The sequence below is a fragment of the Pseudorasbora parva genome, chromosome 7 (assembly GCF_024679245.1).
Source record: "Pseudorasbora parva isolate DD20220531a chromosome 7, ASM2467924v1, whole genome shotgun sequence".
NCBI classification, from domain to species: domain Eukaryota; kingdom Metazoa; phylum Chordata; class Actinopteri; order Cypriniformes; family Gobionidae; genus Pseudorasbora; species Pseudorasbora parva.
The window spans coordinates 8,257,128-8,324,653 of record NC_090178.1 but is presented as its reverse complement, the minus strand read 5'-3'; the positions used below and the strand labels follow the sequence as shown (position 1 = coordinate 8,324,653).

Here is a 67,526-nt window from a genome sequence, read left to right as displayed (position 1 = left end):
TAGATTTGGCAAAAAAAGACACAATCACAAATCAAGCCATGCTTTAGATCAGGTTCAGCGGGCTCCCAACACTTAGTATAAAAACGTTTCTTAAACTCACTCAAAAATGACATTTTTTACCCTTAAGCCGTTCCAAACATTAGTAGAAGAGTAGACTCCAAGCACAGAGATACAGGGAGAGAAGTCCCCCAATATTGTGTTGGTCCCCTTTTGCTGCCAAAACAGGCTTGACCCCTGAAGGTGTGTTGTGGTATCTGGCACCAAGATGTTAGCAGCAGATTCTTTAAGTCCTATAAGTTGTGAGGTGGGGCCTTCATGGATCAGACTTGTTTGTTCAACACATCCCACAGATGCTCAGTTGGATTGAGATCTGGGGAATTTGGAGGTTAAGTCAACGCCTCAAACTTATTTTGGACCTCAAACCATTCCTGAACCATTTTTGCTTTGTGTCAGGGCGCATTATCCTGCTGAAAGAGGCCACAGCCACCAGGGAATACCGTTTCCATGAAAGAGTGTGCATGGTCTACAACAACGCTTAGGTAGGTGATGCTTGTCAAAGTAACATCCACATTGATGGCAGGACCCAAGGTTTCCCAGTAGAACATTGCCCAAAGCTGAAGTGACTCATCAGACTAGGCCTAGACCTTCTTTCATTGCTCCGTGGTCCAGTTGTGATGCTCACATGCCCACTGTTGGCGCTTTCGGTGGTGGACAGGGGTCAGCATGGGCACCCTGACTGGTCTACAGCTATGCAGCCCCATATGCAACAAACTAATGAACTGTGTATTCTGACACATTTCTGTCAGAACCAGCATTAACTTCTTGAGCAATTTGAGCTACAGTAGCTTGTCTGTTTGATCGGACCACACAGGCCAGCCTTCACTCCCCACGTGCATCAGTGAGCCTTGGCCGTGCATGACCCTGTCTCCGGTTCTCCCCTGTTCCTTCCTTGGACTATTTTTGATATATACTGACCACTGCAGACCAGGAACACCCCACAAGAGCTGCAGTTTTGGAGATGCTCTGACCCAGTCGTCTACCCATTACAATTTGGCCCTTGTCAAACTCGCTCAAATCATTACGCTTGCCCAGTTTTCCAGGACAAAATGCTCACTTGCTGCCTAATATATCCCACCCACTAGCAGGTGCTGTGATGGAGAGATAAGTGTTATTCACTTCACTGTTCATAATGTTATGCCTGATCAGTGTATGTCACTTTGCTCACAGCTAATTGGTCCAGTTTTGGGTTGCGATCTCTAACCCAGAATAAAACCTGCTCTAGAGTATAGCCGTGTAGCATGTGTAGTATAAGTTATCATGCCAATGAAAACCAATGAGCCTGAACTAGAGTTTGCTGAAAATAATCTGAATCGTAGTATCTTAGAATCTTAGAAATAATGTGTAAATCCTGAATGAACTATAATAACAAGAACAAAAACTATAGCCGTGCAACTTCCTCAAAATGCAGCTGACATCTGTCCTTCCAAATGTTACTGCAAGGTAAAGTCATCTAAATTTAATTCCCAGCAAGCACTGTCTGCCATTTAAGACGACTAATTACCACAACATGTGATCTTTGCCTCGTGTCAGAACAGGGTAACAAATAAAGAAAGTGTACTCTCCTTAATTCAGCTGTATATGTGATTATTGAAAGCTGCTTTGCTTTATAATGTGAGAATATATACCTTATATTTTAACAGTTGCCAGATGACATCTGTCTTATTCATGAGGTATTTTTGTGGGCGATTGCTTGCGAGTTCTTTTGCGCTCATAAATTCAAAGTGAGAGTCTGATGAATTAGTAATAGCAACACTGATATCTTTGGGATCAGTTTTCATTTGTTTTTGCTTTGCAGGTATCCATTTCAAGTGTAAGTCTTTTCCACACAGTGCACACTGCATCAGTTCATATCCGTCTGAACGCACATCATAATCTAACAACGCCTGTCTCAGTCTCTGCTGGTTGGAGGTTGCTGTGAAATGGTCCTTTGATACTGCAGTGACAAGGTAACTACGTGCCAAAAACTATGGGATGTCAAATGTGTTATGGGAATGTATATATGTGTGCAGATGGGAATTATGATGCATCAGTCTGAATATTGAATGGCATTTTGATGTATTGGAGAAACATAGGAAAAGCGTTCGCTACCTAATATCCATTAATTAGTTTGGCCGAATTTTATATTTTTTCCTGTCAGCATTCAAAACCTTTCCAAGAATTGGAACTGGTGCAATGTTAGCTGGTTTAACATTTAGCCCTCTAAACTCTACTGAGTATTTTTCAAATAGTGTGTTTATGAATGATATATAGCACTTTGTTCTCTATAGGGGTTTTCAAACTGGGCTCCTCCAGAAGGTTCTATGGGGTCCCCAGAAAATTTCAGAGAATTGCAAAAGAGACAATACAAAAATGGATCAATTCTAACCGTTTCATTTCATAATGTTACTCTTCTTTTTGAAGAATTTGAATTCTGTGTTCGCATTGTATCTTTCTAGTAAGTTTTTCTCACCATAGTCTCCTTTATCTTGCTCACTGTTGTAATTTAAGGCAGTATCCGTAACACAGAACATGCATTTATTGTGAAAGTTGCTTCCGCAAATTATATTTAATTGAAAATGTTCTTGGTTTATACATCCAACATAAAGTATAGCCAATTTAAGTTGGGAAACATTATGTTGTAATAATGTCACACTTACTGTTCTTTCATGCATAAAAATAGATGGATTTTATGTTAATCATATTTGGGGGTCCTTGGTATCATAAAGTCTCTCTCTCTCTCTCTCGCGCGCGCTCTCTCGCTCTCTCTCTCTCTCTCGCTCTCTCTCTCTCTCTCTCGCTCTCTCTCTCTCTCTCGCTCTCTTTTTCTCTCTCTCGCTCTCTCTCTCTCTCTCTCTCTCTCTCGCTCTCTTTTTCTCTCTCTCTCTCTCGCTCTCTCTCGCTCTCTCTCTCTCTCTCTCGCTCTCTCTCTCTCTCTCGCTCTCTTTTTCTCTCTCTCTCTCTCTCGCTCTCTCTCGCTCTCGCTCTCTCTCTCGCTCTCTTTTTCTCTCTCTCGCTCTCTCTCTCTCTCTCGCTCTCTCTCGCTCTCTCTCTCTCTCGCTTTTAAAGCCATGGAAGATCTTCTTTCTTTTGACTTAATTTGGTGTTATGGTGGGGCTTTGTGTGAGGTCGTTGAAAATAACTTAGTCTTTGCACCTATCCTGCATTAATATTGTGTTGTTGTTGTTGTTTTGTGTGTGATTTATTAGATTTTTTTTTTTTGGTTTTGTTTTTAAATGATTTTTTTATTGTCTAGATAATGTGTTAATAATTGTAATAAAGTTTTGTGAAAAATCTCAATCTCTCTCTCTCTCTCGCTCTCTTTCTCTCTCTCTCTCTCTCTCTCTCTCTCTCTCTCTCTCTCTCTCTCTCGCTCTCTTTCTCTCTCTCTCTCTCGCTCTCTCTCTCAATTCAATTCAATTCAAATCAGCTTTATTGGCATGACTGTCGGATAGTATGTTGCCAAAGCATTAAACATGTAACAAGTTAGGTATAGATCTAAATACAAAATATAATTAAAGAAGAAAAAAAAAACATATACATTGCTATATTGTAAATATATTATGACATAAGTCAATCGGTTGTAAGATCCAGGGTAAATGGTTCCAGAGAGCAGTGAAGAGACTAAAGAGGGTTCAGCCTTTGTCCCTCATGATATGGCAGGAGGACACATACTGTGCTGCCAAGTGGAGACATTTCTCTTTTTCTCCTAAGATATAACACAGTTTGGCGATGTCACTTGCTTGCTGGAATTCTCTGATGTTGTTATATTTGCTGCACTGTGTAAGGAAGTGCAGCTCGTCCTCTACGACTCCATCAGGGCAGTCTGAGCACAGTCTGAGCTCTCTGGCTCTCCAGCTCTGCTTGTGTCGGCCCGTCTCCACACTCAGACTGTGCTCACTCAAACGATACTTCGTCAGGAGTTTTCTCTGACGATAGTCTTTAGTTTGGATCAGGTAAGGTGCCAATTGGTAATCAGTCTTTATTCTGCAGAAGTACTTCAATTTGTTTATTTGTGCTATTTTGATTTGCCAGTCGTTGATGTAGTCTTCTTGGGTTTTTTCCCCTATTTCTTTAATTTTTGTGAGTTTTGACCGAATTGTTGGATTGAGTTGGTGTGTTTCCACTAAATAATGCAAGGGGTCATTCTCTGGGTGTCTTGCCCTGTATGTGAGCGCGCAGTGATGGTTGGCGTCTGTCGGAGAGTCTGAGAGATGGAACCAGAACTTCGCCGCTCTCTTCTGGATCTCAGATAAGAGAGGGAATCTGCCCAGTTCTGCTCTGCAGCCCAAACTAGGGGCATTTCTGTGAAGTCCCAGGATGTTCTTACAGAACTCAAGGTGGAACATTTCAGTAGGGTTTTTATCCCATAATTTATAGTTTGTTTTAAATTTAGGTCCCCAGATTTCACAGCCATAAAGAAGAATGGGCTTGATGATGCTATCAAAAATCTCTCTCTGCTATCAAAAACTGTGGAAATCATCCACAGTTTTATAGGTGGGTTAAATTTGAACAATAATTTTTTTATACAGTAATAAGCCCTGCGTGCCTTATCAATCAGATCTTTGATTGCCATCACAAATTTTCCAGAAGCAGAGATTGTGAGACCCAAATAATTATAATATGTGACGTGATTAAGAAGTGTTCCCCCGATTGTAAAATGGTATTTTTTATCAGTAAGGCGAGGTTTTTTCTGGAAGATCATGATTTTGGACTTGGACATGTTGATTGGTAGGGCCCAGTCACTGCTGTACTGCTCCAGAACCGAGAGGCTTTGGTGCAGTCCCTCTTCATGAGGCGACAGCAGCAGAAGGTCGTCCGCGTACAGGAGGCATTTGATTGGTCTGCCCTCGAGGGTCAGCCCAGGACTAGAGGACTTCTCAAGTACTGATGCCAACTCATTGATAAAGATGTTAAAGAGAGTCGGGCTGAGGCTGCAGCCTTGACGGACTCCTTTATTCTGACTGAAATAATCAGTCCGTCTGTCGTTGATCTTGACACAGCACTTGTTCCCGTTATGAATATCCTTTATGGTATCATAAGTCCTTCCTCCTATTCCACTTTGTATACGTTTTAGAAAAAGTCCATACTGAGTCAAAGGCTTTTTTTAAATCAATGAAGCAGCCGAATATTTTCCCTTGTTTTTTTTGATGAACATGTTTTTGGATAAGTGTGTGGAGTGTGTAGATGTGGTTTGAGGTTCTCTGATTGGGCATAAATCCAATTTGACAGTTCTTTAAAATCTTGTGTTCTTGAATGAACTGTACTAATCTGTCATTAATAATGGAGCAGAACAGTTTTCCCAGGTTACTGCTCACTGTAATGCCCCTATAATTATTTGGGTCGTACTTCTCGCCTTGTTTAAAAACTGGAGTAATCAAATTTTCTTTCCATATCTCAGGAAAGTGTCCTGATTTTAATGTGAGATTGAATAATTTTAGAATAGCATCTTTCAGTTTGGGGCTGCTGTGTTTCAGCATCTCATTTGATATTCCATCCATGCCGCAGGATTTTCTGTTTTTTAGGGATTTCATCTTGTCTGTCAGTTCATGTAATGCTATGGACTGGTCTAAATGGTTTAGCTGGTCTTTTATAGTGCGCTCCAGGTGATGTAATTGGGAGGTTAGATGTTTTTGGGTGAGGGTTGGTTTATCTGGTGAATAGAGATTTTCAAAATATTCATTCCAGATTTTTATGGGAAGCTGTCTGGCTTTTTTGGAATTTTGATCGACTGCCTCCTCGATCTTGTTTAGTTTACTCTCTCTCTCTCTCTCTCTCTCTCTCTCTCTCTCTCTCTCTCTCTCTCTCTCTCTCTCTCTCTCTCTCTCTCTCTCTCTCTCTCACAGAATGTAATACTGCTAACTTTGAAAGTTTGTATTGCACCACATCTAATGTTATTGATTCCTTAATATTAACTATTTCTTGCTATCGTTTTAGATAAATGTATCTGCTTGATAAACGGATGTAAGTAAAATATGCCGGTTTTAACCTCCTGGGTGCCATTGTACATTATATTGTAGTGAATTTTTCGGACATCATACATGGTTTTAGGTCTGGATGTCCTGTAAAAGAACACATGCCATTTGTTTTGAGGTTTCACCAGGAAAATCACGTCTCCTTTGTCTTTAAAACAACTGAATGATCAAGTTTAGCATGGAAATATGATACTATTTTGTAATTATCATTTAAATCTGACTCATTTTCAAATTGTTTGCTATAAATCAACATCTCAGGATGTTGTGTTATGGGGTTTCTAGTCAAAATATGACTTTCTGTTACAAAACAGGGCATTTATTTCATATGTCCTCAGGCATTTGACACAACAAGTGAATAGGGAAAGAAATTACATATCAATGTTCCTATAAAATATGAGATATTATTATGAAAATGTTGCCAACTCCCATTATTGCATTTCTTTTTTCATTAAATGAACAAGAATGTATTAGTATTCAAGAGACAGTGTGGCATTGCATTGAATGGGAAAACCCATTTATGGCCATTTTACCATATATTATATTTTTACTGATACTTTATTGAGAAGAGAGATGATGGATGGATGGATGGATGGATGGATGGATTATTATTCAGTCTAAACAACCTAGACTGTATAATTTTCTGAAAATTAGCTATATTCTGGGGAGACAGAATAGCTATTTGAATAGATGTTAATGGAAAGATGCTTTTCCAAATGATGTTTATGTCTACCAGCAGGGGCTAACAGGGCTATGCTAACCAGCCAAAGCTTGCATAACCCTTTGGACTGACCTATTGTGAATGTATCACACTGTATATTAAAGTACACTTTGCGAGACATTACCCGTTGAATCGTGCTCTGTTGTGTAGTACTGCACAAATATAGCAGAGGTCATGTGGGTATTTCACAGAAAATGTGCATGCTTTTTGCAGTAGGCTGTGCATAGTACTATAGCAAGAGTACCACGGTAGCATGCTACTCCGGGGATAGCCACTGATGTCCAAAAATGCTGCAGTTCACCAGGTTTTGAGAGCTGATGGAAGCTGCGCACAGAAGCACACTGAGTGTGTTTCGCGGGACTGGCCCTTTAAGAGACTCGGTCCTGGTTTTTGTTACTCAGTAACACCCGTGTCATTTCACTATGGCGAAGGGGCTGTAAACAAATGCTGTGAAAGAGCGTTCTCTGTGTGGAAAAAAATATATGCGCTTTTGAGATGATTTCGCGTTTAGTTGGATATGTTAACACAGTACGGACTCAGAAATGTGTGAAAGTGATGCAGACAGAACGCGAACCATCCGATTTCAGTAACATGGACCAGATCAAACCGTCACCACTAAACTTCCACCAAATACACTATTTATCCTGTTAGTCCGGATCTGTTTTAGCTTGAAATCATGTTGACAGGGTCCAAAACCACCTTTAAAGTGAGACAGATGGTACCGGACATGAAGGTAAGCATTAAGGTTAAATGATAATAAAACTATATCTTTTATTTAGGCGTTTATTATTGTGTTCTCTTGTCTGCGCTGTCTAATTCGCATTAAAACATGTAAGCAAAATTGGTTAGGACCACATCTATGTACATTTTATGTATTTCATCGGTCAGTAAGTTTATAACAGATGCATAAATATGTATTTAATATCTGTATAACTTTCATTTATCTCAGTCACTTTCCCGGGAAAACTGCACCCATTAAAAATTCGTCATTTTAGAAACATTTTTAATTGATTCGACCACAATCTGCGGTTTTGAGTCATTTATATTTATAACATTTTTAAAAACTTTTCCAAGAATGGCTTGTTTTGTCTGGTGTATGAATTTGAATTCCAGTCTGTTAGATGAGTTGAACTAGCAGGTTAACTTTTGGACCTGAACTCCACTAGTGCTTACTATTTTTCATATCTGTGGTTGTGAATGGAATATACTTTTCAGTTTTATTCTACTCTTTTGAAACATCATTTCAGTTTATTTTAGCAGAAACTCTGGTTGAGAATCTCTGGTTCAGGAGTCAGTTTTTCCATTGAGAGAAAAAATTAGAAGGAACACAAAATCATGAATCTGCTTTAGTGGGCAAGTTATGTCTGGCTGTTGTTTGTATTAGTTACTTTTGTGAAAACTATACAGTCTAAATATGTTTGAATATGTTCTTTTTTGGGTTTTCAGTTGGAATTCATTTTTTTCCTTTTTCTTTTTTGGTATACTTTTTCTCACAGGGTGTGGTGAGTTTATTTTTGTGATTTCAGTCATGCATTTAGCATGCTCCAACTCATACACACATACACATCTTTGTCAGAGTGTTTATATTTTTGTATTATATATATATATATATATATATATATATATATATATATATATATATATATATATATATATATATATATATATATATATATATATATATATTCATTCATTCATTCATGTACTGTTTTGGAGATTGCCTATTTTGCTATGGGAGAGAGGAGATCAGACATTCTGCCTAACATCTTTTATAGTTCATGGAAGAAAGAAAATAACGCATGGTCTGAATGACATGGAAGAGAGTAAATGATGACGAAATTGTCATTTCTGGGTGAACTTATACTTTCTTTAGTTGAAATCTGCTGGTGCTCACCTTTTTTTTTTCTCTGGCTATTTTAATCTGCCTCGAGGGGGGAAAATGCTAGCAGATGCCTCCGCCCGCGGATTCTGGAGAGCGTAGAGTCCCTGATGTGCACAACATCTGGTTGTTACCATGGAAACAGCCTACCCAGAACTCACTTGGTGTGGGGATTGTAAATATGCATAGTGTGCAGTGTCAAGACACGTAATGCGAGAAGCTGTTCCCTGCACAGAAAATGAATCCACGTGTCTGAGTGTGTAGATTGTGTCAGATTTAGTGGAGCCCACCCAAGCTGGTTCATTTAAGAATGGACTGACCTATATTTTGCTTCAGTGCTGTAAATGAACAAATGGAAAAGGAATTGTGAATGTAACAGTTGTGGCGAGACTAACCACATAGGCTTTTTCATTTAAAAGTCATTACCAGCTAAAACCAGTCATAACATCATCATCTTTCAGAGCAGTGGCGGCTCGCAGGGTAGGCACAGCCGACACAACATTTTGAGGTGGAAAATGGGAGAAGGACAATTTGCACAAGCTCACCAAAATTGGACAGTTGAAGACTGGAAAAATTTTGCCTGGTCTAATGAGTCTCGATTTCTGTTGAGACATTCAGATGGTAGAGTCAGAATTTGGCGTAAACAGAATGAGAACATGGATCCATCATGCCTTGTAAACACTGTGCAGGCTGGTGGTGGTGGTGTAATGGTGTGGGGGATGTTTTCTTAGTACACTTTAGGCCCCTTAGTGACAATTGGGCATCGTTTAAATCCCACGGCCTACCTGAGCATTGTTTCTGACCATGTCCATCCCTTTATGACCACCATGTACTCATCCTCTGATGGCTACTTCGAGCAGGATAATGCACCATGTCACTAAGCTCGAATCACTTCAAATTGGTTTCTTGAACATGACAATGAGTTCACTGTACTAAAATGGCCCCCACAGTCACCAGAGCATAACCCAATAGAGCATCTTTGGGATGTGGTGGAACGGGAGCTTCGTGCCCTGGATGTGCATCCCACAAATCTCCATCAACTGCAAGATGCTATCCTATCAATATGGGCCAACATTTCTAAAGAATGCTTTCAGCACCTTGTTGAATCAATGCCACGTAGAATTAAGGCAGTTCTGAAGGCGAAAGGGGGTCAAACACAGTATTAGTATGGTGTTACTAATAATCCTTTAGATGACTGTATATTGTATGAGTGTGTGTAGTATGAAGGAAATTCGGACGTACTACATCCTCATTGTTGATACTATCATGTGACCTACCAGCGTCAGTTACGTTACTTCACTGCCATTCATAAATGTGGCCAAATGTTACCCTAAACACTCGCCGTCCACACTTTTGTCACTTAACGCCACTGAATGTTGGGAAGATGTTTGCTGCAATGCTGGCTTCAGTATAGGTTCTGCAAATGTGCTCACCGAGAGAGAATATTGACCACAAATGGGACTCTCGCAAGCACTCTTCTGACACCTAAAATGACAAATGAGACGGCCTATGGTCGCCTATGGTTTATGTACACTCGCATTTGGCAGCCATTGTAAGTCCACAAAACTGTAAGAGCATATGATGTGTGCCATTTGGGACAGGGCCCAAGTGTCCAACGAATGTGTCCAGCGAATGTGCACTTTTCACCTGCGGTTTTTGAAATACTATGAATTTGGACATACTAGTCTGTTAGCATACTGTTTATTTACTGTTATGCCTCCATTAGTACAAAAATTGCCAATCACCATTGAGTATTTCAGTTTCAGAAAGTCTTGAGAGTGTTGAGGAAAAAAACATGGCAGTGGAGGCTTGCCTCCCTTGTTAAATCAACCAATCGCTGTAGAGACGTATATTAAGTTATATAAGTTTGAAGTGCTTTCACTAATAATGTACCAAATACCATAATAATGGAGAGTACAGATATTGAATATTTGATCGCCAACAAATTTACTAAGGGTGTGTTCACACTAGTTTAGTTTAGGTCTAATTTGTTCTTTTGATCCAAACCTCACATTGGCATTTTAACATAGAACCTAACGGCATAGGGATACGTTCACAACCTGATTGGTCGGCTTTTATTGCATATTGCGTCTGAACTTACCAAACTATCAAAACATGCTGGGTGCTCTTTGGATGGAAACCCTCCGTCACACACACAAAAAAGATCTTCTGCGAGGATTGCGTTCTGATGCATGTACCGAATTGTGATGTGCAATAGCGCAACTATGACGAGAAAAACAGTTATGAGCTTTCTGTTTCAGCGGGCCCGGTCCACTTGTTTGGTGCGCACCAGGTTTCAGATGGCAGCGTTCACACTTATTCAAATGAACCGCACTAACAGGGCAATCACACCAGGGTTCGGTTTAATCGACCCAAACATGCCAAGTGTGAACAAACCCTAATGCCATTCAAATTGCAGTTGGACTGGACATAGCTACAGCAATCAGTTTCACTAAATGGACGAATGTTCAGAATTTTCTTGGTGTATGTGTTTTTCCCCCCAATCCCCTGGAGAGGATCCCCAGACCGCAACAATTAGTGTGCTGCCTCTATTTTAAAATCCACGAGCTGTCACTGTTTCAGGGTGGAGTTTTAGAGCTCTTTAAATGGGAGTCTTGGGATCAGCCTGTCTGGAATTTCGATGGTTTGAAAAATAAAACTATAAATATGACTCACTGGTTCCCCCGTGGGTCAAAACACAAATACACTGCTGTAGGGCGACTTCCTAGATCAAAAATATCTCATTCAGTGTTGCTTTGTTTGGTTTGACTGGAACACGCCATGTGGCGTATGTAATTACTTCAGTTTATGTTATTGAAATGAACGCCGTCATCTGGATTTGGTGCGAGATGAGTGGGTGTTTAAATAAGGGATTTGCTGAAGCGTTTATTTAAAAAAAAAAAAAAATGATATGCTTAATTTTTCTAAAAGACGGTGCATAACATAAACAAGACTGTGACACACCCTCTAATTGACCTTGGAGCTTTTCCGGCACTGCTTTTTTTTATGAGGCATGGGTTTCTTTTACCATCATCTTAATAAGCTCCATAAAGAGAATGACGACACTAAGCTTTGTAAGACAAAATATGGCTGGAATAATGGCAGTCTGTGCATATAAATCTATATAAAAATAAAACTATATAAATATTCTCTCTCTCTCTCTCTCTCTCTCTCTCTCTCTCTCTCTCTCTCTCTCTCTCTATCTATACATACATACATACATACATATATACATATACATATATATATATATATATATATTTATATAGAGTTTTATTTTTATATAGATTTATATGCACAGACTGCCATTATTCCAGCCATATTTTGTCTTACAAATCTTACAGTGTCGTCAAGTTTTATTTGCCTAAATCACAAGACTGTCCTAAATCACGGTGGATCACAGTTTAGGGTGTTGCAGTTGTGTTCAGAGTGAGTTTTTAATGTGTTGCTATGTGGTTGCTAGGGTGTTCTGCTGGCCTAAGGTTTTTAGATATGGCTCTGGTTCTTTTTGTGGGATTTCCCCCCCCCCCCCCCCCTTGTTTTATCATTAACCAAGTGAAATGTACACTACTGGTCAAAAGTTTGTAGTTTAAAAAGTGTTAGTAATATTGTGAGCTATTATTACAATTTAAAATAACATTATTAGTATTCTATTTGAATGTATTTTAAGATCAAATTTATTTCTGAAATATTTAGCATCATTACTCCAGTCTTAGTGTCACATGATCCTTCAGAAATCATTCTAATGCTGATTTTGAAACATTTTTTATTATTATTATTATTATCAATATTTTTCTTCAATGTTTATTAATTTATTTTTCAAAAAATACATTTTTCGGATTATCTATTTACAGTTACACTGATGTCTGGTTGGGCCAGACAAAACTTTGGAAGACAGGGATTTGAGTGCAACAGCAATAGTAAACATCAAGGCAGAACATTTCGACACAAATTCAACTTTTGCCAAACTCGCTTTAATCCCTTTCACCACCAAATATCATATCGGAAAGGCATTTATTCAAAAAGTAGAAATAAAGTTTCTAAGTTTTCTGTTTATCGGTTAGGGGTAGGTTTGAGGAAGGCTTTATTGTCCCATTAAGGCGGCATTCATTTAATAAATGTAACAAATACAATAATGTTCACTCTATTATTGCATACTGTTTAATGTACAACAACACCGAGGTGCAAATAATATCTGCCACTATTTATAAGTATAAATATCATCTAAGGGTAAATAGCAGATTGTTAAGAAATGCTGCTATTTTAACTAATTATTTAAACTTTTCTATTTAAACTTTGTGTAAATGGCAGCTATATGCTATTTTCACTTAGTTAAAATATACTGCCTTATTTTTTTTATGGTTTTAGGATTAGTCTAGTTTTAGTATTTGTTTAGTGTTAGTTGACCCTTGTAGTAAAATTACACTACAAATAACTAATGATACAAGCATAGTTCAGGAAAGGCAGAGTCATGGCTAGACATGAATGATTTTTCATTCATTTTTCAGTTATGGAAGTTTTATAAGAACAAAGGTGCTATTTTTAAACATCTGAACTGACATGCAGAGATAATACTTCAAACGTTTTATGGAAATAGATGCATTGTTCCCATTTGTTGACATGACTTTGCTGTTGAGAGAATGAGCGATGCACACATGGAGCGCATGAAAATAATGAGCCGCTGAACAATAGCTTGGCTCTTTAAAGCTTTCGGTTTAAGCGTCCCACCGGGCCTCTAGTTGCCTCATTTAGCTTTAGATTGATGCCCGGCACAAAGGCTTATTGTGCCTCCAGGCGATGACTAATAAACTAGTGTGAGGTTTATATGATGGCATAGTGCATCCCTGCCCTGTTTCTGCGAGTCTGGCCTGGCTGATTCAGGGGAGAAGAGGCCTGTATGTTCCCTCCGCTGCATTCTCTGGCCACAGAAACCAGGGGAAGCCATGAGCAATGGAAACTGCAATGAGTCTTGGCTGCCTCTGTCCTCAGAAGCTGAGAGGAGGGAGGGATGTGTTTAATGGAGAAGAAAGAGGCAATGAAAGAGATTACATGATAGCGGTGGCGACCATGCGACTCGAAGAACTGAACCCTCAGCAGAAATGTGCCACTGTGGTTTTTTTTTTTTCCTTCCTCATTTCTCACTCCAGTACTGACTGCAATTTTGTTAGCTTCCTCTGAGATTTTAGGCTGTCCAGTTCACTGGGATTTGAATGCTTTATGAGACCTGTCTGGAGATCTATATTCCTTTAGGAATGCTGCACAGTGGAATTTTGATTATTGGAGTCAAAATCCTCATAAAAAGAGATGGAAGAGTGTGTTGGTTTGTTTGTTTTGAACACATTATTGCTGATCACAGGGGCTATCAGACATTCTAATGCATGCCTTTGTTCCTCGTTCAGATGCCAACTGTAACTCTGTTTAGAACGCCTTTGTTGTTGTTTATCTTCAGGTCTTGGCCGGAACAGCAGCCTTTAAAAGTTCAGATACCAAAGCTCCTCTCCAGATGCTCAAAGGAAACCAGAATATAACTCTTTCTTCCTGTTGTGGTGGATTTTAGAATCAATTATCCTGCCACTAAATATATACAAACTAGGGCTGTCAAAATTAACGCAAGTTAATTTTAACAGCACTGATTTTATTAACGCATGATTAACGCAGCGTACATTTTTTGTTTGATCCATGACCTAGCCTGTAGTTGGAGAAATTGAGATCAGCCATAGTAAAGGATGCAGCAGCAAACATTCATAGGGAAATAAATGGGTTAACATTAACATTACTATTCTGAAACAAGTGCAGATCCAGATGACAGCTTTCACATTACCAATTTTTCAATTGTTCTGAACTAAACTGCCAGTGTAAAAACTCCCTTTATATTATATTCTTAAAATGAGAGAAATCCCTGCTTATTCTGAATTTTTAAGCTTAGGCTTAAGAGACATGAACAATTTCTTTGAAAAATATCTGTGACCTTGGACACAGGTCTAGTCTTCATGCTCTGAGTGTTGTTTCAATTATAATAAATGTACATTTGCATAAAGCATTCATATTTGTCCATACCCATGTTGATTAGAGTATTAAAAACTTGAAACATTGATTTAAGATACATTTACAAATGTGCGATTAAGTTGCGATTAATCACGGGTTAACTCATGGCAATCATGCGATTAATCACGAATAAATATTTTAATCGATTGATAGCCCTAATACAAACTGAACTGAAACTTATGAGCCAGCAATAAATTTATTTAAAGGTGCACTGTGTAGTATTTTTGCAGTAAAATATCCAAAAATCACCAGACCAGTGTTATATATTTTGTTCAGTTGAGGTCTTACAATATCCCAAATGTTTCCAACTGTTGGTAAATTGTGAGAGAATTGCTATTTTAACCAAGGAGCCGGGACGTCTGAGGGAGTCACCTGTCAATGGCGTCATATCTGCGTTACCCTCGGTTTCCGCTTTTATTTGGCAGAAGCGCTTTACTCTTAACAGTGTGAACAAGTGCCACAGCAGCCGCTGAGCGAACACACAGAGTAACGTCATAACATCATTTTAAACACACTTAAATGTAGCTGAAATGATAAAAAGAGCTGCGTTACCTCATACTCATGACCAGAAAAGTAGAAATAGAGCCGGCGACTGTGTCCCGTCATCATAAAAGTCCCGTTGCTCGCGAGGCGTGTGTTGTGTGACAATCTCTCCTGCTCTGCTTCAAACTACAGTAACGTTAATAATCTCATTCATGAACATGATTTCTGCCCGAGTCCTATCCCGATTCTTTTCCACCAGCTGTGAGGTTAAGACCACAGATCTTAAGACTTGAATAGAATTTAAATGTCTTTTTTTTTATTTTTTACTTTGATTCTCACAAACTATTGTTATCTAGCTGGTTCCATTTATTGAAAATAGTTTTCTGTTCATTTGAGGAAAAAAACGTAGAATAGTATGGAAAATGGTTCTTAACCTCTGTGTAAACACCGGTAGGATGTGTTAATTTAAGTGCCTCTCTTATGCTATTTTAACGGTTCCTCATTTTGTTTTTGCAGGTCTCCTATGATATATTTATCACAAACACTTTAATGTATGCATCATGTACATTGCACATTCTATCATTTCTCAAATAGTGTAAAAACTCTGAAAAGAGTCTGTTTGTTTGAAGATTGACTCTCTAAACCTCTCCTTTAAAAGAGCCTACTCTGATTGGTCAGATTGCCCAATCTGTTGTCATTGGTCTACTCTGCTCTGATTGGTCAGATGGCCCAGTCTGTTGTCATTGGTCTACTCTACTCTGATTGGTCAGATGGCCCAGTCTGTTGTCATTGGTCTACTCTGCTCTGATTGGTCAGATGGCCCAGTCTGTTGTCATTGGTCTACTCTACTCTGATTGGTCAGATGGCCCAGTCTGTTGTCATTGGTCTACTCTGCTCTGATTGGTCAGATGGCCCAGTCTGTTGTCATTGGTCTACTCTGCTCTGATTGGTCAGATGGCCCAGTCTGTTGCCATTGGTCTACTCTGCACTGATTGGTCAGATGGCCCAGTCTTTTGTCATTGGTCTACTCTACTCTGATTGGTCAGATGGCCCAATCAATTGTCATTGGTCTACTCTACTCTGATTGGTCAGATGACCCAATCTGTTGTGATTGGTCTACCGCTTACAATGCACGTTGGAAACTACTTTACTATATCTGAATTTTAGCTCCGGAGGCTTCCACAGCACTTGATACACAGTGATACCAGCAGTAAAAATAGTGTCAGTTTTACCATATCAGTTGAAGTTGAAGTCCTCTTCCATTTGAAATGCATTCAAAGTGGATTTGCAGCTCAGAAAACAGCGTATTCTTGACATGTTGACAACACGAGCCAAACTCTTCCAGGCCTCAGACATTGCTCACAAGCAGCCAATAAAGACCATAGGCTGGCATTATGCAAATTTGTTATGTAGGTATGTAACAAAAAATGAATGCAATTGATGACAACTTGTTTCAACTTGTAACATTAAATCAAGAATAATACGGGCACTTTAATTGAACTCTAAACATTTGAATAACTGCAGTTATCATCATGACCACGATGTAGACAGATGCTTCTAGTTCAAACTCTCAATATGGAAAAGTTACAGAAGGAGTGCAGAGGAGTTTTCCTTCATTGCGGTGTGTTAGGAGCTGTGGGTTCAGACCTCTGGAAGTATGTCACCCCTGTTATACTTCTGTTCTGCTTGGTAGTGGATTGCAAATGAAAGACGCTTTGTTTTAAACTGGGACGATAACATCTGCGTATGCAGTTTTAGCCTCTTGTAAATGAAGCTAGTTTTGTGGTTTAGTTGCGCTGTGTGAAAGGAACCTGAAAGTCGATTTAGACAATTTTAGACTCTATTTCCTGAGTTGCAGTATCAGAAAGGAAATAAAATATACGCTTCCTTATTAACAAGACCAAACAATCATCCAATATTTTGACATTTTTTGCATTAACATGTTTCTGCTTAATTAGGTGGATATTATTCTGAACTTACTGAACCAGATGATTGGAATGAATTTTGAGATAAATATATTGCATGAAATGAATTTCAGCAGTTTTGTAGTTTAATTTCTTAATTTTCTTTGTGTGTTTGTTTTAGGAGCGGATGATGAGTCACAGTAGCCTTCATGCGCGGGGGAGAGATGTGCTTGGCCTCTGCTGTTTACCAGGTGAAGTCTCACAATGCAAGCTTATATTTGATAATATTAATATTTATTAACAGGATCTCCATGATTTATCTATGGGGTTATTTTTTGACTGTCATTTACACTAACGATGAGTAAGATTTAATGTTTTTATTTATTAGTTTTTTTTTATTTATTTAGTGCTCATGGTTGCGTTTATTTGATCAAAAATACAATAAAAACATTAATATTGTGAAATACACTCACCTAAAGGATTATTAGGAACACCTGTTTCTCATGTTTCTCATTAATGCAATTATCTAATCAACCAGTCACATGGCAGCTGCTTTAATGCATTTAGGGGTGTGGTCCTGGTCAAGACAATCTCCTGAACTCCAAACTGAATGTCAGATCGGGAAAGAAACGTGATTTAAGCAATTTTGAGCGTGACATGGTTGTTGGTGCCAGACGAGCCGGTCTGAGTATTTCACAATTTGCTCAGTTGCTGGGATTTTCACGCACAACCATTTCTAGGGTTTACAAAGAATGGTGTGAAAAGGGAAAAACATCCAGTATGAGGCAGTCCTGTGGGTGAAAATGCCTTGTTGATGCCAGAGGTCAGAGGAGAATGGGCCGACTGATTCAAGCTGATAGAAGAGCAACTTTGACTGAAATAACCACTCGATACAATCGAGGTATGCCGCAAAGCATTTGTGAAGCCACAACACACACAACCTTGAGGCGGATGGGCTACAACAGCAGAAGACCCCACCGGGTACCACTCATCTCCACTACAAATAGGAAAAAGAGGCTACAATTTGCACAAGCTCACAAAAATTGGAAAGTTGAAGACTGGAAAAATGTTGCCTGGTCTGATGAGTCTCGATTTCTGTTGAGACAATCAGATGGTAGAGTCAGAATTTGGCGTAAACAGAATGAGAACATGGATCCATCATGCCTTGTTACCACTGTGCAGGCTGGTGGTGGTGGTGTAATGGTGTGGGGGATGTTTTCTTCGTTTAAATGCCACGGCCTACCTGAGCATTGTTTCTGACCATCCCTTTATGACTACTATATACTCATCCTCTGATGGCTACTTCCAGGAGGATAATGCACCATGTCACAAAGCTCAAATCACTTCAAATTGGTTTCTTGAACATGACAATGAGTTCACTGTACTAAAATGGCCCCCACAGTCACCAGATCTCAACCCAATAGAGCATCTTTGGGATATGGTGGAACGGGAGCTTCGTGCCCTGGATGTGCATCCCACAAATCTCCATCAACTGCAAGATGCTATCCTATCAATATGGGCCAACATTTCTAAAGAATGCTTTCAGCACCTTGTTGAATCAATGCCATGTAGAATTAAGACAGTTCTGAAAGCAAAACGGTGGTCAAACACAGTATTAGAATGGTGTTACTAATAATCCTTTAGGTGAGTATATTTTACAATTTAAAATAACAGTTTTCTGTTTTAATGTTAATTTTGTTTAATATAATTTTTAGCATCATTACACTAGTCTTCAGTAATATTATACAAGTTTTTACTGCCACTTATGATCAATTTAATGCATACTTGCTGAAAATAAAAAGATTGGAGTTTTTCAAACTACAGTGAAATTGCACTGAACTACACTTAAAATGATAATAAATTTACTCAATAAATAATTAAATTGTATAGCTAACATTGGAAAGTGTAGTGATGATATTTAACTAAATATTATTTTGCTACTTTGAAATGAATCTTCCCAACACCACATAAGAGAGGGGAATATTCTAGGAGAGTGTGTTGTTTTTTGCACAGTGAGATATACAAAAACAGTGATGTAATGTTTTGGCACGTGACTTCGCTCTTTGTTGGAAAAGTTTCACTGTTTTGAAAACCCTACTGAAAAATGTGCTCACGTTAGTAGCTTCACTGCTTTTAGGTAGTTGATCCCAAAAGGAAAGCACCAGGTCTGGATGGTTGTGGTCTGTGCGGGAGAATAACAGTCTGTCTATGGGGGTGTGAATGGGCTCCGAAAACAACCGCTTAGTGTGCCGAGTGTGTGTCGAACCCCAGCAGCCCCTCACCATAATCTCAGTGTCAGCAGTGTGTTAAAGCAGCAGCTTTACTCAGGAATGTTGGCATGCCGTGAGTCCAACCCGGACAACCTAATCTGCAACGCTTCATATCAGCACTTTCACTCCGCGGCCCTTTGGGAGGATAGAGCGTTTCCCACCGTGTCAACATTTAATAGAGCCGCTACTAACCTCAACGCTCTCTCACACAGCTCAGTCTTTGTTGTTATTCAGCTTTCATAGTCTATTACTGTTTGGACTACACACACACACACACACACACACACACACACACACACACACACACACACACACACACACACACACACACACACACACCTGTCTCTGTTTTTACTGTTTACATTTGTGAATTCAACAAAATTCTCAAGGACATTTAATACAGTGGACCACAAAACGTTGAACACTTAAAATGTAAAAATAATGCAAGAGCTTTAGAAATTTAGACATTTTAAAGTGTGAATTATTTTCATTGCCCGGCCAAAAAATAAAATAAATGTTTGGATTTAAATAAGCAAACTTAAAGGGTTAGTTAATTTAAAAATGAAATTTGTGTCATTAATGACTCACACTAATGTCGTTCCACACCCGTAAGACCTCCGTTAATCTTCAGAACACAGTTTAAGATATTTTATATTTTAGTCCCAGAGCATATGCAGTCTATGCACACTATACTGTCCATGTCCAGAAAGGGAATAAAAACATCATCAGAGTAGTCCATATGAGACATCAGTTAGTTCATTAGAATCTCTTTAAGCATCGAAAATACATTTTGGTCCAAAAATATCAAAAACTACGACTTCATTCAGCATTGTCTTCTCTTCCATGTTCCTCCAAAAAGATTCAAACGGTTCATGAATCAGTGAATCGATCAATGATTCGGGCCACCAATGTCACGTGATTTCAGCAGTTCGGATCACGTCAAACTGCCAAACTGCTGAAATCAAGTGACATTGGCGATCCGAATCATTGATCGATTTACTGATTCATGAACCGTTTGAATCTTTTTGGAGGAACATGGAAGAGAAGACAATGCTGAATGAAGTCGTAGTTTTTGATATTTTTGGACCAAAAAGTATTTTCAATGCTTCAAGAGATTTTATTTTATTTTTTTACAATGCTGTTACCTACCAATAAATACTATTAAATATAAAAAAAATATATAATATAATATGCAGTTACATTGAGATTTATTTTATTTGCGACAGGCAGTATTAAACCATCAAATGTACATGTTTGTTTATTGCTAATGAATTTCCAAGATTTTCTATTTTTCAAAGTTTTTTTTTTACTTTTTAATGGCAAGGATCCCTAAACAATCCACTTGTGAGATTAATGCTTTATTAGGCTTACAATATAATATAATTATAACAGCCTATAATATAATATAAAAACAATTTAATGTATTTAACTATATTATATCAGTTTAAATGCTTCAATTTTTTTTTTATGTTCAGGGGAACATGTGAACTCTTTTATAGTTATATCTAAATAAATCTGAAACCCAAACCACACACACACACATCTATTTAAGCTGATGTGTTATGAGTTCATATGCTACACTTGTCACCTGTGTTGGGTTACGCGGGTGTGTAACTGTAAATGTCTATTTTGTTATCGTGACGTGTCTATAATCTGTTATTTCCACCACTTAATGTGTGTGTGTGTGTGTGTGTGTGTGTGTGGGGGGGGGGGGGGGTTAATATAACAATGATATATTATTCAAACATGTAGTATGCTGCATTGTTGTAACATGGCCTCATTATATTTAATTCAGAGGATGGCATCTCACAATCAAAAAAGCTATTTTTCATTGTGATGGTGTGTGTGTGTGTGTGTGTGTGTGTGTGTGTGTGTGTGTGTGTGTGTGTGTGTGTGTGTGTGTGTGTGTGTGTGTGTGTTTATGTATTTATTTATTGCATTTTTATTTATTATTATTTAATTTCATTTTTTATCTTTTATTTTAATCTATTAATTTATTTTAATGTACTAATTTTACTTTTTAAATTTATTAATTAATTATTTGTACATATTACCTATTGTTTCTAATTTGTTACCTTTTTTATTATTTATTTATTTATTTATTTATGTTTTACTTTTAAACAATTATTGATTTCTTCAAAAGCCTAACTATGTGATATCTATCAGGAAATAAGGACATTTTCTAAGTGTTTTCTATAAAATGGTCAGAGCTGTTAGCTCTTCTCTTTAGAAATGGGAATGCTAGGCGAGACCATGCGTAATGGTTTCTCATTCACGTAATCATGTCAAGCGATGTCCTAAAACCTGGAAAAAAACAGGCTGATGTGAATCTGAGAGGTATGGCTCTGGTAGTGCATGTTACTCTTGCCAGAAAGTGAAGTTTAATGGAAAACAAATCCTGACAAAAACAAATTAAACTGGATGTGGTTCAAATTAGCACAGCAGCTGAAACTGAAGTGAATTACTGTTATTCATTATGATTAAAACAAATAAAAATGGTGGCAGCAACTAACAGTTGCTAATATATATTATATACTATACTATATAATATTTACATGTTAATATTTTTAATTACCTTTTTTTATTTTTTTATTTAAATTCCATTTTGTGTAAGTAATAGTTTTGTTGTGATTTTAGGCATATTTTCTAAATAGCTTTAATTTAATTTAATATGTTACACACACGCACACACACACACACACACACACGATATATATCATTTTAGATTTAGTTAAAAATAACAACAATGAAACTGTTATAAGCCTTGTGGAATTTAATGCATTTTCAGTTGTCATGAAACTGGCCAGTGAATCCTAAGCTCAGTTTTTCTAATAGTCCAGTAATCACCGTGACAGCCCAATCTCTCTGCTTCCGTCCTGTTCTCTCTGACATCTGTGTCCATGATGCCTCAGGAATGAGCTTTGATATCCAAAGCACCCTTGAGAGTCATAAAATTAAGAAACTCGCCTTTGAAAAGTGACCACAAGAGCAATAAGAGCGACCCAACTCATCGCATGTGTTGAGAGCGTGTTCATGTCTGACTCTGGGCCGGTTTAAGGGGCTCTACCAACATTAAACTTCTATCCTATGTCTTTATTTTTAATGATTGTGTGAGTTTTATTTCAACAGAATCATAATACTATTTTTGAAATACCACATCTTCTTATATATGTGGCCTACAGAGCTTTTGAAGATTGCTGTTGAATTAAAAACCAGATGTTTGTGTAATTTCTTTCATAGATATTAGTTCACAAATTTTTCTTTTTAATCTACACATTTTAGTTTTCCTGTTCCTATAGTAGACTTTAAAGGGGACATATTATGCCCATTTTTACAAGATGTAAAGTAAGTCTCTGATGTCCCCACAATGTGAAGTTTTAAATCAAAATATTCCACAGATCGTTTTTATAGTATGTTAAAATTGCCACTTTTGGGGGGTGAGCAAAAATGTGGTGTTTTTGTGTGTCCCTTTAAATGCAAATGAGCTGCTGCTCCCCGCCCCCCTTCAAGGCTTCTAAAGCTCATGCTCCGGCATACCGGCAATAACAAAACGGTACAATCTCACGCACTGAAAATGAACATTCTGATAGCATGTGAGGGCAGTGTCAGTGAAAACAGGCAGAGACAATGGTAGCTTTAGCAACATTAGCCGTACAGAGGGCCTACAAGCTCTTTCAGAAAGGCAAATTGGAAGGACAACCTTTTTGAAAATCTAGCATTGAAAAGACCCTCGTTTGCAGGGTTGGGGAGTAACAAAATAACTTATTAGTATTCCAATGTATTATAAAATATTTAGATTACTTTACAAAACTTGCGTAATCTAACGAAATGCATTACAAATGACTTTTGAAAGCATGTATTTTGTAATCTGTAGCGAAATAATACATTTTAAAAGTAACCTCCCCAACCCTGCTTGTTTGTGAGGCAGTATGGCGCAAAATGGGACATTTCCTTTCAAAAATGACGTCTAAACACAATGTCCTCAGTGACTGAGGGGCAGGGCTTTTCTCTACATTCACATGAATGTAGGGGGGAATCTGAATCAGCTTGTTTGAAGAGACTGCTTCTGATTTATGGGAATTATTAAAACAAAAATGAGAGAGTGGATTTTTACCATTATAGGCCAGTTGTTCTCACACATCGGTGTTCTAACACCTTTAAAAATGTATTTTGCATAAGATTTCACCTTTAAGCAGTATAGATGACTCCAAACTAACATATGTGGACTAAAAGTTTGCACTTCATGAGCATGTCGTTTTCTTTGTGTGTGATTCGCTTGTGTTCGTCTTCAGGAGAGTGTGTGCTGCAGCGGGCCGTGCTGGTGAGGAAGAAGTTATCGGCTAAGGAAGGAGGGGGCTGGTTGTCTGGGACTCTGTTCTGCACTCATTTCAGAGTAGCCTTCGTGCCTCAGGACAGCCAGAAACCTGACGTGAGTGCCACAGATTGCTCAGGTGTTTCCGGAATGAGAATCCAAGCACTGTTTTTCGTGTAAAGTTGAGCCTTACTGTGAACTGCAAAGTGCTTTTAGGGCTTGCTGAAGTTTATAAAGTCTCTGGCAGTCTAGTGTAACATCCTCTGCAGACGTATTTATCTTGATTGCTTCCTTTTCTCCTCATTCAGGATAATGCAGATCCTGTGCTGCTTGGAGATCATGATGTAGCCCTCGCTTCTATTGACAAAGTTGTGGCAGGTGAGGCAGTCTTTAGACAATCCATCAGTCGGCCGGTCAATCGGCCTTCATGAAGCCTGTCAAGAACACATCTAGGTCACATTTTAAGCCAATGTTTTAATACATCTAAATGTCTGTTGTAGTGGGACCGTCTCGCAGCAAGCTTGTGACCCCTACCTGCTCTCTGAAGTTCACCCCGGAGGAACTGGTGTTGTACTGCCGAGACCTGCGCGTTCTCTGCTTCCTGTTTGACAGACTCACGCCTGATACTCAAGCTGTGGAGGTTTGTCTTTATATACTTTATATCTTTTATATATAGCCCAGATATACACTGCTGATGAAAAGTTTGGGCTTGGTATGATTATTTTTTTTAAGTCTCATATGCTCTTTTTTTAACTGCATTTATTTGATCAAAGTAATAATGGGAATATTGAGAAATATTACAATTTAAAAGAATTGTTTTCTATTTTAATATATAAAAATAAATGTATTCCTATGATGTCAAAACTGAATTTTCAGCTTCATTACTCCAGATTTCACTGTCACATTATCGTTCAGAAATCATTCTAATATGATGATTTGCTGCTCAAGAAACTTCTTACTATTATGAATGTTGTAAACAGTTACTGCTTAAAGGGGGGGTGAAATGCTGTTTCATGCATACTGAGCTTTTTACACAGTTAAAGACTTGGATTCCCATCCTAAACATAGACAAAGTTTCAAAAACTAATGTTGGACGTTTGATGGAGTAGTTCTGTGTCAAAAATTTCTCATAAGTTTCCGAGAGTTTTTTTCGAGTATGGGTCGGCTTGACGTCGATAGAGCGGAAGGTCCTTGTATGAGCCGTACGGGCTCTTCTCCCGGAAGGGTGCGCGCACGCGCGACTAGAGCGAGAGAGGAAATGCACGCCCATAAACACTCCCGCCATGCTCCACTTTATTCCTATGGGTGACATCAAGCGACTTCAACGCTTCAGCGCAGCAAGTCACTGCTGTCAGGACTTCACCAAATCATACCAAAGAAATGTTTTTGACGGAGCGGTCCCAACGATAAAGGTTCGGTCCTGCTTTGGAAGCAGCCGGTGAGTAAAACTGCTTCAAATGTCTATGCTGTCGGCTCGTCGCGTGAGTAAACATCAGTAAACGACACGATCGCGTGCTTCGTCATTCAAATGCGCTAACGGACTCCGTTGTTGTTCTCTGTATAATGCTACACTAGTCTGACGTGCAAAACCGTCTTGTTTGCTACTGCTAAGGTTTAGTCGCATACAATAGTCCATAAACCGAATCATGTCCTCATATATTGCGAGTAAACACACACAAATGTTGACAGGGCACTAAATACAGTACATACCACAGAGACGGACGTCCTGCTGTTGCTGTTTCTCCTGTTCAATTTATTTCAGCCTCCTGATCTGATTCTGGATCATATATCTATTAGCTGAGCTCGATAGCATGGGTTTCTGCACGGTTGAGGACGTCACCGCTTTGCGCGCTCGTCATTCTTTAGCTCCGCCCACACGATACGCCTCCAGGCGCTCAGTTTTTTCCGGAAAGACTCGGTACAGCCCTTTTTTTTTTTATAAATATAATAAAACTAAAGACTTTTTGGAGATATGAAGGATGCGATACTACTCTATAGGTACTCAAGATTGACATGAGATTGACTGAAACTGAGTGTTTCACCCCCCCTTTAATATTTTTGTGGTAACGGTGATCTTTTTTCCCCAGGATTCTTTAATAAATAGAATGTTCAAATGTTATAGCATTATAAATGTTTTACTGTTACTTTTTATTAGTTTAATGCACCCTTGCTGAATAAAAGTGTTAAAAAAATCATAATTACCCCAAACTTTTGAATGATACTGTGCTTTGCCCAAATGCAATTTTTTTCCATTTCAGGAATGCGCATAGGCAAAATAACCTTCTATTAATCTACTGAAATTGTATTAAATTAAATTAAATTAAATTAAATTAAATTAAATTAAATTAAATTAAATTAAATTAAATTAAATTAAATTAAATTAAATTAAATTAAATTAAATTAAATTAAATTAAATTAAGTAAAATTAAATTAAATTAAATTAAGTAAAATTTATTTACATTTTTAAAGTCCCCGTGAGCTGAAATTAGCAACTGAGTTTTCTTCAGTGCTGTAGTGTATTTCGAAGTGAAACAGAACATTGAACAGAGGGCAGGGTTTAACTTTAGCGCACCTTCTCTCCATCTCTCGCTCATAGCAGAGACAGTTGAAGGGGAGTGGTTAAAAGGAAGAGGCAGACAGTATTGAAGTACTTTTACTTTCCAAGTAATTTTGTTTTTCAAGTATATGTACTTTATCTGTGTTCTTCTTTGGAAAACTTTTACTTCACAACATTCCAAAACATAATATTGTACTTTTTACTGAAATACATTTCATATTGAATATCATTTAATACTTAATTATATTAAAAATACAGTACTGTATACTTTTACTCAAGTAAAAGTAATTCAAAGTAATTTTTACAAGTAAAAAAGTACTAGCTAATGGTTAGAAAACAATAGCTTTTATTTATGAAATGTAGTGCAGTAAAAAGTATGACATTATATATTATGCTTTGGAAGTAAAAGTTTTTCAAAGAAAAACACTGATAAAGTATACTTAAAATTTTACTTGAATAGCAAGTAAAAATCATCCACTACTGTCCACCTCTGTTAAAAGCATAGTTCACCAAAACAAAATGCACACACCCTCAAGTCACCCTAGGTGTATATGGCATTCTTCTTGCAGGCAAATACAATCAGCGTTATATTAAAAAATGTCCTGGCTCTTCTCAGCTTTATAATAACAGTGAACAGGGCTGATCTGTTTTGTTTGAAGTCCATAAAAGTGCATCCATACATCATAAAAGTTATCCACACGGCTCCGGGGGGTAATAAAGGCCTTCTGAAGCGAAGCAATGCATTTGTGTGACAAAGATCTCCATATTTAAAACTTGGAAAAACTCAAATATCTTGCTTCCGGCAAATGGTCTAAGCAAGTGTAAGAGTATCGCAAGCTTTGACGCCTCTCAAGGTTTTAACATAAGGGCTGGGCAACAAACTCCAGCCCCTCTTCTCTTATATCGAAGTCCTCCAGCATTAGTTCTCCAGCATTTCTCTTTGAAAATTCTCATTTTAGACTTCTAGTTCAAGAACGGTGTTTTGTTTTGCTCTATCCTCCACGCTTCTGCGTTGGTCAATGCCTCATGTGTCAGGTCAAGGGTTACTCTTTCGCCGTGAATCGATGCGTATGGCTGTGAAATTTTACCTAGTCATTTTAGTTTATAAAGTTCAGTATATTTTTCTCACACAAACACATGGCTTTGCTTCAGAAGGCCTTTATTAAAGGAACACGCCAACTTTTTGGGACTTTGGCTTATTAAGTGTATCCCCCAGAGTTAGATAAATCCTTATATATCATTCTCATCTCCGTGCATCCCATAACTCAGTCTGACACGCACTCCCGCTAGCCTAGCTTAGCACAAAGACTGGAGGTATATGGCTTCATCTAGCCTACTGCTCAAAAAGTGACAAAATAACGCCAACATTTTCCAATGTGCAATGTGTATAAATTTTGCAATGTGTATAGTCACAGCGTGTACAAATAACAAGGTTACATGAGACACAGCTATCTTATATACATATACATACTGTGGACTATATTCCTAGAAGGTGCAGCACTGCTCCACTTCTGCGGAGTGATTTGCTCGCAGCACATGAGAAGCCCCGCGGTGAGAAGCAGAGAGTTCGCTCAGAGTTGGAGTAATTGCTAGATAGTTTACAACCATGGGTGTTCGCTGTATTGTGAAGGCCCGCGACAATAAACAGGGGAGACCAGGTAATACAATGATATTCCATAGAATTCCAACCCAAAACGCTGACCTGATGAATCGATGGCTACTTGCTCTGGATATAGACCCAAACACACCTGTAGCACTGTGAACATTTCACAGAGGACGACTATTTCGGGAAAAAAAAACATGAAACGTGTGCTGAAAGATACGGCCATCCCATGGATAATATAGACAGAACAAAGCAGATCACCCGCGGCTGCGGTAAGTGTTCCGTTATGTTTTTTAGATGCGTAAGTTAGCCTACTGTAACAGATCTAATAACGTTTATGACACTGTTACATGAATAGGGTGGTCACTACTGTATTGGACTTTTTCCTGTGCTCCATATCCTCTGTAATGTTAGTATTGTAATGTTAGTATTGTGTTGTCATGAACGCGCTCTGTCACAGTAACAAATGAGCGGTGCTAGAGGTAATTCTCTGGACTGTAGCATTTACCTTGCTAATGAATTGGCAGTTTTAATTCAGGCAGTTCAATTTTTGTCTGGGTTCATTGTCCAAAAAATAAAAAAACAAACATTTTTTATTATTATTTATTATTATAAAAACAAATTAACTTACTTGGTGGACAGCTGTCCATTAGGTTTACTTGGTATGGGGCGTTTCTTCCAGTTGATTTTGTCACAATGGGAGAAAAAAATGACAACTGCCGGGTGTATTAGGGAAATTTCCACACATATTGTGTTCATTCTGATTCTCCCCTCAACCTCAGTCTGATCGGCGTTTTGTCTATTTGCTTCCAAAGTTTGTAACTCCTCGTCTGTGTATTCTGGCTCAAAAAGATATGGTTCCAGGTTTTGGTTTAATGCCAAGTAAAAATCCTCTTACAATTTCTCAAAATCAGCCATGATCAACAGTCACGTTCGTCACTAGCTCTAGTCAAGCTGGTTTTGTTTACGGAAGGAACACCGCGGGGCTTCTCATGTGCTGCGAGCAAATCACTCCGCACTCCGCAGAAGTGGAGCAGTGCTGCGCCTTCTGAGAATATAGTCCACAGTATGTATATGTTTATAAGATAGCTGTGTCTCATGTAACCTTGTTATTTGTACGCGCTGTGACTAAACACATTGCAACATGTAAATAGGAAAATGTTGGCGTTATTTTGTCACTTTTTGAGCAGTAGGCTAGCTGAAGCCATATACCTCCACTCTTTGTGCTAAGCTAGGCTAGCGGGAGTGTGTGTCAGACTGCACGAGAGTTATGGGATGCACGGAGATGAGAATGATATATATATATATATATGGACTTATCTAACTCTGGGGGATACACTTAATAAGCCAAAGTCCCAAAAAGTTGGCGTGTTCCTTTAAACCCCCAGAGCTGTGTGGAGCACTTTTATAATGGACCTCAAAACAGAAACGGCCATATACTGCCGTTATAAAGCTTGGCAGAGCCAGGACTTTTTAAATTTAACTCTGATTGTAGTCGTCTGAAAGAAGAAACGCATATACACCTAGGATGGCTTGAGGGTGAGTAAATCATGGGCTAATTTTCATTGTTGATTGAACTATCCCTTTAAGGATATTCAAACCCAAGCCATCAAACTGACGTCAACGGATGTTTCAAGCCTTTATTGTTGATCAACATACTAATGATTTCCACACTACTTTAACTTGCTTTCAGATTACGTATACCATTGCTAAGACTTACCAGCCACTGAAACCTGGGACTATCCTCTCCTTCCAAAATGCTGCTTTGGGGAGTATTGGTGAGTTATTAATAATCAATGCAAAAAGCCATTGTGTTTGTAATTGTGTAATCTATTTTGTTTCAAAAAGGGACAATGTACATTAATCAACATTCATGAACATAAATGTACCCATAGGCTAGTTTTCATTGGTAGTCCCTTTACCAGATGTTATTAGGCCTTAAAACTGAAAAGAAAAGAGAGAGAAAAACTAAAACATGCATAATCTTATGAACTAAAGAAACATTTTTTTTTAGACTTAATGAGGTTTTTCCAGCTAAGCAAGTTATACTTATTAAAAATGTAAGTGCTTGTTTATATAATAATTCAGTAATCCAATGAATCTAGAACTATGGAATGTGTGTTTGACCAGCTTGTCAAACAATAAGTGATATGAGAAAGAATCATAGAGTGAAAGTATATCTTTGCAGCTTTATTTGATCAAGAATTTCTGATAAACCTAAAATTTGCCAAGTTAGGTTGTGGGTTTCGAAACCAAGGCCGGAGTCCAAATGTACCTTTAGGTATATACATTCTGAAATAATTTATAATCTCTCTCCCGAAATAAAATATCCTACTTTATATCAACACTATGTCCTTTAGACCATACAGACTGTGTTTGACACATTCAGTAGTTATTTAGCTAAGCCTTTATTTGTCCTGCTGTGGGGAAATTGCATTTAGCAACAGCAGGGGTACAATAATAAAAATAGCAGTATCGCGCACTCTAAGATAAAAACATACAACTAAAATAGCCTATACATAGTTAATGCTAGCATGTATCGCACATTCAAAAAACACAGTTAAATAGAGCAAAAATATTGCAGCATTAAAAAGAGTTTTTTGTTAGCAGTGTTCATTGTACAGTCTGACTGCAGCAGGAAGAAGAAAAGACCTGTGGAATCTCTCCTTCAGATAACACTGATTGAGCCAGGATGTAACTTTTGCCATTATCATCTGTCAACTTATTTGCAAGCTCTTCTGCATTTTTACCACGTGTGATGTGACGCAACAGATAAGAGCGAGCGAGCGAGGAGATCAAATAATCCTGTGTTTATAGATAAAGATATACTGTAGATATTATTTTTTGCTTATCTGCAGTACGACTCCAGAACGTCCCCTGAGTAATATGTGAAGTTTATCTGATGTTTGTACATTAAAAACAGAATGTGACGAGTTGAGAGATGAGGCACTCATTAACAGATGTCTTCGACTTATAAATCGAAAGGAGAAATTATTAAATATGTAGGAATTTTTTGTACATTTTCAGATGTTTTTGTCAGGTTTTGAAGCATCAGCAAGTGGGGAAATGAGTTTCAGGTCTGTATTATAGGAGTGAGCAATATTGTATTAATATTGATAAATAAAAGTCCTAATAATGAGTTGATGTTATCTACTAAGTATTATTATACAAATAAATAGAAATGGAAATTAGTCATTCTTTCTTGTGGTAATTTAGTGAAAATTAGTGTGGAAAACAAAAATATTATTACATTTTACATCTTGCATGAAACATTTAAATCTACCATGGATATATTCAAATGTAAGGGCCAAAACTTTTTTTTAAAGCAATTTCAGAGCAAATACATACATTTTGGTATTTTATATTTTCAAAAAACGAAATAAATTTGAAATATAATCGTTTTCTCCCAGTCGTAGCCTATATGACCCATGCATTTGACATTTAAACGAATCATAGAAGGAAATGTGAGCTAAGCCACATCTCTGAGAAGGAAAGTGACCGTCAACTAGATGAATAATGTAAAGTAATCTGAAACAGGTCACCTTCTAGCCCTTTTTCAGCCTTGTCAAGGTTTGTTTGTAGTCAGTTCATGTTTATTGCACCAGTCCACTTGCTCTCTAGCAAGCAAATTGAGTTTGCAGCTCTCGGGAGGTTTTGCACATAATCCGGATCTTATAACCAAACGTTGCCTCTCTATGCCCTCTATAGAAATGAAGCAGTTCCTAAGCAACAGGCGGCATGACCCTGCCATGAACTGGTACGAGAGTTCGTTGGGTTGGGAGCAGGAGCTGGAGAGGACAGGTGCCATCGGCTGGAGGGTCAGCTCTGTCAATGACCGCTTTGAGATGTCCACCAGGTAGAGATCCACTTTCAGACCTCCTGTGCTCAGATTAGAACTGACATTAGAGGGCTTTTTTCCGCTCTTTACACACGACTGAGGTTCTGTGCTCCATAACCGGTTACTAAATGCTGTTCCCACACATACTCCCTGATGAAAAACCATTTTGTGTGTTAAAAAGGGCCATTCACACTCCTCATCCCATTTTTGTAATAAGCAAATTAAGACCATTTACACAAATTGGATGGAAAGAAAGCAAAATAATAGTTATTATTTAAACATAACCCACACTTGCTGATTTTTATATGCAAAGTAATAAAGTTATATAACAGCTATATGTACAGTAGTGGCCCAAAATTGATGACATCTTCACCCTTTATTATTAATTAAAAAAAAACGTGTTAAAGATTTTGTATATATATTGTATAGTTGTGCTCAAGTAATAAGTCTATTATTTTATTTGAATGATTAAATCATGCCAAATTGTGTGGACAGAAAAATTGGCCAGGCCGTCACACAAAGAAATTATGAACAAAAATAAGAGACGACCAATGAAATATGAAGAACTATTTATGTTGTAGTCAATGTATGCTATGTGCTGTGGGCTGTGTACATTTGTTTCTGCATAAACATATAACCTGTAGCTGCAATTTACTCCCCTTTTTGCCTAATCATTTTGTCAGATAAATACCTTAAACAAGTTTATTATTTTGCTCTTCCCTTCTATTTAAAATATTTTAATACATAAAATATGTTCCTCATATTTTGATGGTTTAATTGAACTTTGTAGGGTCATTAAAAGCAAATCCCCAAACCAATCCCCTCCGAATATCACTTTTGGCACTACTGTAGTTGCATACTTATCCAAATGCGTTATACAGTTTTGGGACAATATTTTTTTGGTAAAGAAATTAATACTTTTATTGAGCGAGTTTGCATTCAACTAATCAAAAGTAACAGTTAATACATTAATAATGTTACAAAATATTTATATTTCAAATAAAAGCTGTTCTTTTGAACTTTCTACTCTTTAAGTAATCCTGGGAAAAATCACAGGAATAAATTGCATTTTAAAATATATAAAATGACAAGTTTTAAATGGTAGTAATATTTCCCAGTTTTTACTGTATATTTGAGCTGATAAATGCAGTCTTGATAAGACTTTTTTCAAAAATCTAGTATTGTCTAGTGTAGAGACTGAAGTCTGTTTGTGCCTGCAAGTACAGTGAGCTCACCACATAATATCATGTTTGCACAAGCATATCCAATCATAATCGCTTATGGAAACTACTCACACTTTTTTCCATTCTGTGTTCTTGCAGTCTGCCAGGATTCAATGTGGTTCCTCAGAGGGTCCTAGACACGGAGCTCAAGAAAACATTTGCCCACTTCAACGAGGGACGCATCCCAGTGAGTTCTTTCTGACATGCATTTACAAAACACCAACCCTTTCAAACACAACATGAAATTAAATGTGACATTATTTACTTCTTCAATGAATGCTCCAAAATTAAATGTTCCTAACTTTTGTTTTCATAATACTTTATATTGTTTTATACTACGAATGCTTGAATCTGATTGGCTGATGGACGTTCTGAGGTGTGCAATTATTTTCTGGGAAACGCTCAGCGAACGTAGTTCCAGGCAGTTCTCTTGACCGCATTACAGTTCCATATTACTTCACATAGTTAACTGCAATAACAGAAATTACAGGATAAAAAAATAAAGCAACTTAAAGGCTACACATGACATTTTTTCACTACCGAGGTAATAACAGCGCTGTTTAAATACGCACAAAGGTATCCTAATTCACCCCCCCCCCCACCCCCCCGCTCTCTTTTTCATTAATAAATGCTATCAACGGCTCAAGCCTTCGTTACCAGCTTTAAAATGATTTATAAAATGAAAAGAGCCGTTGGATGAGATGCGGAAGAAATAGTCCTGCTCACAATAGCGATTTAAGAACAAAAACCAGACGAATCCCTTTAAATATATAATCGGATCGATGTCTTGTGGTGTGGTAACTGTAGTATAAGCGGAATAATTGACTCCGGGCCGTTGAATTAACGGCCTTAATTAATTAAATATAGAAAAATAATACACGCTTTGCCTTGTGACCGCATCACCACCTCAGGTGTGCATTGTTTTTCTAATAATTCAACGGCCTAGAGTCAATTATTCCTTACATCATAATCAAAATGTAAATACTTTCTACCAAGGCCTCAGGGCAAAATTATAATATATATAATATAATATTATAATATAATATTATAATAAAACAAAATTATAATAATTATAATATAATAATAATAATTATATATATATGGAACTTAAGGATAAAATCAATTTCTACCCAACATTTCACACAGAAATTTGTTTTACTTAAAACGTGTGAAGTCTTGTGAATGATGTTTCATGTTGTGCTTAAAGTGATAGTTCATCCAAAAATGTAAATGGTCATCATGTACCCATCTTTATGTTCTTCCCAAAAGGCATGCTATTTTACGTGTTGCTCCTTCAGCACCTTTGTCAAAGTACTTCGTACTTTTGGTGAAAAATAAATTAAATGTATTTTTATTCAACTCAAGTAAGAGAGTACCACAATTTAATTATTTAATTATAATTCAAGAAAATAGAACATTTTTAAAAATGTACTCAAGTACTGTAGCAAAAGTATTTGTAACCCCCCCCCCCCCCCCAAAAAAAAAACATAACAGAAATTCTTCTAAATTAGCATTGCAAACACTAAATCTTAAATCTTCCACTTAACACCAATCTTGCATAAATAACATTTTATAGCCCTTAATTTTGGCATTTACTCTCCTTTTTGAGTGTCATGGCTAGGCATGCTGGGAAATAGAAATCACAGCCCAGCTTCAGTTAAATTTAGGTTTGTCCAAATTAAAAAGAAATAAGTTAACTCAAAACAATGAAACAATTCAGATTACTTATCGGGATAGTTCACCCAAAAAAATGAAATTGATGTCATTTATGACTCACCCTAATGTTGTTCCACACCCGTAAGACCTCCGTTCATCTTCAGACACAGTTTAAGATATTTTATATTTTAGTCCCAGAGCATATGCAGTCTATGCACACTATACTGTCCATGTCCAGAAAGGGAATAAAAACATCATCAGAGTAGTCCATATGAGACATCAGTTAGTTAATTAGAATCTCTTAAAGCATCGAAAATACATTTTGGTCCAAAAATATCAAAAACTACGACTTCATTCAGCATTGTCTTCTCTTCCATGTTCCTCCAAAAAGATTCAAACGGTTCATGAATCAGTGACTCGGTCAAAGATTTGGATTGCCAATGTCACGTGATTTCAGCAGTTTGGCAGTTTGACGTGATCCAAATGCGACATTAATGACATAATTATTAAGTAAAAAAACTAACCCTTTAAAATGTGTCGGCTTTTTGAACTCAAAAGAAAAAGAAAATTCTAAATACTCATAAAAGTTCATTTGATTGAACTAATTTGTTTCACTTAAGTTTACTCTTCTCAAACCTTTAAGCATTAGGGTTTACATTGTGTTCAGCTGTTTAATATGGGACAGCTCGGTCTACTGAATGTCAAATTGTTTTTTCATTATTATTATTGAAGCATTTTGTATAATTTATAATAAACAATTAAACTCCCTTCAGCGATGGTGCTGGCGACATCCCCGCGGCAGTGACTTACTACGAATGGCCAGCTTCCAAAATAACATCTACCACGAGAAGGACGACATTAGGTTTGTTATTTTTTTCTAGATTAGACTTAGCAGCAGTCAAGCATTCATTGATAATTGGAGCCCTTGTCTGTGATGTTCAGGAACCTGGAGTCAGTGCTCTTTGGCAGTCAGCAGCTGTGTGTGATTGTGGATCTGGGAGAGGAAATGCCATCACCTGCAGATATCCAACTGGCTCACACGAGGCTCCGGACTCTTTGTCTAGGCGGTCAGTACTTTAAGTTGATTTTTGTTGCTTTTTTTGGGGGGGTGTTGGCTGGTTGAGTTATGGGTCCTGCACACTGTACGATTTTTCAAAATCCTTTGCGAATGTACCCTGTCAGACTCTGAGCATAATCCCCGATGTAAGCCATGTCACACTTTAAGATTTCAGTTGGCATAAATGTCAGACTTTACGAGTCACATTACACGTGAGACTAAAATGGTGCTTACAACGAAATCTCTAGCTTTCGTTTTGGTCATAGTTTGTCTTGGAAAAACCAAGATATTTGACGGTCGTCGTAGAGGAAGTCACACTGCAGGATTGTGCGCCAAATCTTCTGACACTGCCAGAATTTCATCTGAGGTAAAATCTGATCGCAGTGGTCATTAATCGGCTGCTGAAAGACATGTCAAACTAACTACCAAAAACGAGGTAGTTAGTAGGATCAAAGGAATCTTTTAGGATTTTTATAATTTGTCTCAGAAGGCCAAATCATGGGCAAAATCGCACAGTGTGCACCCGGCTTTAGTTAGTAGTGTGCTAAAACTTGCGGTTATCCACAACTTTCCCGAACTCTGACCTTTTCCATGATCGCTATGGCAACGTAGAACACGCCGGTAACGAACTTCCGGTTTACGTTAGTCTGTACTGTTATTTGCTAATCGTTGGTTGTATTATCAGGATTCAGGAGTAAACTTTTATAACAACGCTTCAGGCAAAATGATCAAATGTCCCAGATGGTCGCATGGATCTGACTATCTTACAAGAACTTACTAATATCTGTAGCACTAAGCAGTTCATCTGAGTTCCCTTTCGAGAGAGGTTCCTCGTATTACGTATGGGAAAAACTCCTTTTCTCGAGAATGTGAAGCAAAACTTTTAATAAAGGTATCTATGTAAAGCGCAGTGAGCTGCACGGCCATAGCCCAGCGCGAGGAGCGCTCTGATTGGCCGGGCTGCGGCAACTGCAGGAACCTATGGTGAGGCGGCTGAGAGGAACGAACCAATGGGGGGCGTTCCAGAAGCCCGCCGAAAAAGGTGCTTATATTTGCATACAGGAGGCTATATAAGACCTTAATTCGCCATAGGTGTCAGATTTTATCTCCTTCAGCGATACCTTCGCTGGTCTCCGGAAGAAGCACCGCCGTTGAAAAGGCACCAGCGGAACCTGCAGCTGAGGACGACGGACTCCCTCTCCGCCTTCTCTGCCGTTCCAGCTACGCCATCCGGCGTTATATATCCTTTAAACTGTGTCTATGTTGAGTGTTATATGTGTTTGTGTTGCCGCTGCAACGCCACTTCTAGAGCTTACAGGCTTGTTCTACTCGAGGACTCTCTCGTTCCGCCGCGTCGTTAAGCGCCGCGGAAAGACGGAGCTCTTCTCACTCTCCCTCTGCTCTCGTCCCGTCGCGCTGAATAGCGCCGCGGAAAGAGAGAATGTTAGAGGACATGAGCACACTCAAGCCGAAGCTCTCTTCACTCTGCCGCCGCCGCGGCTCTTCTTCCGCCGCTGCCACAGAGTTGTTCCCACTCTTCTCTCATTCCGTCGCGCTACAGCCGCGGACAGAGAATACTAGAGTGAATAAACAAACTCGAGCCGAAGCTCTCGCCGTGCTAGAAGCGCCGCGGACAGAGTTTTACCTCACGCTTCCAATTCTCTCGTCCTGTCGCTCTATCGCCGCGGACAGAGAATACTAGAGTGAATAAACAAACTCGAGCCGAAGCTCTCGCCGTGCTAGAAGCGCCGCGGACAGAGTTTTACCTCACGCTTCCAATTCTCTCGTCCTGTCGCTCTATCGCCGCGGACAGAGAATAATAGAGTGAATAAACAAACTCGAGCCGAAGCTCTCGCCGTGCTAGAAGCGCCGCGGACAGAGTTTTACCTCACGCTTCCAATTCTCTCGTCCTGTCGCTCTATCGCCGCGGACAGAGAATACTAGAGTGAATAAACAAACTCGAGCCGAAGCTCTCGCCGTGCTAGAAGCGCCGCGGACAGAGTTTTACCTCACGCTTCCAATTCTCTCGTCCTGTCGCTCTATCGCCGCAGACAGAGAATACTAGAGTGAATAAACAAACTCGAGCCGAAGCTCTCGCCGTGCTAGAAGCGCCGCGGACAGAGTTTTACCTCACGCTTCCAATTCTCTCGTCCTGTCGCTCTATCGCCGCGGACAGAGAATACTAGAGTGAATAAACAAACTCGAGCTGAAGCTCTCGCCGTGCTAGAAGCGCCGCGGACAGAGTTTTACCTCACGCTTCCAATTCTCTCGTCCTGTCGCTCTATCGCCGCGGACAGAGAATAATAGAGTGAATAAACAAACTCGAGCTGAAGCTCTCGCCGTGCTAGAAGCGCCGCGGACAGAGTTTTACCTCACGCTTCCAATTCTCTCGTCCTGTCGCTCTATCGCCGCGGACAGAGAATACTAGAGTGAATAAACAAACTCGAGCCGAAGCTCTCGCCGTGCTAGAAGCGCCGCGGACAGAGTTTTACCTCACGCTTCCAATTCTCTCGTCCTGTCGCTCTATCGCCGCTGACAGAGAATACTAGAGTGAATAAACAAACTCGAGCTGAAGCTCTCGCCGTGCTAGAAGCGCCGCGGACAGAGTTTTACCTCACGCTTCCAATTCTCTCGTCCTGTCGCTCTATCGCCGCGGACAGAGAATAATAGAGTGAATAAACAAACTCGAGCCGAAGCTCTCGCCGTGCTAGAAGCGCCGCGGACAGAGTTTTACCTCACGCTTCCAATTCTCTCGTCCTGTCGCTCTATCGCCGCGGACAGAGAATACTAGAGTGAATAAACTAACTCGAGCCGAAGCTCTCGCCGTGCTAGAAGCGCCGCGGACAGAGTTTTTCCTCACGCTTCCAATTCTCTCGTCCTGTCGCTCTATCGCCGCGGACAGAGAATAATAGAGTGAATAAACAAACTCGAGCCGAAGCTCTCGCCGTGCTCATTCTACCGCCGCCGTGCTGAAGCGCTGCGGACAGAGAATACTAGAGTAAGTTAGACGAGCGAGCTCGGGCTGTTGGGTATGTCAAGAACAATGTCGCTGCAGCGCGCGCTTACTGCCAAGGAAGTTGTAATGGCTGCCTTGTCATGATAGCGCGCGCCCCTTCCACAGCGCGTTGCTGACTAGAGCGCGGCTTACGTCATAGCACGCGCTCACTGTCAGAGCATAAGGGCGTCGGAAAATGGCTGCCAAGCTAAGCCCTTTTTTCACTCTATCACTTCCAGTCCCCTTTATTCAGGCGGCTGGAAAGGTTTTTACACTGTAGACAAAGTGTCCACTACACAGTGTGCACCCCTACATAAGCACTGTTAATTCAGCCTCACAAAATCACAAATAAATCCCGCCGCGGCCGGATTACACCATATAAAGTCAACTAGCCTTATTGCAGTCAACTAGCCTGTGGTCAAACACGCTTGTCTGCATGCGCGCTTTCAGTCTAGACTAGAGCATAACGGCATTGTGGAATGGCTCACATACCACCCGCACTTCCTTACATTCTCCCAGTTCCCTTAAGTTAAGTGACTGGAGATGAAATATTGCAGTCAACTAGCCTGTGTTAAACACGCTCGTCTGCACACTAATGCTGTGTGCGTTTACCCCTGTGGATTTGCTCACTGGTTTGCACCGTGGGTATTCTACGTAGGTTGTGCGCCACTGCACATTGTTTACACTACACACAAAAGAGCTTTCTATGTAGGAAATGTGCCCACTTTACAGTCTGCACTCCTGCACCCAAGCACTTTTCACAAAGTTCACTCTCGCACACACAATATAAATGTGAGGCGTGCGCCCACTGCAAAGCCTGCACCGCCAAAACTAACACTATCCCCACAGTGTTACAAGCAGTGTTACAGCACAAGCAACCCGGCTAACAGGCCCCTATTACTAAGCGGCCAGCCCCCGAATCTAATTCAACCCCTGGCTTTACGAGCCCAGGCCTGGCAGGCCATTCCTGGTATATAATATTGGGTGTTGAACATATAAAATGAGGTTCTCGCTACAGTTTTGCTCGCAGACCCCGCGATTCAAGCCGTGGTCGAGCCCTCTGTAAGAAGCAGTGTCAGTCACGTGCTTCTCGCTGAGGCATTGAGACTGTTAAAGGAGAGAGCGGCGAAAACAGTACACCCGACGCTAGCGAGTCAGGTTTTTACTGTCGCTAATTCCTCATGCCGAAAATGGGTGGCGGTCTCAGGCCCATTTTCCAGGCATCTGAACAAAGCACTTATGACACGCTCGTTTCAAGGTGCTGACGGTGAAACAAATCCTCGCGCACATTCGCCCCGGGGATTGGGTTTTCTCAATAGATCTGAAAAACGCATACTTCACGTTACGATAACCCCCCACCCCCACTACAGGCCATTCTTGAGATTCGCCTTCGAGGGGCAGGCTTATCAGTACAGTCATTGTCATAGACTCAAGACTTACGGCATAAGAACCACCACGTCTTGATAATGTACATAAAATCGCTAGGGCAGCCGAGATCAGACTCTGTTCACTGCATGGCTAAGCATCTCCTTTTATGGGCAGAGCACAATCTGAGCTCCCTAAGGGCGGCTTACGTGCCAGGTATTCTGAATCAGGGTCCGGACATGTTATCCAGAGGACCCATGTCCCCAGGGGGATGGTCCCTTTACCCGCAAACAATTCAGCTTGCACAGCACACGCTGCCCAATATTTTTTCTGCAAACGCAGGGATGCCCTGGCCCATGTTGGCCCAGACTCCCTCTATATGTTCCCTCCGATCGCGATCCAGCTGCAGCCGGTGCTTTTTAATAGCCCCACTTTGGAAGAACCGCACATGGTTCTCCATACTGTTTCAGCTGTCAGACACAGCCCCATGCCTATTCTGCCAATGAAAGGGAAGGTCTGGCATCCCAATCCCGAGCTGTGGGCCCTCCACGTATGGCCCATCAACGGTATCCGGGAACCTCTCTGACAAGTTATGAACACTATTTCGGAAGCTAGAGCCCCTGCTATCTGGCAGCTCTGCTTGAAGTGGTCAGTGGTTTTCTAACCAATGTGCTACGCGAAACATCGACGCACACTCATGCGAACTGGCGGAACCGCTCGCTTTCTCCAAGAGCTAATGGATGCGGGTCGTCCCCCCTCCATACTCGGGGTGTGTGTCTCCGCCATAGCAGCTAGCCACGCTCCTATCGCGGCACATTCACTAGGGAAAAGTGATCTTATTGTGTGTTTTCTTAAAGGGGCCAGGAGATTCAGCTCGCCTTGCCCCTACCTCGGTCCCTATTTGGGACCTCGCCATGGTTTTGGAGGCCGTGAAGGGTTCCCCCTCCTAACCACTTCAGAACACGAGCTTGAAGCACATATCACTCAAAACCGTTTTTCTGCTGGCTGTGGCCTCGGTTAACCGAGTGGGTGGCTTACCTGCACTCTCGGTGAGCCCTTCCTGTCTTGAGTTTGGGTCCAGCAACTTCAAGGTTGTGCTCAAACCGAGGCATGGTTTTATGCTGAAAGTGCTATCAACCCCTTCAGTATGCAGGTCTTTGCACTGCTTAACCCGCGTCTTAGAGAGAATAAGACGCAAACATATTCTGCCCAGTCAGAGCATTGAGATTGTATCTAGAGCGCTCCGCCCCCTTCAGGCAGTCGGATCAGCTCTTCATTGCTTCGGTGGCCGCACTAAAGTTTGTGCTGTCATGAAACAGTCTCTCACACTGGATAGTGGATGCAGTCCCACTAGCATATAGGTCCAGGACCTAACCTGTCCTACAGGCATTTAAGCCCACTCCTCTAGAGGCATGGCCTCATCTTGGGCTTGGTCGTGTGACATTTCTTTGGAAGATATCTGTGCGGCGGCAGGCTGGGCCTCTCCGTCCACTTTTATCAGATTCTACAAGTTGGAGGTTCCAGCTCTACAAGCAGGGCTTCTCTCCATCTAGGCTCTATCTTGACCCTGGCAAACAGATTGCCTTACATTTTGGCCTGTACACATTAGTCCATAAGCACTATTCATTCATCATAAGATCCGACTATGTCCGATCAGCTGTTCAAACGAACCGACTCTTCCGGTTCTTCATTCCCCTTATAAGCCGCCTCTGTCGGTGTCTCGGGGGTTTATAACATGTGCTTTGGGTATACTGGGTCAGTCAGCACACACGGCGCTTTACATTGTGTTCCCATACGTAATACGAGGAACCTCTCTCGAAAGGGAACGTACTCGGTTACTTTCGTAACCTCGGTTCCCTGAGAGAGAGGAACGAGTATTACGTTCCGTGCCGTGTTTATGCTTCTCAGGTATCGCTTCAGTCGATCTTAAAACCTGACACCTATGGCGAATTAGGGTCTTATATAGCCTCCTGTATGCAAATATAAGCACCTTTTTCGGCGGGCTTCTGGAACGCCCCCCATTGGTTCGTTCCTCTCAGCCGCCTCACCATAGGTTCCTGCAGTTGCCGCAGCCCGGCCAATCAGAGCGCTCCTCGCGCTGGGCTATGGCCGTGCAGCTCACTGCGCTTTACATAGATACCTTTATTAAAAGTTTTGCTTCACATTCTCGAGAAAAGGAGTTTTTCCCATACGTAATACTCGTTCCTCTCTCTCAGGGAACCGAGGTTACGAAAGTAACCGAGTACGTTATGCGGTGCAGACATTTTGCCACTGTGTGGTGGTAGGCTTGGCTGTTCCTATGAGCCACGCGAGAATTACCTTCCGTCCATGCGCCTGTAAATCGATTTTATTTTATTATAAATAAAGGTTTATTTGTTTCTAGTTATTTATTTTGCTCACCCGCATCCGCATTCACCCATCAAAAATGATCCCGCGCCGCACTCGGGTGTGCTGGGTCCCGCGGGAGTGCAGATCTCTATTTGGATAGTAACGTTAGGCTGTTCGAGCGGTCTCGCTACACATTAAATCTGTAAATTATTGAAAACAATAAACATTCCCCTTGCAAAAAAATTAAACAGTTTTACTGCAGTATTTTAAATAGGTTAAACTAATATATAAACTCAATAATTACATTTACAGCAATTAAATGTTAATTTTTATTACAATGCATTTAAATTCATTGAAGTTCATGCATGTATTTTCATGTTGATTAAAAAAAAGTACTGACAATGTCTGACATGAACATTTCAACAATTACAAAATACAAATATTACTTCTACATCACAATTCTTGAGTTTATTTGAAGCTCGTTGGGCACTGAATGGAAGGTGTAGGGTGGTGCTAGGCAACATGTCAAACGGGTCCGTTTATGTTGCATGGTTTATGGAAGCAAGGTTTCGGAGGTGTGAGACCCAGGCGCTCAGCGGCACTCAGCGCTCATTAACCCCGGCGAGAGTAGCCTTAACTTGGCTCGTCCTTCTGACGACTGCCGCTGCCTGGCGGAAGCCCCTCCCATGACGCAAATTCGCGTCTGTTGTGTAGTGAATGAAGCGAATGGATTCAAAATGTTTACGCGTCCAACTTCGCACGAATTGCACTATTTATTCGCGTCACTCGCGTCTGGTGTAAGCAGCATAACTGTTACGTGTGCTAAACCGGAACTGAGATACCGTCAACCGGAAGTATCGAGTGTCATGGCGACGCCCACTAAGACTTGCAGGAAAGTTGTGGATAGCCAGGGCCGTGACATTTCCCAAACGCGCTCAAAACAGTTGACCAATCACAACAAACTGGTCCAGCTGGCGAATCAGAACACACTGCACTTTTCGGAAGGAGGGGCTTCATAGAGACAGGAACTAACCAGAGCGTTACTGACAGACTTGGAAGAAAGGAGCTGCAACAATGTAAAATATGTGAAAAATAATGTTTTTTTGAACATTCAAGCATTAAAGTAGACTGGATAAACCCAGCCTGATCTGCCGGCAATTTGATTTCGCCTGGCAACTCAGTCTGGAAACCTGTACATTAATTTCTGCTGCTTCTGTTACACTTTTGCGGGAACCAATCACAGACTGGCTTATCCACCTGGCACGCTATTGGTGGGTTTAACATGATGAAAGATAGAAAAGCGATGTGTCATTGCCCATTGAACATGCATCCAATTGCATACAGAGTCATTTGAATTATGCTCGTTGATCACGCCTCGTGTGCAGTAGAAAATACAGAGCAGACTCCCCAGACCAATGTTCAATCTTAAATTGAGCCAAGCATGAAAGCAGACCACAAAAACAAAATCATGACTTTGTAAATGGGAATAATATGACCTATTTAAAAGGAATAATTCAGGAATAATCACCCAAAAGTGGAAATTCCTTCATTTAGTCAAGGTTGTTCCAAACTGAGACTGATTCATTTTTTCTGAAATGTCTTTCTTCATTCGTGGTTAAATGTTATGACTGTGTGCAACAGCTGTTTTGAGAATTGGGTGGGGATCTGAAGATTTTGTGTACAAAGGTCAAGAGCTTTTATTGCTTGAAAAGATACATTTTAGTCTTACAGAGATACAGTCTTATTGTTTTGTCTGGCTTCACATTCCTGCTGTGGTTGAACCCACACTGGCCTCAGCATTCCTCATAGTGGTGCGAGTTCAAAGAGCAGCTCGCCCAGTCCCACCACAGACTTTTGTTTCTCCACATAATTCTTGAGTAAACTGCATTTTTGCATTGTCAGTTGCATGACACCTTAAAATGCTGTAAAATTCCAATTGGTTTAGAGGAGTCAGGCTGATATTTGGCCATAATGAGATTATCGGCATTGACTGTGCAAGAAAGACAGCAAAATGTACAGACATTGTAGTTGCGCCTTGAGGTAAAAAATGTTGGCAAATGTTACCAGTCTTTCAGTAATGCTTTGTTTAGTTCATGTCTCTATGAAACCCTTCCTTCCGAAAAGCACAATGTTCTCTAATTGTTCGGATGGGCTATTTTGCATATACACAATTATTACATAATTATTACAAATACATAATTAATTAAATGAGGAATATTGTGATGTTTTTGTCCCTGGAAGAAACTATATTTGTATTAGTCATTGACCAGTATTGTTGTTAAATAATACAATACATATAAAATAGAGTTTTTTCCCTCTCTGCCCTACAGATATTTCGTCATCTGTATCGGTACCTGATGACAAGTGGCTCTCCACGCTTGAAAGCACTCGCTGGCTTGACTACACCAGGTATATATGTGTGCATGAATATAAATGTACATTTAAACTATATCCCCCTTTGGATGCATCATGATGAAATGCTCTCTCATCTACTGACTAGCATACCACTATTACTATTTCTGCACCATACAGTACTGTATAGTATGGACATGCATCTGAATCTCGTCTTTGCATAAAAAACCTGGAGGACGTACACTGCATTTGCTTAAAGGGTTAGTTCACCCAAAAATGAAATTGATGTCATTAATGACTCACCCTAATGTCGTTCCACACCCGTAAGACCTTCGTTCATCTCCGTTCATCAGAACACAGTTTAAGATATTTTATATTTTAGTCCCAGAGCATATGCACTCAATGCCCACTTTACTGTCCATGTCCAGAAAGGGAATAAAAACATCATCAGAGTAGTCCATATGAGACATCAGTTAGTTCATTAGAATCTCTTGAAGCATCGAAAATACATTTTGGTCCAAAAATATCAAAAACGACGACTTTATTCAGCATTGTCTTCTCCTCCATGTGCCTCCAAAAAGAATCAAGCGGTTAATGAATCAGTGAATCGATCAATGAGTCGGGTCGCCAATGTCACGTGATTTCAGCAGTTTGGCAGTTTGACGCACATCTATGTATACGTATCTATGGTTTGACGCGAACCGAACTAATGAAATTACGTGACATTGGCGACCCGAATCATTGATTGATTCACTGATTCATTAACCGTTTGATTCTTTTTGGCGGCACATGGAAGAGAAGACAATGCTGAATAAAGTCGTAGTTTTTGATATTTTTGGACCCAAATGTATTTTCGATGCTGCAAGAGATTCTAATGAACTAACTGATGTCACATATGGACTAATCTGATGATGTTTTTATTCCCTTTCTGGACATGGACAGTATAGTGTACATAGACTGCATATGCTCTGGGACTTAAATATAAAATATCTTAAACTGTGTTCTGAAGATGAACGGAGGTCTTACGGGTGTGGAACGACATTAGGGGGAGTCATTAATGACATCAATTTCATTTTTGTGGGAACTAACCCTTTAAATGTGCAAAAGAGCATACTGAACCTCACTATGCAATGCACTACATTTGAACTTTTTTTTATTTCCAGTGTCATGTTTTTGATGTTGCCTCATGCTGTCTGTGTGCTTTACCCTGCTGTGTTTGATGTGATTGTGTCTCCACAGGTGCTGTCTGAGAAAAGCCGCAGAGGTCGCTTGTTTGCTCAGAGGAGGTCACATGACTGTTGTTCTCCAAGGTAAGTCACACTGATCATTAACGACTATCTGACCTGACTCTGAACTTTGCACCCCAGGTGCACACAATGACTCGTGTGTCTTTACTGTTCACACACATACAGCAAAATAATCCAGTCTTTCCTGAATGTCAGTGAGAAAACAGAAATGAAAATAACCTTTTGCCTTTGAGTGTGCACTTCTGTTCAAAAGTGATTGGAAGAGATATTATGCCCTTTTATATATTTTTTCTTCACATATGATTAGGGATGGGTATCGTTAAGGTTTTAACGGTATTACTACTATTTCTTATCGATCCGGTACTTAACGGTATTTATATGCATATGATAAGAACAAGAACAAAGAAAAAAAGGTACAAATAAATGGTCAAATAAGCGCTGAAGAACCAAACAATCTGAGATGGGTTTAGCAATGTACTTTTGTAGTTCATCGTCGGCACTCATTAAGCATGGATCGCTCGCTCGTGCTCTCTTTCTCTCTCTCTCTCTCTCTCTCTCTCTCTCTCTCTCTCTCTCTCTCTCTCTCTCTCTCTCTCTCTCTCTTTCTTTCTTCTCTCTCTCTCTCTCTCTCTCTCTCTCTCTCTCTCTCTCTCTCTCTCTCTCTCTATCTCTCTCTCTCTCTCTCTTTCTCTCTCTCTCCTCTCTCTCTCTCTCTCTCTCTCTCTCTCTCTCTCTCTCTCTCTGACTTCTGGATTTCGACTAGCAACAATGCAACACATGGTTAAATATTATTTCTTATAGAAACCACTGGCAATATAGAATTCGCAATATAACGTCTGTGTAGCGATAATTAATAATAAGTCTATTTTCATCATTGCTCCAGTACTGACAGCAGAACCGATAGCAGTAAGCTTATCAATAATCATAAGCTCTGAGCTTATCAATACTGCGGTTTTTCATAATTTGGCACCGGGGCTAAAGTGGACCAATGGTGATGCTTAAGCCCGCCTTAAAGGGTTACTTCAGCGATTAGCATATGTCTTTGTATCAGTAGAAACCATTTTTTTACAGTCTATGGTAGAAACCCTGGAGTATAATCAAATGATCGTGCTCCCCCCTCTCATATCCCTGCAGAGATTTATACATTTTATTTCTGGAAAAATTCCTCCCGTGACTCAAATTGACGATATTTGCGTCGTCTTTGGAATGTTTGGCCAAAGGCTAAAGACTACAGCCAGCAGAGGGAGCCATTTCCACGTTTTCAACTCGCACATGGGGATGGAGATCTAACACTCACTGCACAGCTCACAGCTGAAAATTAATTTAAACGGATGTGTAGCAATGTAAGTGTTTTAACTTCTCAAATTAATTTCTATGAAAGTTAAGCTTCCAAAGGCATGAACTGAAACCGCGCCAGACTGAACACGCGTTGTGAATGTATGCCGTGAGTGTGATCGCGATTACCTCAGCTCTCATCACGAGAGCTCATCAGCTCATTTATGACGTTAAATGTAATCTGACTCCTAATCTGAGTTAGTGCTGTGAGACTCACACGGCAACTCGATCGTTATATTGAACAGGTTCAGTATTTAATTGTAGTGTCTGTTCTCTAACTCAGTCACTGTAGGGAATGGCCTCACAGGGCAGTGAAGCATTCTGGGAATTGTAGTCTTTCATCCCCATGAGAAAAAAATACATTTTCTGTCTTTTCTCAGTCTTGAAGGCACCAAATTCAAAAATAATTTCACATTTCTACTACATTAATAACCCAGTTTAAATACAGATTCATCTTCCCAGCGCTGAAGTACCCCTTTAATAAAATCAAGATAAACTTAAAAATTTGCCGGAGTTGTCCTTTAATACCGGGTTTCGGTACCCATCCCTACATCTGACATTGTTGTAGCACGTCTTTTTCCAGTGTGTCAGTAGTGCTCTGTTTAGTTTATCTTTCTGTGAAGCCCCTCCTTCATAAATCACAATGTGCTCTGATTGGTGGGCTGGACAAGTGTTATGCGTCATGTCCCTTACCATAAGAGTTTCAGCAAAATACTAATGCAACTCAACCAGGCCCTATGGGATTCAATTCCTGTCTAAACGATTGTGGTCACGGATAAAAACGCTTGTGCTGTTTTTCTCTTCGCTCTTCTTTCCACACATTCAGCACTTGCTTTTCAAAATGTTGCAGTTTGAGTTTCATGTAAATTAAGGCGGGTTTAAGCGTCACCATTGGTCCACTAGTTCAAGATTGACAGCTCCTTCTTGACTTTAACCAATCAAAGAGGGAAGCTGTTGTTTTTAAATTTCTGATTCATGCTTCTTTCTTTGTTTTATCCGTGACCACATTAATTTAGACAGGAATTTAATTAAATTAAAAAAAGATGAAAATGTAAAAAAGTATAGTGTGTTCTGATGAATAAAAATGTGTAAGCTTTTCCCTTCACCAGTTATTTAAATGTAAATATTCAAGCAAAAGTCTTTGCCTTTTTTCATAATGCACTAAATTGCTAATTATTTCAAAGTTGATGTTGATGCGACTTGAAATCTGACCCCCAAGTGCATTTCTCAAAATCTTTAGATATCATGTCTCAAAATAAGTAAGATTGCAGTTTGTAACAATAGGATTTCATCTCTTTTTAACGACTCTTAGCAGAAGTTAAAACATACCACACAGTTGTGATTTATTCTTTTTCCTAACCCATAAACCAACAAACAGCGACATCTGGCAGTGTCCTTCAATTCTTTAAATTCCCATTTCATTTAACAGTCCTCTAAAACGTTTGTTTTTCTCCACGTGACCCGCAACTGCCCTCCAATACACATCAATATTCTGTGTGCCTTGACAACCAGTGAATACCTTCAGGAATGAGTTTCTCAGATGAGGCTGACGCACCCATTTATCACTGTAAAAGCCTGTTCACCACATGTGTGCGGAGCAGAGTCACTGAGAGACACCACGAGAGGGCGATGAAACCCCTCATCCACCGTCTATAGCGAATCATCAGATGATGCATAGGTTTTTGCTCTGTGTTTCCTCAGAGCCGGAGGATCGAGACATGAACTGTGTGGTCTGCAGTCTGGTGCAGGTGATGTGTGACCCTCACTGCAGGACTGTGGCTGGATTCCAGGGCCTGGTTCAGAAAGAATGGGTCACGTCCGGACACAAATTCCTCAGCCGGATCAACTACCACCGTGAAAGTGATAAAGAGGAGGTAAAATAAGGAGAGGCAGGTTCTGTTCTGAAACCTAGTGATCTACCCACATACTTTCAGACTATTCTTATAACAGTGCGAGAGTTGACAACCGTTCAAAAATGTGGGGTTGGTAAAAATTTTTAAAATGTTATTTATCTAAAAAAGTCTCTTATGCTCACCAAGGCTGCATTTATTTGACCAAATATACAGTAAAAACTGTATTATTGTGAAATATGTTTACAATTCAAAATAACGTTTGTATTTGAATATATTTTAAAATACAATTTATTCCTGTGATCAAAGCTGAATTTTCAGCATCATTACTTCTTCAGTCTTCAGTGTCACGTGATCTGTCGTAATGCTCAAGAAACATATCAGTGTTGAAAACAGTTGTGCTGCTTAACATTTTTGTATAAACCATGAACGATTTTTAGGATTTCTTGATGAATAGAAAGAAAACAACAGCATTTATTTGAAAAATAATTATTTCTAACATTATAAATGTCTTTACTGTCACGAATGATCAATTGAATGCATCCTTGCTGAATAAAAGTATTAAAGGATTCATTTCCTGATAATTTACTAACCCCCATGCCATCCAAGATATTCATGTCTTTCTTTCTTCAGTGGAAAAGAAATTAAGTTTTTTTAAGGGAAACCATTTCAGGATTTTTCTCCATTTATTGGACTTCAACGGCAGCCAAAATATTAAAGGTCCAAATCAATGTGGTTTCGAAGGGCTTCAGAGGATCTACATTATCCCAGACGAGGAAAATGGTCTTATCTAGCAAAACCATCAGTCATTTTCTAAAAAAAATAATATGTATACTCTTTTAAACCTTAATTGCTCATCTTGTGCTGCTCCGCGACACACCATGGATTGCGCTATCCCGTCGGAAAGGTCACGCTAGACGTAGGCAGAAGGACCGCCCCGTGTTTACAAAACGCACATGCCAAGACTAATATGAACATCCTTTAGTAAAAAAAGGTTAAACAGCAATGTTTACTTGAAGTTTGAGATGGAGTTTTTATTGTAAAGGCCGTTTGTATTAGTCTTCGCACATTCGCTTGGGGCGGTACTTCCGCTTACGTCTAGCGAGACGTTTCTGACATGATTGCGCAATCCGTGGCACGTCGCAGAGCAGCGCAAGATGAGCAATTAAAGTTAAAAAGTATATCCATTTTTATATTTTTTTAGAAAATGACTGATCGTTTCGCTAGATTAGCTAGCAAGCAAGCCAGCAAATTTTATTTATATAGCACCTTTCTAAACAAGTTAATGCAATTCAAAGTGCTTGACAAAGAACCAATAGATTGGCAATTAATACAAAATTTAATTGAGTAAATAACAATTAAAAAGTAAAATTACAACCCTATTCCTCAGCTGGGATCATGCAGAGCCTCTGAAGTGCTTTGAAACTGCATTGATTTGGACCTACAACTTTTGGTTGACATTTAAAGAGGTGATGAATTGAGAAATCAACTTTCCCTTGTTATATTGATCGATATAATTGATCGATTGGTCAAGAGAATCTTTGCAGTCGCCGCCTTTAAAACAATCCCTCCCTCATGTGAACTGACAGGGGCATAGGTATGACAGCGACATTAAATATGCCAATCTTCTCCAATCCTAGCCGTGGGCGTTTACCTCCAAATCTCCAGTGCGGCACGCCCATCAGAACCCAGCGTTCAGGAGAGAGCCTCAAAACCAGTGTAGAAAAGAGCCTATTACTTATTAGTTATGATGTTTTTGAATGTAAAAACCACACAAACGTCATTAGTTGACCTCAGACAACAGTATATTTTAAAAAAAAGCCAGTTCATGACACCTTTAAGTCTTTGATGTAAAGAAAAATCCTGGAATGTGATACTCAAAAACTAAATTTCTTTTTGACTTAAGAGAGAAAGACATGAACATTTTGGATGAGATGGGGGTGAGCAAAATATCAGGAAAACTAATCCTTTAATTTCTTTTCTTTTTTAATTATCTTACCAACCCCAAACTTTTGAACAGTAATAAGTAGAGTGTGTTCCAAATCATCACAAATGAGATGAATGTACATTCAGTTCCCTTTTCTGTATGCTCTTTTAAAAGGCAGCTGCTTCTGACAGAAAGGCAGATCACTAGGGTTTGAACAGAGCCAGAAGATTTATTGCTTCAACAAATCACTGTATATTGTCATCTTCCTTTCCTTCAATGTTCTGGCCCAAATGAAACCTCATAACAATGAAACGTTGTCCACTGTTACACTGATGATGCAAAGTGGACAAAGCACAAAAATACACTGCACATCCAAATATGGGTGGAAGTGTATCTTTAAATCTCTGTTAAAAATTGCTTTTGAACCGATATTTATCCTGGTTCCAACTATCTTCTCAAATTTAAATGCTTGTCACAAATCTCACAATGCATTCTGGTATTCTACAAATCATGCATGTGATTTTGGTTACACTTTATAATAAAAGGTCCATTAGTTCATGCATTAATTAACATTAACAATAAACAATATATGTGTTACACTTTTTATTCTTCATTGTTAACACTAGTTAATAAAATACTCCTGTTTATTTTTCAGACATATTAGCTTATGTATAATAATATTAACATATATATATATATATATATATATATATATATATATATAATTATTAGTTTACATTAACTAAGACTAATGGGTTAATGTTAACCGTGTAAAGGTAACCCTAGTCACCATTAAATCAAATTGGACAAATCTTAGTTTTTTTATGGAAAATTGCAGTATTTATTGTAAATTATTTGTCTGTTCACATAATTTTTTTTAAATTTGTGTGACCTCGTAATCTTTAATCAAAATACCCCCCAAAATACCATCTCTGATTACGCATTTACTGGCGTGAGGGCGGAGCAACCTGTCGCTCACATGAAATCGACCAATAGCAAACCACAACCATCCGATCAATCCCCAATGGACAAAATCAAGTCCCACCCTACATTTTCTCTTGTTCATGAAGTGGTTTCACTCAGATATATGTCACAATAGAAAAGAAAAGATCAACTTAACTTTAACTGACAAATGGAATCTTATTGTAAAGTTTTACTGTGATTTTGCCCATCATGCGAATGTGAGCCCATAGGATGCTGAAATGGGCTGTTTTATCTGACTAAAGCTGAACCTTCTCACATTTCTGAGATAAATGCTCATGATACCTTCCAATTTCATTTGAAATTCAATGGTTGTATGGTGTACCTTTGCCCTCCGACAGTCGCCTGTGTTCCTGCTGTTTCTCGACTGTGTGTGGCAGCTGTGGGCGCAGTATCCCGCACGCTTCCAGCTTACTGAAGACTACCTGCTGGCGCTGCATGACAGCGTGCACCTTCCGCTCTTCAGCAGCTTCCTGGCCAACAGTCAGAGGGAGAGATGCCGCCGTACACAGGTACACGCTCACAGTTTCACAACACACGTCAAAAAGTTTAAAACTTTTGCTTAAGAAATATTAAATGCAGCAATATCTTTGCTTGTTGTTATGCCTTGCATCACCGTTCAGGTGTTGATTTTACAATGAGACATACATTTATATATATCAGCCTTTTGCATGGCTACTTAACAAATACATATGCTACCATTCAAAAGTTTTTGGGGTCAGTACATTTTTTATGATTAAAATGAATACCTTGTTTTGAAAGTGACTTTAAAGAGAAATGCATAACATTGCAAAAGATTTATATTTTAAGTGCTGTTATTTGGACATTTCTATTCATCAAAGAATTCAGAAAAAAATGTATGACCACAAAAATATGAAGCAGCACAACTGTTTTCAACATTGATAATAATAATAAATGTTTGTTGAGCAGCAAAACATCATATTAGAATGATTTCTGAAGGTTCACGTAACACTGAAGACTGGAGTAATTAAAATGAAAATGCAGCTTTTATGACAGGAATATGTTACATATTACATTTTTTTTTATAAAAAATAGAAAACTATTATTTTGGATTGTAATGTCACAATATTACTAGTTTTAGAGTCTTTTTAATACACTTTGGTCCAAACCCCAAACTTTTGAACAGTAGTGTATATCAATTTTATTTATAATTTTATTATATAATTATATTATAATATATAATTTTAGAGACATAATTGCAAAGACTGACCTAGCTATTAGGGGATCCACAAGATACGTTTGATTACCATATGGATGCTCAACATTTATGTGTGAATGCACGTTTTAAACAGCTTATTGTACACATAGTAAACACATATGTAAAAGTTAATCATTTTAAATTAATGCATTGTAACGCACACACATACAGACAGTAGCTTGCACATCACGCACAGATTCAGACTTATATGTTCAATAATGACGTCATCAGTGACTAGTTGACGTCAACTCGACTTTAATTACATAAATGCTGACTTTAAAAAATCTGAAGACACTCAACCTCTACTAGCTATTATAAACAGTTGCTACTGTAAATTTCCTAACTGTTTTTTCTGTTGTTTGTATATAGTAGTTTGATCATTAAGTATTGCATATTTCTAATGCATTTTCCCCGCAGCATCTTCCCCAGAGCTACACCCCAGTAAACGGCCTGAGGGAATTGCCCATGGGCGCCCCAGAGGAGCCGGTAGACCCACCTTTCCCTCCGGTGTGGGACTGGGCCCTGCAGTACAGCAGCCAGAGACGAGCCCGCTTCACCCAACCAGTGTCGCAGCCCGCCTGTCCTCCACCCGTCCTCAACGGAAACCTCAACACCAACCTGGACCGCAGCTGGGTAAGATTTATCAGATGTTAGCAGTCGTATTTCAGTAATGATTTATTCCTCCTGTTTAGGAATAGGGATGTTGTTGCACAGTGGTTAAAGGTATGGGCTGTTATCTTAAAGGTTGCAGGTTTGAATCTGTATGGGCAGGTTTGGCAGAGCCCCACCAAAATATTCATTAAACATTGACCCCTATATACACTGAATGAATAATAAATTGTAAATCTATTCAGAATTTTGCAACAAATATTTTTCAGATTTTCTAGAATTAGGAATTCCTTTTCCTAACTTTGAATATTCTAAAACAACATTCGGACGCAATAAATGCAGTGAGGCAATTCTAAGATAGAATTCTATGTGTTTATCGTGAGTAATAAAGTCTGTCAGTCATATCATTAGAGCACTGCACGCCACCCTCAGGCTGAATAACGCAATGACATTAGAATTCTGCCCAGCAATTTGACCTAAATTTACGATCAGGAGCCGCTACTGAGTTTGAATCCTTCTAAAGGCAATCTAAGAACTATCACCATTGTTCACTTTATCAAGGCAGTTAAAGGGATAGTTCAACCCAAAATTAAAATGTTGTCATAATTTAAACTAATACAGTGTCTATTTTCCATACAAAAAAGTAAATGATTCTATATGCCGCCAATCTTCAAAAAGCTATATATTCCAAGTCTTGAAGAAAATTATACGATGGCTGTGTTTGAGGAACAGGCTGGTTACTTCACAAATCTCATTTTGTATTTTGTATTTTTTTGTATTAATTATTTTTAAATACCATGTTGGAATTGCAATACTATTCAAATTTGAAAATAAAATAAAAAATATTAATGGTTTTTATTCAGCAATTGATAAATTAATCAAATGTAACAGTGAATACATTTATAATGTTACCCTTTTTTTTTTTTTATAAATAATTCATAATAATAAGAAATGTTTCTTAAGCAGCAACTCAGCATATTAGAATGATTTCTGAATTTAAAAAAAATATTCAAATAGAAAACAGTTATTTAAAATTGTAATATTTCATAATAAATGCAGTCTTGATGAGCATAAGAGACTTCAGTGTATACATATTCATCCTCTGTGTTTTACAGAAGGCAAATAATAAATAATAAAACATGATCCCTGTAAAAATACAATTAAATAAGATCAAATTCACACTATGAAATATAAGGTGACTTGACTTGACAGGAAGGTGCGAAAACAATGACAGACATTTAATAGTTAGAGTATTATTCTGGAAAAACCTTAATCTCAGGATTTTCCAGAGCGATTGTCCCTGTAATAAGTGCACTGTACAAGCATCAAATATGATTGCTGTCTTCCTCCTTCCGTTATATAGAAGAACACTACTGAATAGGGAATTGACAGTACAGGACAGAGAAATTAATTATCACATAATAGGGAGTGCTTGTGTCAAGATAACGATCATTGATTCATGTTTTCTGGGTTGCCCTAGATGGCTGGAAATCAAAAGGGAGGTTCTTTAAAAAGGAGGCCAACTAATAAACCTGTGCCAAAATTAGGTCATTTTCTAATTTGGCTGTCAACTGAGTGTACCGCTTCATTACCCTGTTAAAGAGAGTGATAATGCTGTTGGTTCCCCCTCTCTCTCTTTCTCTCTCAGCACAACGATGGCCTGCCAGGTTCTGTGTTCCTGCTGTCCCGTAGCACATTCTCCCATCCCTCCAACCTGCTGCCCTGGAGGAGCGGCAACTCCACCTCTTACTGGAAGAGCCACCGCAGGGCTCCTTCCTCTGAGAGTCTGTCTGGACTGGAACGTCTCATCAGAGCCTGTTCACTCTCTGAACCCTCGGAGAGCAGCACGACCCTCCACGATCCCTACGAGGCCCTGCTGCCCCTGCTCTTAGGGCCCTGTGTCAGAGTATGGAGGGGCTGCTATTTACGGGGCGCGCTACACGCTCAGGTACACTTTGGTGGTGTTGAGTTTTTGGATGTGACCAGAGAAAATGTATTTGTTAGGTTGTGAATTTAATATGCAAAATACAGTGAAAAACTATTTGCAAAGCTGTGTTTTCATCTCATCTTTCCAAGGGAAGAAAAGCATCACTTTCTGGGGGGAATTAGTTGTATCTACTTGGGAAGCAAAATTTTGATTATTTGATTTTAACAAACGATAAATAATTTGCAGTTTTTAGAATCAAACAAAACACTTTAAACTTAGATAGCAATCACCTGGATGTGCATTAAATCTAAAGCAAAATCATGTCAGACACTTCGCAGAGGAGATAGTAGCCGATTTTAAATTCATATAAATTAAATATGTGGATGATGGATGGATGGATGGATGGATGGATGGATGGATGGATGGATGGATGGATGGATGGATGGATGGATGGATGGACAGATGGACAGATGGATAGACAGATGGATCGATGGCTGGATCGATGGCTGGATGGATAGAAAGAAGGACAGACAGATAGACAGACAGATGGACGGACATACGGACAGACAGATGGGATGGATGGACGGATGGATGGATACACAGATGAATGGATAGATGTAAAGACAGACAGACAGCCGGACGAACAGACAGACGGAAGGACTGACAGACAGACAGACAGATAGATAGACAGACAGACGGATGGACGGACAGACAGACGGATGGATAGATAGATAGGACCGGCGGATGGATAGATAAAAAGACGGACAGCCGCTTGGACAGATGGACGGACAAAGACTGATGGACGGACGGACGGACAGACGGACGGACAAAGACTGATGGACGGACGGACGGACGGACGGATAGATAGATAGATAGATAGATAGATAGATAGATAGATAGATAGATAGATAGATAGATAGATAGATAGATAGATAGATAGATAGATAGATAGATAGATAGATAGATAGATAGATAGATAGATAGATAGATAGATAGATAGGAAAAACAGACGGATGGATGGAATGGATAGACGGACAGATAGACTGATGGATGGATAGACGGAAAGACGGACAGATAGACTGATGGATGGATAGACAGACAGATAGATAGACAGAAGGACAGAGAGAACAATGCTCATGTTGTTAATGGCTTGCGATTATGAGTGTTTTTGTAACATCCGTCTCTCTCCACTTCCTGTAGGCTTTCTCACACCCCATGTCTTCCTGCAGTCAGCATCCTTTAGAGCAGCTTTCCTGGGAAGTGCAGCAGCTCAGAGAGAAACTGGCTCAGGCTTCTAACAGACGCCCGGAACACCAGACTAAACGACAGGAGCCCCGCCGACTGGAGTCCAACCTCAACCAGAACGCCAACAATGGGACCTTCCTCTTCTCCTCTTCCTCCAGAACGTCTCAACAACAGCCGTCCCCCAGCCGAGGCGCGGCCCACTCCTCCGTCCCACCCAGAGCCCAACGGACCGCATCCGACCCGCCCAGGCCTGCACAGAGGAACAACGGCAAGCACACGTTTCTGTTCGGCCACCAACAAGAGCCGCAATCAGGGCAGCGTTACATTCCCTCGCCTAGTGCCAAACTTCCCAAACGCCCAGGAAACACACACTGATCTGGAGGAAGGAAGGAAGGAAACGGCACCCTCTGGTGTTTGTGTTACTAAAGCGATAGAATACGGTACAATCCCAAACTACACTAGACATCTACACTATCGTTCTAAAGTTTGGGGTCAGAAAGGTTTACTCAAAGAAGTCTCTTATGCTCACCAAGGCTGCATTTATATGATCAAAAATACAATAAAACTGTAATATTGTGAAATATTATCAAAATAATTTTTCAAATCCTGTCGCATGATCCTTCAGAAATCATTCTAATATGCTGATTTGCTGCTCAAGAAACATTTATTATTATTATTATTATTTTTATTATCAATATTGAAAACTAATTTTTATGGGAACTGATGCAATTTTTTCAGGATTTTTTGATGAATAGAAAGTTCAAAAGAACAGCATTTATTTGTTAACATCATAAATGTTTCAACTGTTGCTTTTGATCAAATTAATGCATCTTTGAATAAAAGTATTAATATCGCTTCTTTTTTTTCTTCTTTTTTTTTACATCACTGACCCCAAACTTTTGAATGGTACTGAAAATAACACTTTTGTATGAGCAGCTATGTAAGATTTAGCAACAAAAAAAAAGCCTCAACAATTTATGATGTGAAATTCTTCCTCTGCTGTTTTTTTAAACAGTAGAACTAAATGAAGTTTTGGCCAGTGTTTTAAAATAATAGTTATGAGTCTTTCATTTACTTACATTGTTCCAACCATATAATGACAGAATTTTCTCTCTTTTATTGCATGAACTATTCCTTTAGGTAAAATTTAAAAAACTGAGAAAAGTAGATTGTGATAGTAAATATGTCTGCATGTTGTGTCTGCGGTTCATGCCAAAATATTGATCTGATAACTGTGTGGGTCAAGAATTGTGAAAGCTCTAGCTTTAAGTAGTTTATGTAGCAGTAGTTCACGGTACGGTAGGCTAGTAAAATAGTGATTTGGGTTTTCTCAACCAAAAAAGCGGGAAAATGGCTGCTATCACGCTAATAATATAACAAGGGAGGTTCGGCGGTTCCCTGAACGGCCACAAGATGGACACAAAATAATCGTCAGCCTCAGTGTTGAATGCGAATGAGTATTTGAACAGAAATGAAATGCTGTATTGCCTCAATATTCACAAGCAAGGCACAATGCTGTCCAGTGTGTTATGCATTTTTCTATTTTTATTAAGTCTTGATGCAAAATAGGAAGGTCATGGAGACTAGATACATTTCAAACATTATTTAAATGCTGACTCCTAAGTGTTACTTGTGTTTTTATAATCATTTGGTCATGAGAGTGAACTCGGTTCATGTATAAAGAATTGGGCAAAAAAAGATTTGGTCACATGCTCATGTTGAAGGACATTTTATATCCTCATTTTTGTATTTGTAACTTCTGCACAGTACACACTTCGCTCTGGACTTCATCCAACATGGTTTTTCATTTTCTGTGGTTTATTTGCGTGATTTCTTTTGTAAGATTGGTTTTCTACAAATGACAGTGTTCGGAACTGCTCATCATTCTTTTAAAAGGATAGCTCACCCAGAAATGAAATCCCAGTGCTGCTGTTCCTATTTTGCGTTGCATTTTGGAACAACATGAGTGTGACCGTTTTCATTTTTTGGAGAACTTTTCCTTTTAGGTTTGATGAGAAGAACTCGCACACCTCTGTGATGTGGGTTACGAGACAGATCTGTCTTTGTGAGACTGGAGAAGCGTTACGCCACAGTGACAGCAGTGACGTTCCAAAATTGAGAGAGTAGCTCCAGAGGTTTGTGTCCTACTTTTATTTCCCCTGCGGGGAAAAGGTGCTGGTAACAATAACATACGGCACCGTGTTCAGATTTCACCCGATTGTTTCAGTGATTTCAGAATTTCAGCAGAAGTGGACTTGAAATATATTGCATCAACATATTTCACAAGACTGAATTTGAGAAAAAGTTTATTTGATAGCACAAGAATTGCTTGCATTGAATGAAATGACCCAATGCTTGTGCCTTAAAACTGATTTCAGTTGTTTTGTACTTTTCATCCTTGCATCTGCCACAGGGACGAATCATAACATATTGTCATTTTTTTCATTCCTTATTCTTTTATAACAACCTTTATTGGCACATTTTAGATAAATAAATGCATCTTATAGTTCCTAACACTTTTTGATGTTTTCTCTTAATAATGGTTATTCTGGCTTATTAAAAATGTAAGACAAATGGGTTCGGACATAGCTACTCAGATCTTATCAAAATATAGATATTTACAACGTGAGCATTACAAGAAGCATTACAACACTTAAAATGCATGAACTGCGAAATGACTTAAATAATTGTTAACAGCAATGGCACTCATTAAAAAAAATACGTGTAAGGCCTACAGTAGAGCTGCACGATTAATCGTGAAGATTGTGATCTTAATTCGAACACTGAATCGATTCGCCTGTGTCTAAAGGCACAATATGTCATTTTTTGCTGCTAGAGGTCGCCAATTCAAAAGACAGGAGTAGCTTGATGACGCCGAGATTGAGCACAGATTCATGGGAGATGTCGTCTTCACCTCACAGCCACTGGAGAATAATCCGGACGGAAGAATCATGGATGAGATTATTAACATGTAGTATAAAGCAGGAGCGATTGCTAGGAGTGTGGCAACTGGAGAGCAGCAGAACTTTTATCATGCAAGAGTTGCAGCTTTCACTTCTTCTGGTCAAGCATATTAGATACATTTGAGCGTTTTGCAAACGATGTACTTACGTTACTCTGTGCGTTCGCTCTGAGGTGGCTATGAGAGACTTTTTGCACACTGCAATAAGCTTGATATTAGGCATGCTAAAAATGGTACTCGCAGAGAAAACGAGATTCAAACAATAAAACTAAACATGTTAAGCTATATAACATTGATTCGTTTTTTTTTGTTGTCAGTAAATGTATGCAAACAGTTTTGTTTATTTGTTTAATGAAACATATATTAAAGCGTCATTGACGGGTCATTGATAGGCGACGGGTCCGTGTCCTGGTGGTTAATGTTGCCTTCACGCTCTCGGAATTATCGTAAATACGAGTGTCCTAGGTAAAAATTTCACATGAACACCCTCAAATTTTGAAACCGGAATGCAAGGACCTCGTAATCATGACTTCAGAAGTTGGAATTGTCACATTTCCGATAGCACGTGAAGGCAGCATAAAATTGTTTATTTCTCTGGATTTAAACATTCTTGGAAATATTTGGGATAATGTAAGTACACAAGACAACAACGTATCCCTGTTCTAGTGTTTTTTGGATATTTTAATCCAAAAATCTTACATATTGTGCCTTTTGAACCTTTGATAAAAATGATCCCAGAACCTTCGCTGAGCCGTGGAGAGCAGATATCATCATGTACAGTACAGGTAGGCTATAAGTATGAAACATTCTTTTCAACATATCGTTAAGTCACAGAACCTCTGTATCAAATAGTCACAGAAGTTCTGAGATAAAAGATAGCATTGCATTTATATTTCAAATATAAACACTGATGTTTAAAATGGCGCATGACACTTCGAATAACGATAGTATCGATTAAATTATGTCACTAGGTGGTGACAAGTGACTGCTTAAATATAATTGTCATTTAATCATTTATTCAAGATATTCGTTTAAAAACACTCATTCATCCGATAAGGAACCAAGTATTATAAGGGAGTCATTGATTCATTAATTCAAACCGATTTGAAACAATTCATTCTTATTAAACATTTTTAAATAGATTGCAGTTATTAACATTTGTCAGCACCTCATGTACATTACACTCACCTAAAGGATTATTAGGAACACCTGTTCAATTCATTAATGCAATTATCTAATCAACCAATCAAATGGCAGCTGCTTTAATGCATTTAGGGGTGTGGTCCTGGTCAAGACAATCTCCTGAACTCCAAACTGAATGTCAGAATGGGAAAGAAAGTTGATTTGAGCAATTTTGAGCGTGTGTTGGTGCCAAATGGGCCGGTCTGAGTATTTCACAATCTGCTCAGTTGCTGGGATTTTCACACACAACCATTTCTAGGATTTACAAAGAATGGTGTGAAAAGGGCAAAACATCCAGTATGTGGCAGTCCTGTAGGCGAAAATGCCTTGTTGATGCCAGAGGTCAGAGGAGAATGGGCCGACTGATTCAAGCTGATAGAAGAGCAACTTTGACTGAAATAACCACTCGTTACAACCGAGGTATGCAGCAAAGCATTTTTGAAGCCAGAACACGCACAACCTTGAGGCGGATGAGCTACAACAGCAGAAGACCCCACCGGGTACCACTCATCTCCACTACAAATAGGAAAAAGAGGCTACAATTTGCACAAGCTCACCAGAATTGGACAGTTGAAGACTGGAAAAAAGTTGCCTGGTTTGATGAGTCTCGATTTCTATTTAGACATTCAGATGGTAGAGTCAGAATTTGGAGTAAACAGAATGAGAACATGGATCCATCATGCCTTGTTACCACTGTGCAAATCAAATTGGTTTCTTGAACATGACAATGAGTTCACTGTACTAAAATGACCCCCACAGTCACCAGATCTCAACCCAATAGAGCATCTTTGGGATGTGGTGGAACGGGAGCTTCGTGCCCTGGATGTGCATCCAACAAATCTCCATCAACTGCAAGATGCTATCCTATCAATATGGGCCAACATTTCTAAAGAATGCTTTCAGCACTTTGTTGAATCAATGCCACGTAGAATTAAGGCAGTTCTGAAGGCGAAAGGGGGTCAAACACAGTATTAGTATGGTGTTCCTAATAATCCTTTAGGTGAGTGTGTATGTTCTGTTCTGAATCGTGTGAGACTCGTGATCTATTTAAAAACAAAAAATCGTGCAGCTCTAATACACACTTAGGTAAAAATCACTACTGTAAATCATCTGGCATTAAAAACACAAAATACCAACTCAATCTACCATCTATGAACAGCTAGTACTTTGTGTAATAACTTCCACCAGTAATGGAGTAAATCACTCTTACTCAATAATGGCATTGGAGCGCATATGAAACCTATTAAAACGATTAACTTACGATGCAGGTCTCACTCAATATATTCTCATGTTACAGATAATAGATTCAGAATATTGAACCTTGAAGCTCAGTCCCTTGAGAGCAGTAGATCTCAACTGGCGCGTCACACCATTAAAATGTGTTATTGTGTAATTGTGTGTGTAGTTAGAAAAGCAAGCTTATAAACATTATAAGAGAGGAGAAAATGCTGCCGATATCTTTTGTTGTTTGCACCTTTTGTGCTTCCACACGATGTCCGATGTAAAACCTGGGTCCTGTTGAGAACCACTGCATTAAGTGACACAATCGTTCCCGCAGGCCTCGACTAGCTGCTGCTTTTGATTTTCGAAGGGAGAACAGGTGGCCATGCCTCCGTGGTAGCTGTGGGCTGAAACAAAGCCCCCCAGATGACGGAGGGTTTTGCACATTGGGCAGGGATATTCGGCCAGACCTTCGATGTCCTCAAAAGCCAGGTTGACGATCTGATCAGAGCAGGGGTCACAGTAAAGGTGTCCGCAGGAGAGACGCTTCAGCCTGGCTTCGTAGGTGATGCAGCACTGGCAGTGAGGAACATCAGAGCCCACAGACAGACTGCCGGTCAGAGAACTGCTCTCCATGCTGGCGGCCTGACTCGAGCCGAGCTTAGTGGACGACCTGCCGGACCACGGGAAAGAGAAGTCACAGATGAGATCTCTTTAGGATTTGAATTGTTTCTCTGTATTGTTGTAGCTTAAAGGTGCACTATGTAGGATTTTTGCAGTAATAAATACAAAAACCACTAGGCCAGTGTTCTATATTTTGTTCAGTTGAGTTCTTAAAATATCCCAAATGTTTCCAACTATTTGTAAACCGTGAAAAAATGCTATTTTAACCAAGAAGCTGAGTCGTCTGAGGGAGTCGCCTGTCAATGGCGTCATATCTGCGTTACCCTCGGTTTCCGCTTTTATTTGGCAGAAGCGTTTTACTCTTAACAGTGTGAACAAGTGTCACAGCAGCCGCTGAGCGAACACACAGAGTAACATTTTCTGTACATATTGTAATCATCATGATCACAGCGTACACATGAAGTTAGGATATGTATTATCTTAAACCCGTACATTTCTGACACGTGGACATTTGTGTCCAAATGTCAAGCTGCTTTGAAACAATGTGTAATGTTAAATGTGCTATACAAATAATGGGAATTGTGAACCAATGTACATGTGAAAGCTTTTTAAGTTACCATATTTTTATGGTGTAAATGCCAGAGCAATAGCCTCTTTTTTTTCTCGAAGGTTTCAACATAAGATCAGATATTTCCCATCAAAAACAGTGGGGTCTAAATATGCCGTTTAAATACTAATTTAAAATGTATATATATATATATATATATATATATATATATATATATATATATATATATATATATATATATAGAAATCTAAAAAATATATATTTAGATTAAAATGTTTAAATTACATTGATTGGATTTTTCTCAGTAATTTCAAAATAACAAAATACAAAGGGGGCAAAAAGTCTGAAACCACAATAATAATAAAAAAAAACTTAAATTAATTTATATCTGACATTCTTAAGTATTTCATTTTAAAATGTTCAATTTCCCCTCCCCTCAAATGTTTTATATAAGTGTGTGTGTGTGCGTGTGTGTGTGTGTGTGTTGTTTAGGAGATACATCTGAGACAGTTGTAAGTCAACTGTCCTCTTTTATGATAAATATGGCATGCTCACAATGGAAGGGTGTGTTGCGTAACCTGTAGTGTTGTGACCATGGCATGAATCTCACCTTTACCAAATACTTCATCATTTCAGTGTTAAAGTCAGCCTCGAATAACGGTTTTCTTGTCTAGTTTAAGCCAGTCTAACAGCCTGATATCAAGCTAAAAGTGCCCCAAAACAGCCAGACCATAGACTAGATCATCAAAACATTATTAAGGGATCTTATTATTGTGTTGTTTAGCAGGGCATGTATTCCATACATCAGGTTTTTTTTAAAGCACGCATCATGCACATGCATTTTACTGTGACAATGCACATATTTGTAAAGATGATGTTCGGAGCAGGTATTGCCATAGCAACCCAATTATAGTCTGCCATTGTTCAGTCCGCCAACACGAATCCTGCATATGCATACTAACACATTCACAAATAATGCGCAGCACTGACGTGACGTACCTGTGCGAAGAGGACGGAGAGCCTTTAAAGCAGTCCCAGCTCAATGTCGCAATGATCTTCCAACACATGTTCCTTCCTCTCATGGTAAATGACTGGAGTGGTGTGACATCCGTGCAACCGACTCATAGTTTTTAAACATGTTCACGCACGCGATCAGAACCCCAGAGCGCGCCACGCGCGGGCAGTAAATAGGTCATTAAAACGCAGTTCACGACGCGATCGGTGGTTTATCGTTCTCGAGGTGGGAAGCAGGTCGAAAAAATCAATAGGAGGCGATTGCTTTCGATGGTCAGCGCGAGTGGGATGCAGATAGAAACTGAGCGAGAGAAAGAAAGGGGAAATCTGCTCATCACGCGAGCGCAGCGCGCGACTCTCACGGGGGCAGCGCTGCGCGAGCGTCTCGAAAGGATTCTGTTTTCAGAAAGTTTAAGTCAATACATGCAAATATAATCATAACTCGATCCTAAAACTAGCATACCGGTATGTTCATGTTACTAGGCTCTTGCTATTAAATGCTAATCGAGTTCCTGGTTCCTATTCCAGTTTTACACCTATTCCAATTATAGGCCTACCTTTTGCTAGCTATTTTAATATATATATTCCAGTATTAGTTTTAATTGAAATAGGCCTTTGACTTCATGGACAAAGGATATTATAAGCTTTTTCATGTCTTTTTGAAAGTTTAATGAACCTCTTTTTCTTTTTTTAATTATGTAACTTATATATATATATATATATATATATATATATATATATATATATATATATATATATATATATATATATATATATATATATATACTCATCTAAAGGATTATTAGTAACACCATACTAATACTGTGTTTGACCCCCTTTCGCTTTCAGAACTGCCTTAATTCTACGTGGCATTGATTCAACAAGGTGCTGAAAGCATTCTTTATAAATATTGGCCCATATTGATAGGATAGCATCTTGCAGTTGATGGAGATTTGTTGGATGCACATCCAGGGCACGAAGCTCCCGTTCCACCACATCCCAAAGATGCTCTATTGGGTTGAGATTTGTGACTGTGGGGGCCATTTTAGTACAGTGAACTCATTGTCATGTTCAAAAAACCAATTTGAAGTGATTCGAGCTTTGTGACATGGTGCATTATCCTGCTCGAAGTAGCCATCAGAGGATGAGTTTATGGTGGTCATAAAGGGATGAACATGGTCAGAAACAATGCTCAGGTAGGCCGTGAGATTTAAATGAGGCCCAATTGGCACTAAGGGGCGTAAAGTGTACCAAGAAAACATCCCCTACACCATTACACCACCACCACCAGCCTGCACATTGATAACAAGGCATGATGAATGGATGTTATCATTCTGTTTACGCCAAATTTTGACTCTACCATCTGAATGTCTCGACAGAAATCAAGACTCATCAGACCAGACAACATTTTTCCAGTCTTCAACTTTCCAATTTTGGTGAAGCTTGTGCAAATTGTAGCCTCTTTTTCCTATTTGTTGTGAAGACGAGTGGTCCCCGTTGGGCTCTTCTGCTGTTGTAGCCGCCTCAAGGTTGTGCGTGTTGTGGCTTCACAAATGCTTTGCTGCATACCTCGGTTGTAACGAGTGGTTATTTCAGTCAAAGTTGCTCTTCTATCAGCTTGAATCAGTCGGCCCATTCTCCTTTGACCTCTGGCATCAACAAGGCATTTTCGCCCACAGGACTGCCGCATACTGGATATTTTTCCCTTTTCACACCATTCTTTGTAAACCCTAAAAATGGTTGTGCATGAATATCCCAGCAACTGAGCAGATTGTGAAATACTCAGACCGGCCCGTCTGGCACCAACAACCATGCCACGCTCAAAATTGCTTAAATCACCTTTCTTTCCCATTCTGACATTGAGTTTGGAGTTCAGGAGATTGTCTTGACCAGGACCACACCCCTAAATGCATTGAAGCAGCTGCCATGTGATTGGTTGATTAGATAATTGCAATAATGAGAAATTGAACAGTTGTTCCTCCAGGTGAGTGTGTATGTATATATATATATATATATATATATATATATATATATATATATATATATATATATATATATATATATATATATATATATATATATATATTAGGGGTGTAACGATACGCGTATTCGTATTGAACCGTTCGGTACGAGGCTTTCGGTTCGGTACGCGGTACGCATTATGTACCGAACGGTTCTTGGACTAATTAATTAGATTTGGAAAATAAAAAAGTGTGTGAAATATAATAATATGCGTTCAACAAGGTAGCCCAATAACCAAAACGACATAACAGGCAATGCCCCTGACACCGCCGAAGTGAAAGAGAAAAAAAAACACCAAATATGTTTTAGGCTGCTCAGTCAGGTGCTCGCTTACTCAGGCTATTGCGTTTAACAAAACAGAAATAGAAGATCCTCCAATAACCAACAGGTCTGGTGTTTGGGTGAACTTTGGATTCTTGGTAAGCTATGATGGTGTTGGCAAGATTGATGGATTAAAAAACAACGGTATGTCGCATTTGCTGAGGGTACAGCAGCGGGAATAATTCATGTCATGTCAATCAAAGCTGACAACAAGACGATCTTGTTGTCTTTACGCCGACAACAAGACGATAAAAAGGAGAAACAGCCACAAACTATCCTGCAAACTATCCCCGCAGCATTTAGACAGACATTTCCAACTTATTCAAATGGCAAAAGACGAGTGGTCCATTTATAGCCGCGGATATGAGACCTAACGCCCGTTTCACACATACTCCGTCTGCAGTGCGTGTGCGGTGCGTATTTTTTTCCGTACCCATGTTAACGGATCACGCGGGTGCTGTCCGTCAGTCTGTTCCAGGAGCGTTGCGTCTGCAGCAGTGCACGGATCGTTTTCGTACCGAGTCTATTTTTTGCTGCGCTGCGTTGCTGCATTAAAGTGGTAGAACATTGTTCGCATTAAAATAAACATGTACTGACGCGAAAATCTAGTAATTTCACCACAGATGTATATTATTTAAAATATACTCTTGTTTCAAAGTCAACACATGGCTTTTTT

General features: G+C 39.3%; 1 protein-coding gene across 1 annotated transcript; it reads left to right on the top strand.

The window, feature by feature from the left end:
* Positions 1–7,118: 7,118 nt before the first annotated feature.
* On the top strand, positions 7,119–59,450 carry mtmr11 (myotubularin related protein 11). The gene is made up of 17 exons (XM_067447972.1): positions 7,119–7,462; positions 17,222–17,291; positions 23,603–23,739; positions 23,931–24,000; positions 24,123–24,262; positions 29,476–29,560; positions 31,491–31,638; positions 32,943–33,030; positions 35,273–35,361; positions 35,442–35,566; positions 44,575–44,653; positions 45,836–45,906; positions 48,880–49,052; positions 52,278–52,448; positions 53,573–53,788; positions 55,413–55,712; positions 56,892–59,450. Exons 1-17 carry the CDS (start codon positions 7,406–7,408, stop codon positions 57,309–57,311), a joined length of 2,439 nt encoding a protein of 812 aa, XP_067304073.1. The 5' UTR covers positions 7,119–7,405; the 3' UTR covers positions 57,312–59,450.
* The last annotated feature ends 8,076 nt before the right edge of the window (positions 59,451–67,526 follow it).

Bases quoted from the DNA above. Each gene is read 5' to 3' on its own strand.
- mtmr11 (XM_067447972.1), top strand. From the start codon at position 7,406: ATGTTGACAGGGTCCAAAACCACCTTTAAAGTGAGACAGATGGTACCG. The intron at 17,292-23,602 runs GTGAAGTCTCAC...GTTCGTCTTCAG, and splicing joins TGGCCTCTGCTGTTTACCAG to GAGAGTGTGTGCTGCAGCGG. The intron at 55,713-56,891 runs GTACACTTTGGT...CACTTCCTGTAG, and splicing joins GGGGCGCGCTACACGCTCAG to GCTTTCTCACACCCCATGTC.